Raw genomic sequence first — 72,089 nt, forward strand, 5'->3', positions numbered from 1 at the left:
CAAAAAAAAATAATGTCGAATGCCACATCCCGCTCTCCATCATCCATTTGTTTGCTTTAGGGTAGGATTTGTGTGCCAAGATACTCCGGTTAATAATTGGTTAACTCACGTAAATTCGGCAATAACAAAACCCCATTGTTTGATTATTTGTGCTTATTTGTTCCATTTTTGCACTTGTTTGTTATGCGGGTTGAGCCCGATCCTTTAGGACATGATTCACATGGGGTCCAACGCCCTAATCGTAGATTACGGGATCTAATCCCCTAAACACTGAGTGCGCATCTTAATTTCAGTTTCAGTCTTTTCAAACCACACGATGAGCACGAGTGGAATAATGACCGAACGCAAACCGATCGGGATTCAGTTGTTATAATTTTTATTTATTTGAGAGAACAATGTAAGGATTTATATTATACATTTATTCATGTAAGAATCCCGATCGGAGAGTGGACGGTTGGAGTGTTTCTTCAAATTTACGGTATCAAAACGCGTAAGATGAGCAGAACTTAATCAAGCGGTAATTAAATTAAAATGGCAAGCCTAGACAAGCTAGAGTACCGATAGGGCATGCGAGATATAGGCTCGCATGTAACAGAACCCCCAAATTCGGAACCTTAGTTTTCGCAGATCATATGCCTTAGCAATTAGGTGTACCCCGTACCCCTAGACCCGGGTAACTTATCGGCCCTCGACCTTTGGGTCGTAAAATGGCAAGTGGCGACTCATTTTCACTTGCGTCCGTCACGCGTCCTCGGGAAGGTGGACACTCCCAAGCCGCGTTGCATAGGCGCCCGCACGCGTGCCCCGACAAGATGAAATTCGGGTGCGCACAGCTTGGCGACTCTGCTGGGGATGCTTAGAGGGTTCGGGCTCGTTCTCGCTTGCTTTGTTTGCTTGTTTATTTTCCGCTTATCTACTTTACGCAATTTTATTTCCCCGCACGTGCATTGCATATCATATTAGCTTCTAGATACCTATGGGTCGCGTCCCACGACCGATATTAGGAGCATAGGTTAGATAGGGGTTCGAACTAATGGTACGACGCGCAGTTCGACTGCCGCTTAGGCCTTGAAAAGAATCACGCTCGATTTCAAGGAATTGACACCCTTAAATCGGGGACCCCCATCCCTAGATAGCACGGTCCTTATATTACCGAAACCATGCATCGTGCCGAAACTCCATGCTAGCCTTCAACTCGGCTTCAATGACAGTCCATTGAGTCGGCCTGCGCGCCATTTGAGTCTTTTCCAATTTCGAGAGACATGTACATACACCTTGTAATTCAATTAAGCCGTGGGCATTTACATTTCGGCATGCACACATCATATAACTTTCAAAATTAGGGTGTCACTCGCATTGATAAGTCCTAAGTCGATTTTCCTTTCATCTTGGTAAGGGATGTAGCGCCCGGCCTCCTTCCCGCGCCTCGACAGGGTCACACCACCATTGGACGAAATCAACCACATATGGATAAGTCTGCGCTGAATTGATCAGAACTACATCACTACCTTCGTTGGAGATGTGCCTCTATTGTCCGCTCGTCGGGTAGATTGGAATTTTCTCAGAGCAGCCGTGACGTTTTGGGATCCAACTCACGCCGTCTTCAACATCCAGGGCACCGAGCTCGCGCCCACTATTGAGGAATATAGGACCCTCATCGGCCGGACCACAGTCACTCACGGTATTATAGAGCCTAATTTCCGAACTACTCGACCAGTATTAGTTTCGCGCCTACTCGGGGTGCAAAGGTCTTCGCTGCAGGCCGAACTCGCATATTCCGGCGATACCGAGATAATAACTGCGAAACTACTTCGTTTTATCGATTCGCAAGCACGCGTGGTCCAAGGGGATCTTTTTCAAAAGAATTTGTGTCATGCAGTTTTACTTTTGATTTTTGGGACTCTTTTATTCCCTTGCGCAGCTGATCGTATAGACGCAGCTTTAGCTAGCGTCGTCCTCCAAGTGGTCGGAGGCCGCGAGTATGAGGTAGGCCTAGTAGCTGAGACTATTCGGTCCCTCGACCGCGTCACACGAACAGCTGATCGTAGGTTGAGAGGGTCCCCAATCCTCTTACAAATTTGGCTTCAAAGTCATGCAAATGTGGAAGAATGCAAGGTTTCCGAGTTGATTAAAATTTTTCGCGAAATACCACCTAGGGCTTTAAGTGGCGAGCCGCGTGGATGCCACCGAGACCCGCGGCCCTTAGGTGCCGTGGTTTTAACGGAGTACCACTCGTAAGTCATGCGGGGTCCACTACATATTTTCCGACGCGAGTGATGAGGCAATTTGGCAACTTGCAGACAATCCCCGAGGACACGGCACGGGCTAGATTCGAACACACTTGGCGGGAGGATCAGACATCCGTGAATCGCCAAAGAGACATTGAACGGGTCTTGGACGCGTGGCGAACCATGGTCATCGAGCGTCCATATTTCCCCGAGCATCCAATCCTCGAGGAACAGGATTTCCAGGCTACCGAGGAATATGTCCTCCGCTTCTATCGGTGGGGTCCGACAACACACGAGGATTCCGCCAACTCTCCACGAGTCGAAGATAGCGGACCAACGGGAGCGTCTCTCACCCCGAACGTGGCCATCCAAGCGGAGCTTGCTAACCTAAGGGCCGAGAGAGATCGTCTTCGTCGGGAAGTCGCAGAGAAGGACGAGCAACTTGTGGATCAGCGGCAATTACAGAGAGAGCTCGCCCAGGCCCGTGCCGAGCTACAGAGGCGCGAGCAGGAGTTGGCACGAGCGAATGTCGCCTTGGAGAGGTTCAAGAAGAGAGCCCGTGGAAGTCCACGCACCCCTTAGGTTAGACGCCTCCACCAGGTCCTCACCTGGATCGGTGCTCTCCACGGCCACAGTCACTTACACCCTAAGCGCGGTGGAAGAACGACTTAGGGCTTGTTTTTAAAAAAATTGCATTGTATCTTGGAACCCTTTTGAATCAATGCGAGTGACAGCATTAGTTTTCAAAATCCATGCATCTCATGCACGTCATCCCCTTATTTATTATTCCACACGTTTTTATTTTTAACGTAGCTCATTTGCGCCGCAATTTACACAATTGTTAATACAGGTAACCATAATTGGCGCCGCACCGTTATCTCACTTGTTTGCAACTGAGGATGGCGCAAAACAACCAGCCCGCTAGTTCCGAGGAAAACACTCCACCGACGCCGGTTTATTATCAACCGCCCATGACTCATGCACTGCCACCACCAACTCCTGCAGGCGCACTCCCGGCACACTCGGGAGAAATTCCGCCACTAGTCCCAACGCCGGAGGCCCAAGCGTCATCCCCCACTGAGGGTGCGGCTCGCATCGTCGCACTAGAATGCGACATTACTGCACTGAAGGGCACAGTCAATCAGATGGCCGCCGACATGGCCGAGCTCATGGCCCTGCTCAGAGCTTCAAACCGCACCTCCTCGAACTCTACTCCGCCTCCAGGGTACAGGCCAACAGTAGACCCGAACCCCTAGGTCCCACCGACCCATGCTCCGGAAGATATTGAAGCGCCCGCAATGCACGAGCCGATGAGCCAACCGGCCAATGTCCCTTCGCCATCAATGACTCTCTCGGCAGCCATTCTTCTTCCACCGTCAGACCCGGCCACGCTTGTACCACCGCCAATTTCCATACTGGTCCCGACTCTTATTTACGCGGCTCCTCCGCTGATGGTCTTCCCGGCACCGAGCCCCCACGTTCTTGCTCACACATCCGAGCCTCTCCCATTCCAAGCTCCACAACCCCACATCAGCTTTTCTTACCCAACTCTACCTCCCCTAAATATTCCCATCCCTGAACCGGGCACGCCAACCCAGGCTGTCCCTATAGCTCCATCAACAAACTTTCTCCCGGAAACGGGGACTGAACATGAACAAAGATTGAAGAAGTTGGAAGAGAATATCCGAGCCCTACAATCAGGCGGCTCCCGCCTCGATGCTGGCGACGGCAATTGGAGTCTTTTCCCAGGTATGCAGCTACCCCCAAAGATTAAGGTGCCTGAATTCCAGAGGTACTACGGCACGACTGACCCTCGTCACCATCTCCGTCACTACCGGGGAAAGATGCTACAGTATTGGAATTATGAAGAGTTCGTCATCCACACGTTCCAGGATAGCTTGGCAGGAGCGGCTCTTGACTGGTACATGTCACTAAAAGCTGCGGATATCCTCACGTGGGCGGACCTCTCAAGCAAATTCATCGACCAATACAGGTACTGTGCGGAGACGCCCCCGACTCTGCTGGAGCTCAGCACGATGGGTATGACCGACGACCAGGGCTTCGAGGCCTATGCAGTGAAGTGGTGGGCTAGAGCGGCGAAGCATGTCCCTCCGATCAATGAGGCACAGCAGATCCAATTATTCCACTCCACTCTTAAAGGGGCCTGCTATTTGCACTTGTTGGCCCACACGTATTCATTCTCCAACTTTATCGACGCCGGAAAGAAGCTCGACATCGGCGTTAAGCTCGGCAAGATAGAAGGACCGGCCGAGAAAAAAGAGGGAGAGTCTTCGAAGAAGGCTGCTACTGGTACACCCTCTGCGGGAAATAGGAGGGGAAGAGACGCGTCCGTCAATGCTGTTAACTCAGGGTGCCAGGCCCCCCCAACAGTATTCCATCAATTACACGCCCGCACCACCGGCCACTTAGGCGTATGCCCCACCTTCGATGCATTACCAACAACAACTCCCAGCGCAGCAAGTTTACTATTCCCCGTCGGCTTCCTTTCCGTCGCCGGTCCCGCAGCAATACGCTCATAATTATGCCCCTGCTCCTCCTCCGATTCAACAAAGTAGGCCCCCGGCTTCAAGAACTCCTCAGCCGGTGCAACGGGCTCCGGCCCCGCAGGACCAACAGGGCATCGCGACACAAACGCGGCGTAAACAATTCACACCCCTACCGGCTCCGCTCTCCCACATATACCGGCAACTCCTCGCCGGTAACAAGATTCGATCGATAGCACTTAACCCTGATTTCGACCCAACCATCAAGGATCAGAGTCGGCGCTGCGAGTACCATCAGGGCGCACCCGGTCACACCACCGACAATTGTTGGAAGCTACGGGAGAGGATCCAATAGATGATTGATAACAAGTAACTCACGTTCAACGCCGTCAAACCCCTGAACGTGCAATCAAATCCTCTTCCCGATCACGGGTCAAGCTCAGGACCCATCATTAACATGATCGGTGTTTGCGCTATAGGGGGAGTACGAGACCGGACAGGAGGCACCGGCCCCGTTCGTAATCGAATATGTTCCTGCGGAAACCGGTGTAGGGTATGCAGGGTTCGATGCCACGCCCGCCCCATTCGTGATAGAAGTTCCCGCACGAGAGCCATATCTAGATAGCAAGGTCCCGTGGACCTACGAAGGGAGTGTCGGGAACCTCGAGCGTCAATTTAACGTCATGGGCGTGACGCGCTCGGGTCGAATCTACGAAAATCTGGAGGCTGCAAACAAAGGGAAAGCCCCTGCTGCGGCGTTGGGAATCGCCCTGGAAGCTACGTCGATTCCCCAAAAGAAGGTTACCGAAGAGGAAACCGAGGCTTTCATGAAGATTATCAAGGCAAGCGAGTACAAGGTCGTTGAACAAATGGGCAAATCTCCAGCCCACATTTCACTACTCGCCCTCCTCTTGAGTTCAGAACCACATTGTGAAGCGCTCTTGAAGGTCCTGACAGTGGCACAGGTCCCTAAGGAGACGGCTCCAGATCTCATTGCAGAGACCGTTGGCTCAATCTTCTCCAACAACATTTCATTCTCGGATGACGAACTTCCCTCCGAAGGGTACGCTCATTTGCCGGCGTTGCACATCGTTTGTAAGTGCAATAACTTCGTGGTAGGCCGGGTCATGATCGACAACGGTTCGGCTCTCAATGTATGCCCTGTTTCCACCCTGAAACAGATGAATGTGGATTTGAATCGTATTCGTCCGAGCAAGACGGCGGTTCGAGCCTTCGATGGCTCAAGGAGGGAAGTGAACGGAGAGATCGACCTTCTGATCGAGGTAGGCCCATGTTCATTCAGCGTCACTTTCTAGGTCTTCGACATCCCGAATGCCTTCAGCTTGCTACTCGGGAGGCCATGGATCCATTCAGCGGGCGCAGATCCCTCCACCTTGCATCAGAAGCTTAAGTTCATCGTGGAAGAGCGACTCATTACGGTCAAAGGTGAGGAGGACTATGCGATTTATAAGGAGACGGCTGTCCCTTACATCAGTATTGGGGACGATCAGAACCTCCCCTTCTACTCGTTCGACACCATCTCCGTCATCCGAGACTACGGAAAGGTCGGTCCGTTCTTGCGCCGCCCGCATGGTGGGGAAGATCTTGCTGCGCCATAACTACATTCCGGGTTCCAGGCTCGGAGCACGTGGGCAAGGGATCAACCGCCCCATCGAGATCGAAGAATACAAGAACAGGAGGGGACTCGGTTTTTGCCCTTCCTGCCACGAGATTATTGAAGCCCGTAGAGGCAAACACCTCCACCGTCTCGCCGCGCATTACGGGAAGATCAACAGGGGCATCCCGATTCCCCCACTCTCTCACTTTTTCCCCGCACCCCCGCACATCGTTGGAGGCACTCTTGACGACCCCTTCTCTGGTTCAGACGCCGAGCCTGTCGATCTGTCAGCCATATGCGCCGTCACCGAGGAGATTCCTTTTGGGGTCTATGTCCGCCTCGCGCAGGAGAATGAGGAGCTCAACAACTGGACTTTAGTCCCGCGCTACTCGGCTGTAATTGCCGATGTGTAAGGCTATCTATGCGTTTGATGTTTCCCGCGTGTCGGCACAGCCACAAGCCGCACGACGGAAGAGGGATTTTGTTATGGCTTCACGCTTACATCGCTAATGAAATCTCTGCATGCATTTTGAATTTCCGCGTCTACCTTCTCCTTTCTCTCACTTATTTCGCAACGTTCTAAATTTCTAAGACAATTCATTTAAATTGTCGGACTCCACTCGAATCCAAATCTTCGACACGGCGATTCGAACCCATCCGAAGAACGTCTTGAAGAGCTCCGACCCATATACTTCGGGGAAGGGCTCGACGAGGACGGTCGAGTGCCCGAGATAGAGGAGAGTTTGCGCCGCCTAGAGGACCGCCAACTCACCTCAGTCGAACCAACAGAAGAAATCAACGTGGGCTCCGAAGAATAACCTCACACCTTGAAGATCGGAACGGGCCTTGACCCCGAACAGCGGGCCCGGATGATCGATTTCCTCAAGGAATACCAAGAAGTTTTTGCTTGGTCTTACGCCGACATGCCAGGTTTGGATCCCTCAATAGTCAAGCACTTCCTCCCACTCGATACAAAGAGATTCCCGCCCAAACGGCAACACCTACGGCGGCAGCGAGCCGGCCTCCTCCTCCGCATTAAAGAAGAGGTCGTCAAACAGATCAACGCGGGCTTTTTAGAAGTTTGCAACTACTCCGAGTGGGTGGCGAACATCGTGCCCGTAGAGAAGAAAGATGGAAGAGTTAGAGTATGCGTCGACTATCGGGACCTTAACAAGGCTAGCCCTAAAGACAACTTCCCTTTACCCCACATCGACGTCTTAGTTGACAACACCGCGCGCCACACGTTGTTCTCCTTCATGGATGGCTTTTCGGGGTATAACCAAATCCGAATGGCCAAAGAAGACAAGATCAAAACGACTTTCATCACAATGTAGGGCACATTTTGCTACAAGGTCATGCCCTTCAGTCTAAAAAATGCAGGGGCAACCTAACCAGCGGGCAATGGTCACGCTCTTCCACGACATGATGCATAAGGAGATCGAGGTCTACGTCGACGACATGATCGCTAAGTCCAAGGAGGGAGAGGATCACCTCGTCAATCTGAGGCATCTCTTCGAACGTCTCAAGAAGTACAAGCTTAGGCTCAACCTAGCCAAGTGCACATTCGGCGCAAAATCCGGAAAACTACTAGGATTTGTGGTCAGCGGACGAGGCATCGAGGTCGATCCCGACAAAGTGAAAGCAATCAGGGAGCTACCTTCGCCATCGATAGTGCGCGAGGTACGGAGCTTCTTAGGACGACTGAACTATATCGCGCGCTTCATCGCGAACCTATCAGACAAGTGTTAACCCCTCTTCCGCCTGCTTCGTAAAAATGTAGCAATTGAATGGGACGATGAATGTCAGAAGGCCTTTAACGACATCAAGACATACTTAGTTTAGCCGCCGGTGTTGGTCCCGCCTACACCGGGTCGACCTTTCATTCTCTACCTGACAGTGCACCGACAATCATTGGGATGCATGTTGGGGCAAGAGGATGAGTCCACGCGCGTAGAACATGCCATTTACTACCTGAGCAAGAAGTTTACTGAAGGGGAATCCAATTACCCGGAGATCGAGAAGATGTGCTGCGCGCTGGTGTGGGTCATGCAGAGACTATGACAGTACACTCTCTGTCACACTATCCGCTTGTTGTCAAAAGTGGATCCCCTAAAATATCTACTTGGTAGCCCTTCCTCCATGAGGAACATCGCAAAATGGCGTTGTCAGCTGACGGAGTACGACATCAAGTACGTGCCTCGCACATCAGTCAAGGGCCAAGCAATTGCAGACCATTTGGCGGAATTTCCAATCGAGGATGACACGCCGATCAACTCCGACTTTCCGGACGAAGGAATCCTCCAAGTGGATGAGGATGAAGATAAACTCGCATGGAAGATGTATTTTGACGGCACAGTGAATTCCACTGGTTCTGGTATCGGCGCAGTGCTGATATCCCCGGACAGACGGTATTATCCGATTGCAGCAAAAGTCGATTTTCCCTGCACCAACAACGTGGCCGAATACGAGGCATGCATCCTTGGCCTGCAGACGGCAATCGATTTCAAGGTGAAGGAGCTAGAAGTGTTCGGGGATTCAATGCTCACAATCTTCCAAACATTGGGACAATGGAAGACGAAAGATGCGAAGCTAGTACCATACCACGAGTATCTCGAGGAGTTAGCGGAGAACTTCGAGAAAATCTCGTTCATATACACACCGCGCATAAAAAACCAGTTTGCAGACGCGCTTGCGACACTGGCATCAATGGTGAGCATCACAAAAGAAAATCTCATCGAGCCACTCGAGATCGAGATTGCCAAAGGCCCGGCTCATTGCGGCGCAATCGAGACGACCGATGAACATCCATGGTACGAAGACATCAAACACTTTCTGCAAACTGGCCAATACCCGACGTTCGCTAATCGTCGGGACCGGAAAACACTTAGGCGACTCGCAGCGCATTACTTCTTAAGCGGAGAGACTCTCTACCGTCGTTCTTTCGACGCCACACTACTCCGGTGTGTCGACGGAAACGAGGCACAACGCCTCATGGGAGAGATACACGAAGGGAGCTGCGGGCCCTACATGAGCGGTCTCATGCTCACCAAGAAACTCATGCGCCTGGGTTACTTCTGGTCCACTATGGAAGCTGATTGCGCCAAACACATCAAACACTGCCACTTGTGCCAGGTCTACGTCGACCAAATCAAAGCACCTCCCAATGAGCTACGCCCGATGGCGGCCCCGTGGCCCTTTTCAATGTGGGGCATCGATGTGATCGGTCCTATCAATCCCAGAGTGTCCAACGGACATCTGTTCATTTTGGTGGCAATCGACTACCTCACCAAGTGGATCGATGCCATAACACTCACTTCGGTCACCGCAAATGCCGTGGCACGTTTCCTTAAGCGCGATATCATCGCCCGTTATGGAGTCCCCGAGACGATCATCACCGACAATGCCAAGAACCTGAACAACAGGATCATTGACAAGCTTTGTGAGCGATTCAAAATACACCATCGCAACTCCACGCCATACCGTCCCCAAATGAATGGTGCGGTGGAGGCCGCGAACAAAAATATCGAGAGAATCATCGAGAAAATGACGGTGACCTACAAGGATTGGCACGAGATACTCCCTTTCGCGCTCTTAGCATACCGAACATCTATCCGCACTTGAACCGGGACAACTCCGTATTCCTTAGTCTACGGCATGGAAGCAGTCCTCCCAATCGAAGTGGAGATTCCTTCCATGAGGATCCTCGCCGAGTCCGAGCTCAAAGAAACAGAATGGGCAAAACAACGTTATGAACAACTCAATCTCATCGATGAGAAACGGCTAACAGCGCTCTACCACGGCCAATGCTACCAACAAAGAATGGCCCGAGCGTTCAATGCAAGGGTTCGTCACCGCGAGTTCAACCCCGGTGACCTCGTCCTGCGAAAGGTTCTGCATATTACACCTGACTCCCGAGGCAAGTTCGCATACAAGTATGACGGGCCTTTCGTCGTCAAGGAAACTTTCTCCGGAGGGGCAATTATCTTAAGCGACATGGACGGGACTGGAAACGCGCTCCCAGTCAACACCGACGCCATCAAGAAGTACTATCCTTGATAGCCTTCTTCGTCACAAAGTACTATCCCTGTCCATTCAATCCTTCTCGTCTAAGAATACTTCAGAGAGAAAAATAATAATTTTCCCGCTAGGCCGAAAACCTCCTTGAGGCGGCTTAGGCAAAAGTCAGGGAACGAGGGGCACGACTTAAAATCTCGCAAATGGGAGTCATGGTAAAAGGAGAGCACAAATCAATTCCTCGCTAGGCTGAAAACCTGCAAAGGACGGTCTAGGCAAAAGTTAGAGGAACCGAGAGGTGTGATTGGACCCCAACATGGGCGATTGTAGTAAAAGGTGAGCAATCATGTGAGAAGAGTCAAAAAAAAAAACCCCCGCTAGGTCGTCTCTCATCTTGCGGCCTAGACAAAAATTAGAGGCAATTGTCGGCTTGACCACGAAAGAATAGCGGCACTTCGCGTGAAGCTACCGCTAGTAGTGGTTCAACAGTCCTCAACGCAAGCAAACGCTCTTCGACTCTCCAGGCTCGAGACATGCCTCGAAATAGGGTCGAATCGTCGTATCCTTGATTTGGAGGATCCTAAAGATCCCTCCCTTTACCTTTACTCAAAACTCTGCGGGCCATGCCCCATTCTACGAAAAGCCTTTCTTTTAGTCAAACATGAGTTCGGGGACACGGCCACCCCTCAAATGGCCACCAAGTTCAAATCCCCGAAGCATCGCCACATAGATTTCCTTTGCACATTGTAATTCCAGCGGTATCGTGTAACCGACAACAACCGTTAGACGCCGTTCCTTGCGCGCAGGTACAGGCATGCGGATCCTAAAAGGTGTTTCCTCCTGACGGACTTATGTCTGCCGCATGCGACAGGACGCAATACCAACCCGAGCGAATGACCCTCAAGGAGGCACACGGCGCCGAATCATGTGACGAGCGATGAACAACGATTACCATTGCGCCGCCACAAGCACAATTTGAACTCAAATCCGACGAATCAGAGTCTTCCCTTTCCGGCGCCCCGCGCCATTCCCTAACACTATCCATTACTTCTGCACTCCCTGCACTTTCGCACCATGTCAATCTTTACTGCTTTCCGGACTTCGTGTCCACATTTATTGCTTTCAGGACTTCGAGTCCATGGACTTCGTGTCCACATTTACTGCTTTTCGAACTTCGCGTCCAAATTTTTTTGCTTTCAGGACTTCGCGTCCATGGACTTCGTGTCCACATTTACTGCTTTTCGAATTTCGCGTCCACATTTATTGCTTTCAGGACTTCGTGTCCATGGACTTCGTGTCTACATTTACTGATTTTCGGACTTCGCGTCCACATTTATTACTTTCAGGACTTCGCGTCCATGGACTTCGTGTCCACATCTACTGCTTTCCAGACTTCGCGTCCCTGTTTACCGCTTCCAAGACTTTGTGTCCATCTTCACCGCTTTCCGGATTTCGTGTTCCCATTTATTGCTTTCAGGACTTCGCGTCCGCATTTACCGCTTTCAGGACTCCGCGTCCATATCTATTGCTTTATGGGTTTCATCATCACCTTAATTGTTTTGAGCTACAAATTCACATTGTATCATCTCCTTGCTATGACTCATTTGTCTTTTTCTTCCCACAAATAGGCCCGTTGCACCTACACAGCTTACTCCTACATACCAAAAACAAGAGGGCAAACGGCTATTGGGAGGATGATCGGACGGTCGCCGAGACCAAACAAGGTGCCTCTTATAGTCTTTGGATGCATCCTCTATCCGAGCACGCAACCAAAGAGGGGCAAGCTGTCAGCACCCAATTTCGGTCTACTGGCTCCAGAGGGGCAAAATCGTCATTTTTACTATCCATCGGAGGGAAGTATTTCTAGTTAATCGCTTGAGCACTCGCGACTTTTGGAGATAGAATATTTCCTCAATTTATCGCCAATTTACCATTCTTTTCGAAAAAATACTCCATGGGTAGTCTTTGAATTTTACGTGCGCCAACGTCAATTTTTAAAATTCAGGACTAAAATTAAGGCCAGAAAATATTTTATTGCATAACATTGATCCATGAATTTTTCTGAAGACAATGCCGGTCTCGGATTAATTTTTCGACATCCAATTGCAAAGACAAGAATTTTAATCTTTACGCGCGTTAAATTTGAATTCTTAAATCTTAAAAAAAAAAACAGAGGCAACGGTTAAGCGATCGTTGCCCCCCTCTCCTCCCCTCCCCCCGAATTTTTGTCTTCTTCCTCCCCTCTTCTTCTTCTCTTCTTCTTCTTCTTCCTTAAAAAAAAAACGAAAACCAGAAAAAAAACCCTAAAAACCCGAAAAAAATCCTAACCCGAACTCCCTCGCGACCGCCAGCTCAAGGATTTTTCTCTCTCTCCCTCTTTTTCTTCGGTTCCCCCCACGAACAGAAACCCTAGCCGCAACGTCGATCCAAAAAAAAAACCTAAGGGCTCTCTCTCGCTCTCTCACGGATTCTCTCGGAAAATCCAAAAAAATCGGCAGCTCATCTCTCACACGCCATTCTCGGTAGCTCACTGATCCTCTCGAGGAAACCCTCAGCTCGTTTCGCTCTTCCTTGGCCCCTCTCACCCTCCCACAGTCCGAACGCCCTTAACTCACTCTCTCGGACTTAACCCTCCCTCACTTCACTCTCCCTCAGCTCACTCACCTCACGGGGGCCTCCGAGCTCGAACGCTTCCCCCGAACGACCTCCATCAGCCCGGACGACTGCCTCCCAGTTCTCCCCTTCTTCTTCTTCCGTTTTTCCATTTTCACTCTCACGGTTTTGTTTGGTGTTCATTTCGGGTCGACGTGGATTCTCGGCGCCCCCGAGCCATTTACCGTCGTGTCTAGGAACCTTCGGAGAGCTCGAGCTTCCCTAGCCAACGTGGAGAAGCAGCTCGAGCAGCTCGGACCGGCCTTCCTGCCATCCAGGCGTTCTTCATCCAATCGGGTCTGCCAAACCCGGCCGGGTACCCGAACCAGCTCAGTCCACCAGTAGCTCGCCGGCCCAATCCAGCTCAGTTCTGCCCAGCGGCTCACCAGCCCAGCTCGGCCCAGTCCAAATCCCAGCAGGCCCGTTCGGCCCAATCCGGCTCAGACCGGCCCAGCCCAACTCATCCGGCAGTTTAATTTTTTTTATTTTTTCTTATTTACAGAATCACCCATCAACTTCCCGAACTAGGTAAATCCTTGACTTAGTGGCATGTTTAGGGCTCCATTTCTGAATGTTTATGTTTTCTTGGATGAATATGATGTGAAATGAGCGTTATTGGGTTGTGTGGGTGATCGGATTTGTCACGAATTCGATTTTACGAACTTTTCATGTTGTCTCATTTCAGTCCAGAGGACCAATTTTTATTTTTTTTAGATCTTCCCCAAATTTTAAAATTCTTTTCAGCCAAGTCCCAGCCATTTTTACCATTTCCCATTCAGTCATTGAATTTTCCAGAATTTTTCAAGAGTCCCAAGGAACTTTTCAAGTTGTTTCAGTTTAGTCCCGGGGTCATTTTCGCCTTTTTTTTCAGATCTGCCCCGAATTTAAAAATTATTCTTAGTTAAGTATCGGCCATTTTTAATATTTCCCAATCAGTCCTTGAATTTTCCAGAATTCTCTAAACTCTCCTAGGAACTTTTCATGTCGTTTCAGTTGAGTCCCGAGGCTATTTTCCACCCTTTTCCGATTTGCCCCGAATTTTAAATTCGTTTCAGTCGAGTCCCGACCATTTTCAGCACGTTCCAATCGGTCCCTGAATTTTTCAGGATCTTTAAATCAATTCAGAAACTTTTAAAGTTGTTTCAGTTCGGTCCAGGGAGCATTCTTCACTTTTCAGATCAGTCCAAATTTTTAAATTCGTTTCAAACTAGTCCTGGGATATTTTCTGTAATTCTTACACCGTCCCCTTTTTTTTTTCCAGAAGTTTCGAATCAATCTCCTGAAACTTTATCCGAATTTTCAAAGCAGTCCCTATTTTTTAAAAATTGTTCAGATCAGTCCCTGGGCATTTTTCCAAAGATATCCAATCCTTTCCTACTCGGATCCTCGACCGACAACGTATGTGCCCCTTGTTTAATTATTTTGTTTCTGTAATTAGATGTATACAACATGACGATGTGTGTTCTTGCATGATTTTCCACTTTCATGAGTCGGTGCCGTTTTATTGATTCCATTAATATTGTGTTTGTGTATGTTTGTATGTATTTATCGCGACCATGACGGCACCGATTGTGTAAAATACGTATGTTTATCGTGCTTGACGTGATGATCTGCTCTTGATCCGTGTTTTAAATGTTTTATTTCATTGTTTAATTCGAAACCTCACACGAATCAGTTTAATCATGTAAACTCGGCTTAAAATCAATTTTTTCAAGACGGTCGGAAATTATAGTTTATCGGGCGGCCCACTAATGGTCATTCCAACGGCTCGAAATCCATAAATTAAAGTATTCGGTAAATTTTTAATTAACTTAAAATTCCACACACAAGACGATCGGGATGCTAAACTTGGCTAAATAAACCACTTCACTTCTTTTAAATGAATTGCACGAATTAATTAATAATTTGTAATCGTGTCGACAATTCAAGAACTGTTGGTCATGCCTTTTTAAAATTCACAATTTCAAGAGCACCGAGATGCGTACCACGTAATCTTGATTTTCCATGCACACACATATTTCCCGATTCAAGGGTATGACTACCGGTTCTTGTCCTGCCGTCATCCTAGCGTAGGTTTGTGTTTAGAATGGGTCGAAACACAGGAAAACAGATTAATCACAAACTCGGCTTAATTAAACATGGGCAAATAGTTGAGTAAAAGGGTTAGGTTTTGGGTTTCAGGCAAAAAACACTATTGTCACAATTTGTAAAAGCCTCATTGTCACAATACAGGAAATTCTAAAAACAACACACACATCCGAGACTAGATTACAAACGTTGTGTTTGTCGGGTCCACAAAAAAAAATGCCGAATGCCACATCCCTCTCTCCATCACCCATTTGTTTGCTTTAGGGTAGGATTTGTGTGCCAAGATACTCCGGTTAATAATTGGTTAACTCACGTAAATTCGGCAATAACAAACCCCATTGTTTGATTATTTGTGCTTATTTGTTACATTTTTGCACTTGTTTGTTATGCGGGTCGAGCCCGATCCTTTAGGACATGATTCACATGGGGTCCAACGCCCTAATCGTAGATTACGGGATCTAATCCCCTAAACACTGAGTGCGCATCTTAATTTCAGTTTCAGTCTTTTCAAACCACACGATGAGTACGAGTGGAATAATGACCGAACGCAAACCGATCGAGATTCAGTTGTTATAATTTTTATTTATTTGAGAGAACAATGTAAAGATTTATATTGTACATTTATTCATGTAAGAATCCCGATCGGAGAGTGGACGGTTGGAGTGTTTCTTCGAATTTACGGTGTCAAAACGCGTAAGATGAGCAGAACTTAATCAAGCAGTAATTAAATTAAAATGGCAAGCCTAGACAAGCTAGAGTACCGATAGGGCATGCGAGATATAGGCTCGCATGTGACAGAACCCCCGAATTCGGAACCTCGGTTTTCGCAGATCATATGCCTTAGCAATTAGGTGTACCCCGTACCCCTAGACCCGGGTAACTTGTCGGCCATCGACTTTCGGGTCGTAAAATGGCAAGTGGCGACTCCTTCTCACGTGCGTCCGTCGCGCGTCCCCGGGAAGGTGGATACTCCTAAGCCGCATTGCATAGGCGCGCGCACGCGTGCCCCGATGAGATGAAATTCGGATGCGCACACCTGCTGGACAATCTTTACCCCTTGCTTTGGGGCCCTTGGGCAGTTCTTGGCGAAGTGACCTTGTTGATTGCACATATAGCACCTGGAGGATTTGTACTTCTTTCCAAACATTCGCTTCTTCCTCGGGTACTTCCATTTCTTTACAGAGTATCTCATGGACTTTGCTTTTGACATTTTCCACTTCTTGTAGTGCTTCTTCTTCTTGGTTGGGCAGCTACAGGTCTTGTCCTTAGAGGAGCATTTGATATACAACTCAGGTCGCTTGCAGGCCTTCTCTATTGACTTATCTCCTTTTAGAACTTCTCTGATGGCTTGCCTTTTCATACAGGCATCTTCGAGGGCCACGTGAATCTCTTGCTGGATTTGTCCAACAGTGCAGTCAATAACTCTTTTGCCTCGTGCCTGAATTAACCTTTTCACTGCTCTTGCTAGTGATGTAGGAATAGAGGAGAGGAAAATTTACTTTAGAGAAAAATATGCCTCGAGTTCATAGAATAGCCTGACCATGTGCTTGAAGTGCAAGTCTAAATGCTTTCTGTTGTAGGAACAACACTTCCTCTCAAAGAACTCTTTTCTTTTGAGCTCTCTGAGGTCTTCAGGATTTCCTATAAAATGCACATGTAGAATATGGATGACTTATGCAAGGCTTCTTATGAGGAATTGGAGCTGGTCCTGCTCAGTTAATCTTGTCCACTAGTTTCTTAGTGTCCCAGTAAATCGGGATACAAACTTAGATATGAGTTAATGGTTGTTCTGGATGGTGAGTGCTCAGGTATTTAGGTAGGCCAAAAACTCCTGGAGCCTATCTGGCCACTTAGAGTAAGGGATATCGTTTAAAGTAAGGGATATCGTTCACAAGGGGATAGGAGTCTTCTGTTTCCCACAAGCCTTCTGACTCTTCTGGGGTGGCTTCTGATTCTTCCTCTTCCTCTTCCTCTGATATTGAGTCAGATGCTTCATCCTTCACTAGCATCTGATTATCTTTGCACTGCTCCTTGAGGAAAGAGCTCAGAGGATTCTCCTTAGGGAAAACCATGAAGGTTTCCTGTGTTTCTTCTTCTTCTTCACTATCTCCGTTCTTCTTTTCTTTTTCTTTTGTTGGAGGCCTGGAGGTAGATGGAATTAATCCTGGAGGGGTTTCATACACCTCATTCTTTCTTTCTGCTCTTCTTTTTGTTGCCTCTGTAACCTGTCTCGCCTTTTCTCGTAATTCCACTATAGTAGCCTTTCTGGGCTGCTGTTCCTCCTGAGAAGGAGAGAATAGTGAAAGCCTTGCCGCCAAGGTTCTTTCTCCTAGTGGTCTCTCCAAAAAGTTGAAGAGGATTGTGGTCGGGGAAGTTGGTGGTGATGGTGCTTAAGTCCCAAAGAGAATCACAATCTGGTTTTTAAGCTTGCGAATCTCTTCCTCCTTTCGATCCGGATCAATCTGGAAATAGGAGACTGGAGGGGTATCCTAGATCTCCTTAAGACGCTTTTGGAGTGTTCGAAGGAGCGACTGGGTCTCCTGATGGTACCTGTCAACCTTGCTGTCAAGCTGGCTGACTTTTGAAGTTAGGGCGTCCATCGAAGTTCCAATGGAGGAGAGTACACGGTTTTGGGATATCGCGTTTTCAGACTGCCAATTAAGAATGGCTTCTCCTTTGGTGACGGAATTAGGGTTTCCCCTTTCATCTCGGTCAGTCGGATTTGGAACTTTAAAGGCATGGGTATGCCTTCCATCGCCATCTATAAGCTGTCCCAACTGAGGGAACTGCTCATCATAATTTGGCGAGGTTGGACGGAACATACATGCGGGAGCTACTTGTGGAATAACAGCTATTTTACCTTTCTACTCCATCTTGTGGACAAGCCTCTCAGAAATAGAGGCTGTCACCATGTTTTTGAGATAGTCCCGAATTTCTTTAAGATTCTTTCACTTCTGCTTTCTAACCCACTTGAGTATGGGTTTGTAGTAGGGTAACACCTTTTTCTTCTTTAGAACGGTCGATAAGCTTTCATCTGCACTCGGATCTGCTTTCTTCTGGGCCTCCTCTGAACAAGGAGGTTCCTTTCGCTTCTTTCTATAGCAAACATCACAGTTGCCGCGGTCGCAAACATCCCAGTAACAGTGTTTTCCTCCTACCTCACGGAAGAAATACACTGGCATCCCATTACTTAAGTGTCGAATTGTTTGAACTAATTTACGTTGCTATAATATACTCTACTTTTAATAGCCAAATTATACCCCAGGTTTAGTTGTTTCCTTTCCTTGCCAATGATCATAAGTTCATAACTCTTACCAGTAATTCTTCTCTCCGAGACTTCCGTTCTTAAAATTCAGGCAATTCCCATTGCTCCACCCTTCATTCTCACTTCTATAACGTCGCGGTTAACATTCTCTTTCCCGTGCCCCTTCCATTTGCTTGCACCTTCTTCGTCCCACGCGCTCTTTATACGTACCTTGCCGACTGCCCATGTGAGGCAATCGCTCCCGCCAATCACACGAACAGTTCAGTTCATGACTGACTAGTCCTGACAATGATTTCTGTTGATGCCCCACATTTCTCTGTTTGCACCTCAATCTAATTCGATGACTTGTCCTTCTCTTCTCCACTTTCCATTGCCCCTGTACTTTTTGAGCATTTCTAGCTAGCCCTTCTCTTTACGGCCATAAGGTGTTCGACATATTACCTCCTCCATTCCATACGTATTCGTTTCATTTTTACCCTTTTACTGCACATCGCAAAACTCATGTTGATTGCTTTTTTTTTAATCGGCCTTTGTTCGTTCATGTAAAATAGAATGATAGCTAGTCGAGTTCTTATAACTCGAACCAACAACATTACTAATGATTTTCACTAACAAGTTCCAGGAAACTTGATACTTTCTTTGTTTAAAAGTTCATCTAAATAGGTTGGCTTTCTGTGTTTCACCTAGGTTGGCTCATTATTAGGTTTCATGCCTCTCTTAGCGGATGCGCCTATGACAAATGGAAACTATGATTTATGATGAATATGGGAGACGCCTTTTCGTTTTATGAGTTTTTTTTTTTAAAAGCATATTTACTTCTTCATGAAATGAGTTAATTTCATTAGTTGTTTCTTAGCTATACCCGCTCTATGAGTAAAAATATAAACAAAAATATATTTTTTGTTTGACTTTTCATCAAGCACATTGTCTTCAATTCATCCTCAAATATTATTCTTGCACTAATTTAACGGGGGATTATTACTATAGATGGATGGATAGTGTCGCGGAGGTTGCTACAATTTCAAAGAAATACAGTCAATCTATTGATAGTGTCAATACGTCACATACATGTTTATTTTATGAATATATAATTTGTAGGGAGTTTTTTCTATTACACTCTTTCTTATCCTGCAATATTATCACGTTATCATCATTTTATTCGTTTATTTATTATTTACTTGGTTATCAACTAGGCACGGATATGTAATTACTAATTTTTGTTGGCTTGCAATTTACTGATTTTGATCTCTTAAATCTCTTGCTTTCCTAGACTTATTTACCACGACCACATATGGACAATCAATTGCATTGCTAACGTGAATCCTAGCAAATTTATATAGTGGAAATGAGTTTCATAGTGGCATTTGTGTAAATTGCTTTTTGTGTATTAAGACCACTATCTGGGATTTCGAGGCTACCTATCAGCTAGCTCTTTAGGGCGTTTTCATTCTCGTCCATCATGTAGTTGCATGGTCCTTACGACTGAATACGCTCTTGGTAGGACCTTGTTTCATTGTTTTTACTATTATTTTTCCTTAGAAATTACACTTACTGGTCTAGATTCTAATTTTTTTTCATTTTTCTTTAAGTTTTGCAAAGCTTTTGGATTAGCTTGAGTACCAGTATCTAATCATTTCATTTTTCTTCATGTGGTTGACGTCTTTGTCTAGCTAGTAGAAAACTATAAAAGATAACTCAAACAATATACGAACCATGAATAGACTTTGTGGTACCATTTTGACTTCTGGGTTGCTATTCCTCGAATGGAATTCTTGGTGAGTACCAAAAGTTATGTTTTGCCCTGCAGATTCTCTTATTTCTTACTATGGGTTATTGTACATTGTTGTGGTTGGGATCTAATTTTTATCCATTAGTCATGTTCTTTTGTTTGTCGATTGATTTTCACATATTTTAGTTTCCCATTGCCTTGTTTTTTTTTTTTGGGGGGGGGGGGGGGGGGGGGTAAAAATACAGCAAAACAGCTTATGCTACTTAGCCTACGTATACGTTGGCGAAATTATTTCCTGCAATATTTATTACGATTTCTGCTTATTGAAAATGATTCTATGAGTAAAAGAGTTACTCAGGCATTCTGAGTGGTATTATTCAAGAAGTTGTATTGTGTAGCTTTAAGAAATGCTACTTTTAATCTAATTTATGTGCATTCTTATCCTTAGAAGCGGAATCTTGTGATCATGTTTTCTTTGGTTGTGAATTTTAAGCAGATCTATAATTTTCTCCTTGTGAAGCAGCATTTCGCAGCAAATTGTGGAAACTGGGAGCAAGAGTTCAACAAAGTTCTCTGATGGAAAGGGAAGTCTCTAGGCATCAACATTTTTTTTTTTTCAGTTATAAGGGAGGCTCATGGGCTTAGCTCTAAGCATCGACATTCTCATGCTAAGTTGTACCAGTTACATAGACTGAATATGAAGGGAAGAAAGTATCTTCCGTGGAAATGCCCAAGATTCTGATAGAGTTGCTGCTTTGATCTGTTCCTGACTAAGTTCAGAGCTTTGGTTTCCAAATCTGCACCTTAAAAGATTCCTGCTGTCCATTTGGTTCAATTTTGTTAAGAGTATATACTGGGTTTGCTGTTGTTTGTTCATTGGAGTTTCTCCCTTGGATATAAGTACATTTGATATTTTTTTTCCGGTAGGAAGATTTGATTACATTTTTGGTCTTTAATGATATCATCACTTATAAATATATATACACATATAATATTTGCTTGGCGGACCAAAAAAATGCAACATCTTATGTCATTTTAAACTAAATGGCATATGGCTCCTTATTCTTTAATAGAATTAATAAGCATTTCTTTCTTTCATGTTGCTTCTCTAACTTCCCTGCTACAATGCAGCTTTTGGGTGAATTTGATATAAGCATTATATTCACACAGGAAATTACTCAGTTGTAATAGAATAATCAAATGTGATATATTTGCAATATAATATTCCTTTAGAATTAGACATCTTCCTTGGTCTTCAATTAGATTAATTGAAAAAAGGGAAGGCTACTAACTCTATCCATTAGTCAAAACGGCAAAGATCAACTGATAAATAATTAATGATGGAGAAAAGATCGAAGCAAAAGGAACGATAATTTTATGCTACTTAATCTTCTTGATCAAGGGTGATGAACTATAATTTTATCCATCAGAATATCTTGATCAAATGTGATTGACAAGAGCGTTTGACTGGAGGATAGCAATAGCGACATATAACAATAATATAATGCAATAAATTACATATATGTGTGCATATATATGGGTGGCTCTATGCACATGTAGATGAAGAGTAGAAGAAGAGACTGCAAGCGAAGGAATATTTGAAAGCTTCCATCCGAGAAATAGTTTGAGCCTAAGATGGAAGGACGATGCATCTCTTGGCTAACAATTTTAGCTTCCTTTCTCCTTCTTGGCCAATTTCTCCGGGTCCGAGCGGATGTTCACTACTATGATTTCACGGTAAGCTTTTGTTTCCCTAAATTAGGAGTGTTCATTATTCGGGTCGACCCGAAAATTGCTTTATGGGGGATTCTAATAAACATATCTTGTCTCAATAACATTTTTATCTTCATCTATAAGTATGCGCCTTGACTAGTAAATATATATTTATGCAAAGGTTTTTAATGATACTTTATGTACTAGAATGGGACTCCCCGATTACACTGCTCAAATCACTCTCCTAAATTCCAATTCAGCAGTGAGCTTTTTCAATCCACCGTCAACGGACATTGCATACATATGTGCTCAATTTCCTTTGTTGTTACTTTGCAGTTGAAAGAAATGAACGTGACAAAACTCTGCGTTACTGAGAGCATTTTAATAGTGAACGACCTCTTTCCTGGACCCGTAATTCGAGTGCACAAAGGAGACACTCTGTACGTAAACGTGACTAATAAAGGAGATTACGGCGTCACTATTCATTGGTGCGTATGATATTCTTAATGTTGCTTCTCTCTTATAGAATATCCCTATATATGATATATATACATACATATATATATATATATATATGCACATGCATGTACATTAAAATATATAGAGAATGACATTTTCCAAGTATGATTATCTCTTGGGCCCGATTATACGGGTTTTCTGTTTTCGGGGAAAAAAAATTTTAAGTTGGATTCCCTGTGGTCCTCACTGACCTCGCGAAGTTGGGTGGTGACTGACATCGACTCCCCACCAAATACCGAAAATTTCAGTTCTTCTCTTACTAATGAAGTACACCTAGTAGAGCCATTTCTTTTCTTAGTTATTCTTATTACTATTCCATTGTTTAGACATCATTGAGCCCCTCAATTAATATATAAATAATTGGAAGTTTTGGTACCTGCTGACTGACGAAGTACAAGTAGACACATTTGGTAGTCATAGTTATGCAGGTCAGTATTTCAAACGAGGTTGCTGAAGGCCTCTGGTGCTGCTAGTGGTTTCGTCGCGGTGGTTGCCTTTGTGGGATCTCATCCCGTATTATCTTGCGAATGAGTAATCGTGTCCTATTTGGTCACCTATCCCATTCCGGCCTGCCCTCGCCAATCGTGAAATTAAGATTTCACAAATCTTATCCTTCCTCTAATCCGGGGTATCAAACAAGCCCTTAAAGAATGTTCAAGAATCTATACTATTAGAAAAACGAGAAGCAAAATCTTCGTATAATTTTGACTTTTCTTATTTGCACTTCTTTTCCTCAATTGTAATCATGCGATTCACGCCTGCCACTAACAGCACGTATAAAAATTACTTTCACACCTATGACTGACAAGTTTCCTCCATAGCTTGACGTTTCTCTCTTTTCTTCTTTTAACGAAAAAGATCTCCACATTGTAATTTTTTAATTCAAACATACTTTGTCCAGTTCATTACTTTTAAAATCAAATTAGCAATTGAATTTTAAGTATACCTAACATTACAAACTATATAGTAAGTAATGGAGCTTTCTGCTTGTATCTTTACGTAAGAAACAAATTCTTATAGAAATCACCAAGTTTTTCAATTTTCGAATCAACTAAATTTTGATCAACTACCATTAACTCTATTGAGTACAACCGCCCCAAATGAGGTCACTAAATTTTGATCAACTACCATTAACTCTATTGACTATCACTGCCTCAAATGAGGTCACATGCAAAACCTCTGAGGCGGCCAAGAACTTCATGGAGGGTCGTGGTGGCCGGCGTCAAGCCCACTAGCCCTCTAGGTTGGCTCTGTGAATACAAATGTCACCTTCGGTGAATTTGAAGACAGAGACCAGTGTGTTCTCACCTTTATACACGAATTATTATCCTAATCCATCTCAACTCACCCCCTAAATAGGATTACTTTGTTAATGAGTAATCTTGTCCTATCCGGTCACTGCGGGATCGGGATTTCAAAAATTTTACCTCCCTCTAATCCATTCTGCCAAACATGCCCTTTAAGTTTGTTCAGGACTATCTTTATGTATGAAATGTATTTTAATAAAAATCACCAAGTTTATTACTTTTTGAATGAACTAATTTTCAATTAGCAATCACTTATCCCGTCCTGACCTCCACTAAATGTTGAATTAATATTCAAAAATCTTATCCTCTCTCTAATCTACGCTTCCAAAAATGCCCTTAAAGTTCATTCAAGAATATCTTTATGCATGAAATAAATTGTTACGAAGATCACCAAGTTGACCAGTTTCTTGAACTAACTAAATTTTGATCCGCTACCATTAAGTGTATTGAGTCCTTCGAAGCGTTTATTCAACTCCAAGAAATTCAAATTACGGTGGTTGAATAAATTTTGTTAGTGGATAATTATATGCTAACCGTTAATTATACATTTTTAATACACACACGCCACCCTTGTACAAAAAGAAACATTACGAATCTTTCTTCTTTTTTCTTTTTATAAATTTCATTGTATTATATCTGAGATCTTTTTTGGGTAGACATTTCTGAAAGTTTGGTCGATTTTTTGGAGTTATTATGGATTTGGATGTTTTTATGGCAAAATTTTTATATAATACTAAATATTTCCGAGATTTTCCGAGATTTTGGTACTACTAGCTAGTTGGAAAAATTTCTTTATCTGAAATTATACTTATTCTTTGTTTGGCATAAATAATATGTTACTCTCGATATTAAATTCAGAAAAAGAGAAAAGGAAAAGAAAAGAAAAGGTGATTCTATGGTGTTTGATTGAAAAAAAAATAATTATGGCAGTCAATGATATCCCTGTTGTTAGATTTCAGTTTAAAGATCTCATCCGTACATGTGACGGTATCTTCCTAAAATATCAATTCATAATTTAAATTTTTATATTTTCGCCCATAAATATTTCCAACTATGGGTGACCGCACCCAAAAAAGCCACTCTTTTTTTTTTTTTTAATTCCGGTTCAGTTTCTCCGGTTAACCCAATGGGGCCATCAACGAATTTCTTGCTCTCTTTCCCAACCTCCATAACTCAGAAAGCAATTAAATACCCTCCCCTCAGTCTGCTACACAGGAAACTTACAAAAGAAAAATAATAATGCTAACCATATTCCACTTTAGCTCTATCTGAGAAGTCCGACAGACGAGGAAGTGATTCTTCCGTTTCCCATTGCAAAAGTTCAAACCATCCCCGTTGCAATGGGAAACAGAAGAATCAGCGATGGTCAAGGGAAGCGCTCATTGATCAGCGGAACGTTGAGATTTTGAAGGACGAGAATATATTGTGTTTGCTGCATCATTCTCGGATAACAATTTTAAAAAGTTTCTCGTGATTCTATAGGCATGGGGTAAGGCAACCTGGCAATCCATGGTCAGATGGACCGGTGTTCATTACACAATGTCCAATCCTGCCAGGATCGTACTTCACATACGAAGTCATTTTCTCTCAAGAGGAAGGGACCCTTTGGTGGCATGCCCACAGTGACTGGACACGAGCGACTGTTAATGGCGCGATTGTCATCGCGCCCAAAGAGGGAACCACATTTCCATTCCCGAAGCCCGACGGGGAAGAGGTTATCGTGCTAGGTATGTGAAAGTTAATTAATGCTGATTTCAGCAACGTGAAAATCAACATTATACTCTTCAATATAATTAATTAATTAATTAATATCAGTGAAGGAATTTCTCGACTTCACGCAGCATTGTAGACTAATATTAACGTTCACACTTCACACTCAATTGAAATGTGTCCATCAAGGTCAACCCACAACCATAAAAAGTCTACACAGATTTTACATATAGAAACAAAATTCTAATGCTAATGGGACTTTCAAGTAGAAAACAAAATCCTAAAATAATATCTTACCAATCTATAACATAAATAAAAGGGTTAAGTGCCAAATAAAACGATAACTTGTGACTTCTCCCCCCTCCCCCCCTAGGCGATAAAGAGAAAAATTGTCAAATATCTTGGCCTTATTTGGTACTTATCACTACTATAAAAGTGTGAATCTCACTGGTGTACTTATCACTACTAATAAAGTCAATGCATATGTGATTCAATAACAATTCCTCTTTTTACGGACACTTGATATACGAGAACATCAGCTCTTAATCTAATCAGATAGTCTAGTTTACTTTAAAAACTATGGCCAGATTTGTTTAAAAGAAAATAGTAAAATATTACCTTAAAATTATAGGTTCAATAAACTAATAGAAATGAATAATTCTCTCTTAAGGGCTTTTGGCCCCTCAGTTCACAGAAAAAAAAAATCTCTTTTTTGATTCCCGTAAAGTAAATTTCATATCGTCCATCTTTCGAGTTTTTTAACTTTGGTTGGATAGAATAATTCCTTTCAGATTGGATCATGTATTAGAGTAGTTTAAAGAGATACCATTATTAATAGCACTCCTGCTCTATCTAAAATTACAACAGACGAAATTTTTATGTTTATATCATCTACAAATATATGCTTTCAAGGGAAGATGATAATAGAGTTCAACAAATAAAATAATTACATTTTCTAAGGATTGATTGATTTTCCCGTCATTTCTATTAATTCTTTCTAAAGTTAAATTAATGGGTAAATTATACCATGTAACCCAACGTTTGACGTATGTCAAAAATCTAGTTGGACCTTTAAAAATTATCTGAGAATTGGTAACATTTTGTTTTTGTTTGAATTCTACCATATAACACAACCGTTAACGATTGTCTTCAATCTAGCATCCTGTAAAATAATAATTTAAGAATGCCAAACATTCCATTTTGATCCAATTTTAGCCCATTCCCCGCAGAACTTGGCCGAGATTGTGGTTAGAATAGGAACGATGACGAAACGTCATTGTTAGATTATTACTTTTAAAGAATGTGCTAGATTTGAGACAAATATTAAACATTATGCTATATGTTATAATTTTCCTTATATAACGTATTAGGCCCCATAAACAGGCCATGTCAGATTTTCCATAAGCGGACGAGGCATTAATGTTAAGTATTTTTTAAAGCATGGATTACTTTTGAGAGAAACGCTAAACGTCTTCATATGGTGTAATTTTCTCTATTTTAATTGTAATAAGTTTACTTACATTTCGTCCCAAAAGTCTCTAGGATCAATTCAAACTATTTATATGGCCTACACTTCTCTGCGTGTCCATTTTTTTATTTTATTTCTCTCTAAGGTATAAAACATTAATACCTAAATTCTGAATAATATTTTAAAATTTTAATTTTTATAATGTTGTGTAGGACATTGCAATTCATCTCTCGTATATTATGAAAGACTGTGCTAAACTACTAACGTAAATGTCTAGTGTCATTATGTAGCATGATATTGATGTATAATATTTTATTCACAGATGAGCAAAATTTAATTATCTATTTCGTGGTGGTATAAAACTTGTTTTGAATAGGAGTATTAATGTACTTCCGTTACATTTTAAACCAATCAATAATAACACGATCAATACCCATTATTCTACCGGTGGACATAGTTTTATTTTAATTTTGTTAAATTTCTTTTAATTAAATATACACTATATATTAGTTAATGACCTGAAAGTTCAAATTTGAATGAATGATTGCCACTCTACTTTAATATGTATTAGTAATAATTAGTTTTATATTTGTATTTATCTTTAAATAGATTAATCAACTCTTCTCATGAACACTGAGGACATCTTAAAAGGGAAAAAGGTAATAATAACAAGTAAAAGACCAGGTGGGCTCCCTCTTCATCCTGTTCGTGTCCGAGAAGAAGAAGAAGAGGGAGGAAGAAGGAAAAAGAGAGAGATTTTGGGCCAATTTAAAAGTATGAAATTTTTTTGGGTGTTTTCAAATAACGAGTGGCCCCGTAGTACGTACTTGTGTCGTCATTTTGTTGGTTATTTCACAAAGGACATGACACCATTACCCCCCCTAACCGGCCACATTAGTTTTTCTGTCGATTTTTTGCAAAAATAATAATGGTGAGATAGATTTGAATTAAGGTGTAAAATGGCATGATAGATTTGGAACACAATACAAATGTTGGACTTTTTTTACGTAATTTTTTGACCATGAGATAGATATGAGAAAAAATTAAAATCATATGATTTATGTTGTTAAAACTCCTATAGTAATATTAGTTTGATTTATGCTGTTGTGAAAAATAGGTCATCAAACTGTATTGTGCAGTGTAAATTAAAAAAAAAAAGAAGGAAAAATGGAACGGTAGAGTTCACTAGAAAAATGTATTATTTGTTTGTACATTTGGAGATGGCCGGAGTTTGCCGCGAAAACATAGGAAGATGAGCAATAAGGAGAGACTAGGCATCATCCCGTGCTCCTGCGGGTCAAATTATTTATTGATAGATTATATGTAATTGTTTGTACGAATTCATGAAATAAAATGGATCTCAATGAAGACCAAATAATTTAAAAGAGACGAATATGAAGTTTATCTAATAATATTTAGCAAATTATACCGGTTTCAAATAAAAATCTTTTTTAATTAGGTACACATATCTAAGGCCATTCTACATCGAATCTCACTGTAGACCTACGGAAACAAAGTTGCCAAAAAAAAAACAAGATTTATTCATCCAAAATATTGATAATAATTTGTTCATATAATCAAATTAGACTAAAAGAAAAAAAAATTAAAATGCAACACGAGCGAGAGTAAGGATAAGCATCCATTCGCTTCCTGCTTCTTCAAAGGAACATAATTTAATGGTATAATAAAATTACATTATCATCCAGTGACTTTAGTTATTATATTTTTTGAGTGAGAAAATATTCTATTGTTTAAAATTTTAGATAATGGGATGAAAATTATGGTAATTCGTTGTGATAATGGTTGTGAGGAAATAATTGGCATGTGTTCTTGTTGTGAATATAATTAATATTTAATAACATGTAAATTGATTTAAGTAGTTCAACATTTCTTTCTCTTAAAGCAGCATCTCTTATTTGAGTATTGAGAATGAAAACAATTAATGGGGAAGCTTTACCTCTTTGTAAGTAGACCCAGTTTGAACGTAGATTTGATAAATTAGTTGGTACCTATTAGACTTTGATTCCAAGTGGAACAAAATAAAATTGTACAAAAAAGAGGGAAAATGTTGAAAAAGAAAAAAAAAGAGGTAACAAATCATAATTATTAAATGAAAGAAAGATAAGGATTTAAATATGATAAAGATAAATAAATAAATGAAAAATTCTACAATGAAACCTCAAATTAGGTTCCATGGTGGAATTGCTAGTTTTTTCTAGCCCTTTTAATATTAAAGATAACGTTTTGGCTCATAGAACTTTCAATGGCGTCACAAATTCATCAGGCCACATGTAAAGTACAATAAAATTGGAGGGTCGCTCTCCTTTCGATGATTGAATTGTATATAAATTAAAACTCGCTTACTTGTCGATGACGTCTAACTAATGTGTTCGGCTGATATTAGATCAGTTTTCTTTAAAAATTGATTTTCATGGTCCAGTTCGGTGATGTGGCGATAATGGGTGATGTGGTGGAATGTGATTTGTACATGTGGCGGGAATATTCGAGAAACAGTGGTATAATATTATATGCGAAAATTGTGAAATGAAAATATAAAGAATTATAAATACTAGGGTAAAGTATGTAAATAATAGATGAATAAGACCAAAAGTTGGTAGGATCTCATGGCTGAAATTAATATTTTATCATAGAATACAAGTTGGGTTTCATTGTAGAATTCACAATAAATAAATAAATAAGGATTTAAATATGATCATTTTAACTTATAGCCGAAATTGTCTTTTTTTCTTTTGATAATTTGTAGGAGAAAAAGTAAGAAAAGAAAAAAGAGAGAAAGCGGAAAGGCGTTTGAGAGAGAGATGATGCTGCGACGAAACCATCATGTGATTTTTGTCATAATGGGTCACTTAAATTCTATTTGTTCAAAACTTAAGGACCGAGAAAAAACAAAAGCGAAAACCACAAAAAAAAAAAGAGCAAAAGCACGCGCCTGTGTAAGGAAAAGCTTCACGCTCGCCACAAGCATCAGATGGACAGGTTTTTATGTTTGACCATAATAATATAATAAAAGGGAAAATAGCCTCATATATCATAATTTTTACCTTATTTTCACTTCCTAACACGTTTTAAAAATTTTCACGATCTAGCATGAATTACTATTTTATTCCTGGATCTAGCACACCGTTAAACTCCGTCTAAAAACCGTTAAACACCGTTAGACGGAGTTTAACAGTGTGCTAGATTCGGGAATAAAATGGTAATTCGTGCTAAAATGTGATAACTTTTAAAAACGTGTTAGGAAGTGAAAATAAGGTAAAAACTGTACTACATTGGGCTATTTTCCATTAAAAAATATTTACCACTCTTTTCGGTGTTCTGATTTTGATAATTTTAGTGAACCGTATGATCTCAAAACGAGGTGAAACTTTTACCCCATATTCCTGATGTTATTATAAAGCTGCACACAAATTTTCAAAATTTTCTAGATGGTGAATTTTTAGATAAAAAATAGGAAAAATAACCTCATATAGCACAATTTTTACTTTATTTTCACTTCTTAACACGTTTTTAAAAGTTGTCACGATCTAACATGAATTACTATTTTATTTCCGGATCTAGCACACCATTAAACTCCGTCTAAAAACCGTTAAACACCGTTAGACGGAGTTTAACGGTGTGCTAGATCCGGGAATAAAATGGTGATTCGTGCTAGAACGTGACAACTTTTAAAAACATGCTAGGAAGTGAAAATAATGTAAAAACTGTGCTACATGGGGCTATTTTCCCTTAAAAAAATATTTATCACTCTTTTCGGTATTCTGATTTTGATAATTTTAGTGAAAAGTATGATCTGAAAACAAGATGAAACTTTTACCCCATATTCCTGATGTTATTATAAAGCTGCACATAAATTTTTAGATTTTTCTAGATGGTGCAATTTTAGATTAAAAATATTTACCTCTTTTTTTGGTGTTGTGATTTAGGTAGCTTTTGTGAATCATCCGATCTCAAAACGAGATGAAAATTTTTCCCCATGTTCCTAACATTATTATAAAGCTCCTCACAGATTTTTAAATTTTTTTGGCTGGTGAATCTTCAAATAAAATATATTTACCCATCTTTTCGATGTTTCGATTTTAATAGTTTTTGTGAATCGCCCGACCTCAAAACAAGATGAAAATTTTACCCCATGTTCCTGATGTTATTATAAAGCTCCACACAAATTTTCAATTTTTTATGGATGGTACATCTTCAGATAAAAAATATTTACCTCTTTTTTTGATGTTGTGATTTAGATAGCTTTTGTGAATCGTCCGATTTCAAAACGAGGTGAAACTTTTACCCTACGTTCCTGATATTATTATAAAGCCCTGTACAAAATTTCAAATTTTTTTGGGAGGTGAATCTTCAGATAAAAAATAATTACCATTCTTTTCGGTACTCTGATTTTGATATTTTTGTGAACCGTCCGATCTCAAAACGAGATGAAACTTTTTCCCCATGTTCCTAACATTATTATAAAGCTCCTCACTAATTTTCATATTTTTCTGGGCAGTGAATTTTCAGATAAAATATATTTACCTATCTTTCGATGTTCCGACTTTGATAGTTTTTGTGAATTGCCCAATCCCAAAATGAGATGAACCTTTTACTCCATGTTCCTGATAGTATTATAAAGCTCCACACAGATTTCAGATTTTTCTGGGTGTTGAATCTTCAGATAAAAAATATTTATCTATTTATTCGGTATTCTGATTTTGATAGTTTTTGTGAATTGTCTGATCTCAAAAATAGCTTAAACTTTTAACCCGTGTTCCTGATATTATTATAAAGCTTCACACTAATTTTCAGATTTTTCTAAGAGGTGAATCTTCAAATAAAAAAAAAGAAGAAAAATTGCCTCATATAGCATAGTTTTTACCTTATTTTCACTTCCTAACACGTTTTTAAAAGTTGTCACAATCTAGCACGAATCACCATTTTATTCCCGGATCTAGCACACCGTTAAACTCCGTCTAACGGTATTTAACGGTTTTTAGACGGAGTTTAACGGCATGCTAGACCCTAGAATAAAATAGCGATTCGTGCTAGATCGTGACAACTTTTAAAAACGTGCTAGGAAATGAAAATAAGGTAAAAATTGTGCTATATGGGGCTATTTTCCCTAAAAAATATTTACCTCTTTTTTTGGTGTTGTGATTTAGGTAGCTTTTGTGAATCATCCGATTTCAAAACGCGGTGAAACTTTTACCCCACGTTTCTAATATTATTATAAAGATCCACACAAATTTTCAAATTTTTCTGGAAGGTGAATTTTCAAATAAAAAATAATTATCCTTCTTTTTGGTGCTCTGATTTTGATAGTTTTTGTGAATCGTTGGATCTAAAAGCATAATAAAATAATATTATACATTTAAAAACTTAATAATAATATTTTGGGTAAGTAAATCTAATAATAACATTGACCTTTTTAGATGAACTTTATTTTATTTTTTCTGGCATTATTACGTATCTACTTTTTATGTTAATCAATTAATATGCTCCATGTTTCATTCCATTTCATAATATATTTTTATATCAGAAGTTAGTATGACATGCGATTTTTTGATAATTAATTGACATAATCAAACTTCTAAAAATTCTAAATTACATAAAATTCTTATGTTCTACTTATGGATCTAGATATCTCAAATCATAATCCTTTTCATTCAACGAGAATTCTCTGAATTTGAGAATGGATAACTTATTTGGGCTTTAGCATTTGGAATTCTAAACTGTCCAATATTCCTCCCATTTTCTATTTCACTTCATAAAAACAAAAATTGTAGGTTCCTGGTACAGGGGGAATTTGAACAAAGAGGTGAACAATGCCATGGCGAATGGGAGTGACGTACCACACTCGGGAGGATGGTTAATCAATGGCGAACTTGGAGATTTTGCCAATTGCTCTAGTGGTACACAAAAGCCCTCTTCATCCCTTATATATATATATATAACGGGCACCCTTAAAATCTTATAATTTGACATATAAAAATACGATAACGATTAATGCACACATTACGTTTTTAACATTGCAGAAACAACATATCGATGGTCAGTTGATTATGGAAAGACATATCTTCTTCGGATAGTCAATGCGGTGAATGATGATCAGAACTTCTTCGCAATAGCCGATCACAACCTCACAATTGTTGGGTTGGATGCAGCATATATAAAGCCTATAGTGACGAGCTATATCATGATAAGCCCAGGACAAACAATGGATGTGCTGCTCACCGCAAATAGGTCTCTTGGACACTACTACATGGCTAGTAGACAATTTTTGACCGAGTCCGCCTACGTAAACATGGATATCGGTTCGGCAATCATTGAATATACAGGAGACTACAACTTCTCATCCTCTCCAATTTTTCCCGAAAACCTCCCTGTGGCTAAGGATATGGAACGTGCCATGAGATTTACTGGCTTGATTAGAAGCCTGGCCAATGAAGATTATCCCGTAAGTGTCCCATTAAATGTCACCACGAAGATGTTCATAGTGATATCCATGAACTATCTTTGCGAAAATCGTACAAATTGCCAGGACACCACAGATCATGTCATCCTAGCGTCAAGCATGAATAACATTAGTTGGGCCAACCCAACCGTGGACGTCCTGCAGGCTTATTACAGGTAATTGTCTTTCCCCCTAAAGGGATTCTATTTGTTCTCTTTTTCCTTTGTTTTTTTTCCCCGTTATGGAATTCTATCAAATTTGAATGGGCTAGATCAAATTAATTCTATGTCCTTATGCTCAAACCGTATATATGTTGTCAAACATACTAATTAGGTTGCGTTGGCCCCATGAGTTGGGCTTTTTAGAGTGAGCATGTATGAGTCTTTGCACTTGAGAGAACATATATGGGTGCAAATGTTTAAAATCTCGAATGATTGTTCTGTAAGCCAGCATGTAACAAACAGTGTGTCCTGATTTTTATAAGCTGATAAATTTGCATTATGGTCTAATATCAACTAAGATTTCTCACTTCTATTGCTAATGTTTTCTTTTCCATTATGCAGGAATATAAGTGGATATTACACAACCAACTTTCCTGATTGGCCTTCGGTCATGTACAATTTTACAGCGCAAGACATTAGTTTTGATTTTGCTGTTACAGATCAAGCGACAAAGGTTAAGGTTTTGAACTACAATGAATCAGTGGAGATAGTGTTTCAAGGAACCGATCTCATAGCTGGGTCTGGCGTTCACCCAATGCATATGCATGGTTACAGCTTCTATGTGGTTGGAATGGGCCAAGGAAATTTCGACAATGAGACGGATCCTCTGATATATAATTTGGTTGATCCCCCAAAAGCTAACACTTTTATAGTCCCAAAGAATGGATGGCTAGCCATCAGATTCGTCGCAGATAATCCAGGCATGACAACGATCTCTTTCTCTAATATATAGAGTCGCTTTTTGGTTTCATAATAACCAGAGTCCCTTTATATCCCACTGCACCAAGGAAGAAGAAGTTATAAATGGGAATTTGGAAAGCACAAATTTTCTATCTTGTTGGGTGCAGGATAGTTTAAAAATAACACGGATATATCATTTCTATTGCATGTCTAATTGGAGGATTTGAGCATGCAGGTGTTTGGTTTTGGCATTGTCACTTTGACCGACATCTCAGCTGGGGTATGGACACTGTTTTCATAGTGAAGAATGGAAACACTGAGGAAACAAGCATTCGTCCGCCCCCTTCCAACATGCCTGCTTGCATCTTCAATAAGCACAACATCTCCATCAGTAAATGGAGCGATAATAATGCTGGTGATGATCAAGATTACCTTGAAGAATAGATGCTTGTGCTTTTGCAGTTAGATATATTGTTTCAATCATATAGAAAATAGAATACCTAAAAGAAGATTGTACTAAGAAAGTGGATGTAATGTAGTGGCACACGAACCTTGCCTCGGATCCGAGAGATTTTAGGTTCAGTTAAGTCCTATTTCATCTATTCGTGAGAAGGACAATCTGCACAAAAGTTGTATGAACCTAGAAAATACCAGTACCTGGGGTTATATATTTCCAAATAAAGGGGCATCGAATGTCCCACTCGGTGAGGCTGGAACCTGGAACATTTTCATTCTTAGTTAACGCTTTATATCACTGCACTATGCCTATTCCTCTAAATGGGTATACAGCTTTAAGATTCTGCTTGACCAAGCCTTCTGATAGGATATTTCGAGTTATGCCCAGGAAAAGGGTAAATCAATACTTCTCAATGTATGTGCACAAATTCCTCTTGGTTCACTCCCCATAACAACTTGTTAACTATGTGGAAGATTTCCCAATTGTTAGATATCGAGCTATAAGATTATTCTCGTGATGAGTTACTGTATCTTGGAGATTTTGAGGTGGGTTGAATATCTTGAGAAAGTTGTAAATCTTGTACATGTTGAGCCGATTTTCTCCTTATCTTTCAGATAAAAGTTAGTGAAAGCGTGTTTGCATCAATAAAATGTTTTCGGTGTGACTCTTCATGTGAGCACAAAACACGCTTTCGTATTTAGTCATGGATCTTGAGACCAGGGTCCCACTCCCGGTCTCTTTCTTTCTCATTCCGTTAAGTCCAAAAGAGAAATGAAGCTTCATGGTTTCAGAGACTTCAAACTGGGAAAATCTTCTATGATGACAGGATTATCAAGTTGCATCGGCTAATTAGCTATTGATTTCTAAGTTGAAAATGTAGGAAAATCTTGACACCCCTGAGTGAGTTACATGATTAATTAGTTAATTACGATCTTGTACTGTCTTATAGCCTGCATTGCAATTTCTTTCAGCTCTAATGTCTCGCTAATTGTTATGCCTTTGGGTTTTAGTGAGAAAATGCAACTCCAAGATCGACTACTGCCTCAAGCTCTCCACGTCAACTCCAAACGTAGGTCGTTTGATAATAGAATTAAGACTGGTTCATCATGTGCAATGCAACACAACATTGTGATTCTATATGCAGATTTAGCACTAGGAATCTGTGATAATTAAGGCTTATACCCTTTACTGACTATTAAGAGAGAAGGCCAGAGGGAGTTCGTATAGGTTACTTTAACTCTGAGAACATCAGACTGTTGCATTCAGGCACTGTGGAGATTAAAACTCTTTCGCTTAGGGCAGATTAAGGAAATCTAACTCAAACAAGTTCCTTAATAGAAGGACATATACCAGAAGTAAGTATCTAATCATAAGAATCTACAAGCATCTCCTGATACTAAATTCATATGTAGCATTATGTTTCTCCTAGCAAATCAAAGATTGTCGCATACCCTTTGCAATTCTACAGCAGCTTCCCCAATTCCCATCACTCTCATTTTGTTGTGCAGCTGAGAAGGAAGGCCGACTCCAAGGATCGACAACAAATTTTCATGAAGATTTTTGTATATTTCCTCTGAATAAAGTAATATTGGATCTATCACCTGACTCAGTCCTTGAGGAAGGGATCTCGTTACAACCCACGGAGGCCAAAGCTGCCACTGAACATGGGCTCAATGGGCCTCCTCCTAGTGGACAGTTCGAGCAAGAGAATCCCGAAGCTATAGACGTCACATTGTATCGATACCTCTCCACCAAGACCATATTCAATATCATCAATTTTTAGATATTCGGTAAGAATGACTTTGATGTTCATAAATAGGACATGGTATTTTAGTTTTACCAGGTCCAACATAGCCAATAGTTCTTCTAATCCCGTTTGAACTACTTTGCGTTCCGGACGCTTTGGCCAGGAGAAAATTTACTAGACCGAAATCACTTTAATTTCCCAAAATATCACTATCGAGAAGATTATTGCTTGGCTTCAAGCCACAGTGAACTATGGGAATGCATGGGGATAATTCAATGTGGTGGCTGCATCGACGGCTATGTTTAACCTTCTGCAATATAGTTAAAGCGGTGCTATCATCTGAGATTGGATGCGGCCATTTCTCAAGGCTTCCATTCCGCATGAACCAAAAAAAAAAGAGCATTGAAATTTTCTCCCTGGAAATCAATTGTCTAGCAAGAAGTTATAGTCTTGACGCGCTTTAGTGCTTCGCACTCAGCCATGACGCTCTTGCTTGATCCCTGTTCTTCAAGTTTGAGTACCTTCACAGCAACGACCTGGTCATTGCTTGGGAAACCCCTCAGTTGACCACATCGAAGCTTCCTTCTCCAATCATGTTTGTAGGATAGAAAACGTCTGTTACTTGCGAAAGTTCCACATAAGTAAGCTATGGGTGTTGATGCCCTGTCAAAGAGGCCACATATGTTTCCCCTTTTGGCTTTTTTGATCGGCATAGAATCGTAGCTATGATCACACCTGTTAGGAGTATGAAAGTGGATATTGAGAGGCTAATTGCCAAGCATCTCCTCTGAGACAGCAACCTTTTCTGCCTTTCTCTTGAATTCCTCCTTTACATGTCAGCAATTGCAAGACAGGAGGTCCTCCCCAAAGTTTTCTATTTCCGGCAACTGAAATTGCTCTCTGGTTAAGAAAGATTTTTCGGTTTGGCACTTCTGCCTCATACTTATTGAAGGAAAGGTTGAGATTCTTCATGAAAGGGAGGCTTGGAAGAAACTCAAGGATCTGGCCTGATAGATTGAATCGAGAAACATCAAGATACCGTATGCCTCTAAGGTTTTTCAGTGGAGATGGAATTGTCCCACCAGTCGAAGTGAGTTGAGCTTGAGTGTGGTCACTCTGTAGTGCATTTCCCCGCACATGACACAGGTCCAAGAACAGAAGTGGACTGAGAAAAATCTATCCATGATGGTAAAAGAAAGAACTGCGTCAGAAAGCCTTCCCCGTGTATAGAGATTCAGCCCTCAATCCTCAAAACAGAGAATTTTGCCACCTTTTGCAGCATCTGGAACTTTACAGTAAATGTAAATGGTGCTCAACTGATGCAAGGAATCACGTATGTACCAGGAAAATTGTAGAGACTATCTCTGTGTAGTGGCCTGGATCGTACTGTGACATGGAGCAGAGCAGCTGTTACCCGACACACTAGCTAGAAACCTTGGTTGCTGATTTCGGGTCTTTGGCCTAATTACAGCAGCGGTTCTACTTCTTCCAATTAGTGTGTACGTGTACTTATAAAATAATAAATATTTGAAGTAATATACTAATAATTTGAAAATTTCAATACTTCAAGTACTCATAAAATATTGAATTACATCTATTTCATTACGTTCAGTTAGGTTACAAAAGAGATCCATATGCCTGATACATTGAAATAAAAATTCAAAATAACTAATAAAATGACACGCGTAGTCCCACAATAAAAATCGAACCTACAACCTTTTGACTGATAGGCCAGGGCATAAGCGATGACACTATACCCTCTTTCTTAGGATTTAATTATTTTTCAAAGGACTAAACATTTGGATAACATACTAAAAATTTGGAAATTTCAGTACTTCAAGTACTATTGTAGTACTTAAATTAAAGGGATTTTTACCTAAAATGGCCCATGGTTTACCCGTTTTGTCAAATCTATCACATGCTCTTTTTTTCGTCAAATATATCCCATAGTTTACTTTTTACATCAAATCTATCACGGCGTTATCTTTTCCGTCGACATCTAACGGCCGTGCTGACGTGGCACGTGGAGAGCTAGTGGATCACACTTGCTACGTCTGCACGGCCGTTAGATGTCGACGGAAAAGATAACGCCGTGATAGATTTGATACAAAAAGTAAACCATGGAATATATTTGACAAAAAAATGAGCATATGATAGATTTGACAAAACGGGTAAATCATGGACCATTTTAGGTAAATTCCCCTAAATTAAATTGATTTTAGTACTTCTAGTTTTTAAGGTAAGTATTTACACTTTCAAAATACTAAAAGTTTGCATGAAAATACTAAATAGTTAGATACTTAAGTACTTCAAATACTAATGCAATATTGAAATTGTACTGGTATTAATACTTTTAGTTGTTAATGTAATTAGTATTTGTGTCTACTTACAAAATATTAAATATTTGAACTAAAATATTAAATATATAATAAAAAATTTGTACTTAAAGTACTGGTGAAGTACTAAAGGTACACCTATTTTAGAAAGTTTATTTCATTTAGTTTGGTAAAGTAAGTGCTTAATTAGACTTTCAAAATACACGAAAGAACTAAAATACTACATATTCGAAAATTTTAATTCTGCAACTACTAAGTAGTACCGACACTAGACCAATTTTAGTCACTAAGATTAGTATTAACATATGGCAAATTCTATAATGGAACGCCAAATTATGTTCCATGGTGGCACGCTAGTTTTTTCTAGTTCTTTTAATATTAAAGACAATATTTTGACCAATAGATCTTTAATGGCATCACAAATCCCTCGGGCCACATGTAAAGAATAATAAAATTAGAGGGTCATTTACGTGTCGATGGCGTCTCAATGATGTGTTCATAAATTAAAATCTGCATACATGTTGACGACGTGTCACTAACACGTCATGCTTACATTAGACCAATTTTCTTTAAAAATCGATTTTTATGGTCCGGTTCGGTGACGAGATGATGATGGATGACGTGGCAAAATGTGATTGGAACATGTGGTGGGAAGATTCAGGAACAAAGGTATGGTATTATAGGCGAAAATTGTGAAATGAAAATATGAAAGACTAAAAATATTATGGGCAAAATATGTAAATAATGGACGTATGTGATTAAAAGTTGGTGAAATTTAATGGCTGAAATTAATGTTCCGAACACAAGTTGCATTCCTTAGTAGAATCTACCATTAACGTATACTTTCCACATGCTTTTGAATTCAAATGCTAAATGTTTAGAAAATTTCAGTACCTCAAGTACTATTAGTACTGAATTTAGACTAATTTCGAGCTTTTAGTTTTTATTGTTAGTCTGTATATACACTCTCAAAAGAAGTTAGAACTAAAGTACTAAATATTTAGAAATTCCAGTACCTGGAGTACTCAAATAGTACTAAAATTGAACCGATTTTAGTACTTTTAGTTTTTGTATTTACATATTCTCTCATAGTACTAAACATTTGAACAGAAATTGGCTTACTTTGAGGAGGTGGTCAATTTCGGAGTCTACAGGCTCGATCAGGGGTAGGGGAAGTGGGATGAGGTGAGGACCTCAGAGACATATTGTTCTTCCTAGGGACCAGCTGTTTATTCTCAGTGTCTGTTCAGGATTTCGATGGGTGTCCAAGGAAATGTATTTACTTCTTGCAGGACTATGGCTTGAGGGAGAAGGTCTACGTGTTTAACTTGCGGAATTGGACAAGTGGCCGACTTTTTGGTTCATTGTCTACAGATTATGTGGCCGCCCCCCGTGTTGGTTCACCGTAGATCCCATTTATCCCGGATCCTAATGTTCCGATCCAGAAGTTCTGGTGGTGGAGCATAGTATCGTACTGCAAAAATGATTCAGATCCTTTCTACAGTCGAAATAGTGCTAAGTCTATATAGTGGGCAGTCATGTCAACAGATATGGGAGATGGCATGACAAATCGAAACTATGATTTGTGATGAATATCGGAGATGCCTTTTTGTTTCGTAAACCTTTTTTACATGAAAAAAACAACAACGAATATGCATATATACTTCTTCATGAAATGAGTTAATTTCATTAGTTGTTTCTCAGTGATACTCTCTCTCTATGGTTAATAAGCTGAAATAAGTGAATTTTGTTAGTTGTTTCTTAGGGATACTCTCTCTATAACTAGTTACAAGAATAATTTTTTGTCTGGCCTTTCATCAAGCACATTATCTTCAATTCATCCTCAAATTATTAGCCCTACTTTAATTTAACAGGGGATTATTACTATAGATGGATAGTAGTGTTACTACAATTTCATATAAATACAGTCAGTCCATTGACATCGTCTATAGACTCTATACATCACATATTCAAGATGATATCATGAATATATAGTTCGTTTTGGGAGTTATTTTCTATTATACTGTTTCTTATCTTGAAATATTATCACATTATCATCGTTTTACTCGTTTATTTATTATTTATTTGGTCTTAAGGGATTGGTTATTGTATTGGTTTTACAAAATTACAATTACAAAAGAAACTCAAAATGGAATCCTATTGCCTTGGAATATAGACATAACATGGATTACGTGCATGTCGTAAATCCATTTTCTTGTTCATTAGTTTTCTTCTATTGCTTTTGATATTGTCAAGACCTTCAATGGACATGTTTTTTTACTTGATTTGACTCTATAATTACAACATGGATGTGCAAGAAGATTTTTTTTTTTGGATGAGTATCTGCAAGAAGATTATACTTAGATATACATATATATGTGCGCGTGTGTGTATTCTTTACTGTGTGTCTGAAGTATGTTGGAAAACTGATGCGGCAGAAGACCTGGCAAGTCGATACCTAGAGAAAAATAGGTTATGACGACCCTATTTTGAAGGAAACGGCCTCCGGAACAAAACTCACATCTTCACCGTGATTTTTCGATATTTAAGGCAAATTCCATCGTTTAGGCCTTCAAACAGGCAATTTTATGTTAATTAGGGTGTTTTTGCAATTTTAGAAAATTTTAGTTCTTTTTATGCAATTTAGGTTTTCTTAAACCCTATTTAAGTTTCGTGTAAGCCCTAGGGTTAAACCAGTTGTCTTTCTCATCAATGAATAAAATTCAGAGCTTCGTGCTTTGTCCAATCTCGAAGTCGATTCGAGTTGATGCTTATTCCTGGTATTCGTAGAATCAACGGGTGATAGAAGGTCGTAGTTCCAGTATTCGTGCACGAATCAACCGGTCTGTGATAGGTTACTCGAGTGTACGTTGCATCTGTTGGTATCAGAGCCTACGGTTGATCTTGGATCAACGATGTCGCCCAGGAGGAGGGATCGTGTGGAAGATGTTCATGACTGTGACAATCTGCGACATCTAGAGCAGAAGCTGGAGCAGAGGATGGATCGTATGATGGAGCAGCTAACACAGCAGATGGCTGCGCTTATGGAAAACCAAAATCGGGGAAACCCTAATCCGAATTTTGACCTTGATCGAGAGGAAACTGAAGAGGGGTCGGAAGGAGAGAATTACTTTGCTGTTATTCCCGAGGAAGATAGGCAGCAATGGGAGACGGGCATTCAGACCGATATTCCTGAATTTCAAGGGGGCTTACAGCTAGAAGAGTTTCTAGATTGGCTAGTGACGGTAGAAGAGATTTTGGAGTTCAAGGGGGTACCTGAGACTAAGCGGGTATAGCTTGTGGCGACTAGATTGCGTGGTAGGGCGACGGCTTAGTGGTAGCAGGTGAAGCTTACCTGTAGCAGGATGGGCAAACCTAAGATCACGTCGTGGGAAAAGATGAGGGCTACCTTTCTGCCCTATGACTTTCAGAGGATCATGTACCAACGCCTGCAGAACTTGAGGCAAGGCACTAGGTCGGTGGATGAATACACCAACAAGTTCTACAAGTTGGTTGCTCGTAACGAGCTTCAGGAAACCGAGGATCAGCTGGTGGCGAGATATATTAGTGGGCTGAGAGTGCAGCTATAGGACACGGTTAATTTGTTCGACCTTATTAACATGTGTTCCACCTATCAGATGGCCCTGATTGTCGAAAGACAACAGAAGCGAGCGGGCAGCAGGATGTTCAGTGGAGGTGTTGCCGTTGCAAGAACCAGTGGGGCTACCCGAGCTGGCGGTAGTAGTGCTGTTCCTGGACGTCCGACGAGACCTGCCAACATTGGGCCGAGCAGTAGCGGGGCGAAATGCTTCAAGTGTGGAGAGCCCGGGCATCGGCAATCTGAATGTAGAAAAGGGGAAAAAAGGGCGATGTTTATTGAAGAGGAATTGTCTGATGACGCAGTTTATGTAGCTGGAGGCGATGGAGAGGTCGACTTTGACAAGGAGGAAGAGATTGTGACAGTGAGATGGAGTGCCCAATCTGGTGGTGAGGAGGTCTTGTATGACCCCGAGAGCTGCGAACAAAGAATAGCTGCGTAACAACATCTTCCAGTCTACCTGCACCATCGGGAATAAAATTTGTCGTTTTATGATAGACTCGGGCAGCTGCGAGAACATTGTATCTGCTGAGGCCGTGCAGAAGTTGAGCCTGCGAAGTGAGGCACATCCCAAACCGTATAAGCTGGCATGGCTGAAGAAAGGAGGTGAAGTGAGTGTGTCGAAGCGCGCGCTGGTTACCTTCTCTATTGGCTCCCGGTATAGGGACTCTGTGTGGTGTGACGTTGTCATGATGGAAGCGTGTCACTTGTTGTTGGGGATGCCCTGGCAGTTTGATAGGAGCGTGAGCCATGATGGACGGACCAATAAGTACAGCTTCACGCATAAGGGATTAAAGATTGTATTGGTACCAAAAAGAGATAGAGACGCTATCGACCCCGAACCTACGAATCCGGTTACCGCAACCAACTTGTTGTCCCTTGCCCGATTTCAGGAGGACTTGTATGATGCAGAGTTTATGTTTGCTCTCGTGGGCAGGGAGGTTGTGGAGGAGGGTCTTACGTCTTGTGAGTCCTTACCGATCTTGAAAGAATTTCAGAATGTCTTTCCTAAGGAGCTGCCAAATGGTCTGCCACCCTTGCGGGATATCCAACACCATATCGACCTGCAGCCTGGTGCGGCCCTTCCGAACAGACCACATTACAGGATGAGCCCGGCTGAACATGAAGAGTTAAGGAGACAAGTGGAGAAGCTGATCTCGAAAGGGTTTATTCGGGAGAGTATGAGCTCGTGTGCTTTCCTGGCACTTCTAGTGCCTAAGAAGGATGGATCATGGCGTATGTGTGTAGACAGTCGAGCCATCAATAAGATAATGGTCAGGTATCGTTTTCCCATTCCTCGCTTGGATGATATGCTTGACTAGCTGAGTGGTGCCAGGATTTTTACGAAGCTGGACTTGAAGAGCGGCTATCACCAGATTTAGATTCATGTTGGAGATGAATGGAAGACCGCATTCAAGACTAGGGAGGGGTTATATGAATGGCTGGTAATGTCGTTTGGGCTGTCGAATGCACTGAGGACGTTCATGAGAGTGATGAACCAGATTCTGCAGCCTTTCATTGGTTGGTGTGTGGTTGTGTATTTTGATGACATCTTGATCTACAGCGCCAACCCTGAGCAACACGTGGCCCATTTGCGCGAAGTCCTCTCTGTCCTTCGACGCGAGAAACTATATGCGGCGTTGAAGAAGTGTGTTTTTAAGAGGTCAGAAGTTCTTTTCCTTGGTTATGTTGTTGTTGATGATGGTTTGAGGGTGGACTCGTCCAAGGTCGAGGCAGTCAGACAGTCACCTAGACCAACGAGCATTACTGAAGTCATAAGCTTCCATGGGTTAGCCTCATTCTACAAGCGGTTTATACCTCATTTCAATAGTATTATGGCTCCCTTAACTGACTGCATGAAGGGAGGAAAATTCGAGTGGATTGAGGGGGCAGAAACAGCATTCCAGAAGATTAAGAAGCGTTTGACGACCGCCCCGATTCTTGTCCTGCCGGATTTTCAGCAGCCCTTTGAGCTGCATTATGATGCATCGAAGGTGGAGATTGGAGCAGTCTTGAGACAGAACAGCAGGCCAATTGCTTTCTTCAGCGAGAAGCTGACGGGGCCGAAGGTGAGATACAGTACCTACGACGTGGAATTCTATGCTGTAGTGCAGGCGGTGAAGCATTGGTGACATTACCTTTTCCACAGGGAGTTCATTTTGTATACCGACCATGAGGCCCTGAAGCACTTTCATAGGCAATATAAGGTGTCAGCTCGTCATGCATCATGGGTGGCTTACCTGGAGCGTTTTACTTTCGTGGTAAAGCACAACAGTGGAGTCGCTAATCGCATTGCAGATACTCTTAGTCGGAGGCGTAGCATTCTGAGCAGGATGACAGTTGAGGTACCTGGTTTTAGTTCTTTTGCTGAGTTGCTTGAAGTCGACCCCTATTTTTCTGTGACGCTAGCTAAAGTTCGGGCTGGAGAAAGAACGGAGTACGTGTTGCAGGATGATTTTCTTTTCAGGGGAAATCAACTCTGTAATCCTTATTGTAGTTTGCGAGCCCACATTATTCAGCAGCTATACAGCGAGGGTCACGTGGGGAGAGACAGGACCTTGCAGCTGGTCCAGTCATCGTATTTCTGGCCTTCAATTCATAAAGAAGTGGAGAAGTACGTGCAACACTGTAAGGTTTGTCAAGTGTCCAAGGGTATAGCAACTAACGCGGGGTTGTACATGCCCCTGCCGATTCCCTCGCAGCCATGGGTGGATATCAGTATGGATTTCATCCTCGGCTTGCCTCGTACCCAAAGAGGTAATGATTCTATATATGTGGTCGTCGACAAGTTCTCCAAGATGGTACACTTTATTCCGTGCAAGAAGACCACTGATGCTGTGCGAATTGCTCAGTTGTATTTTTGGGAGGTATACTGTCTGCATGGTCTTCTAGTCTCTATTGTGTCTGATAGGGACACCTATTTCCTAAGTTATTTCTGGCGGAGCCTTTGGAAGATGGTGAACACCCAGCTGAACTTCAGTACGACGTATCACCCGCAGACAGACAGACAAACAGAAGTGGTTAACAGGTCCTTGGGCAATCTGTTGAGAGGTTTAGTAGGGGAGCACGTGAAAAGCTGGGATCAGAAGTTAAGTCAAGCGGAGTTTGTGAACAATCACGCTGTTAATCGCAGCACTGGTTTCAGTCCCTTCCAGATGGTCTATTCTGTTACTCCTCGGGGACCCCTTGATATGTTACCCGTGCCGGATAAGACCAGGGTTCATGGTAAGGCGGCTGACTTCGTTCACGGGCTACAAGAGATTCATGAGGTTGTGCAGAATAATTTGCAGAATGCTACCATGAAATACAAGGCTATTGCTGATCGAAGGAGAAGGCACGTGGAGTTTGAAGTCGGCGATTTTGTTTGGGCTGTACCTACGAAGGATCGATTTTCTGTTGGTGACTACCACAAGCTCGCTGCTAGAAAGATTGGTCCTGTGGAGGTCATTGAGAAGATCAATTCGAACGCCTATTGGCTTAAACTTCCCAGCCACATTCGTACTGCCGATGTGTTTAATGTGAAGCACTTGGTTCCTTACACAGGTGATAGCTCGGACGATGACGATTTGAGGGCGAATTCTCTCCACCCAAGGGAGAATGATGCGGCAGAAAACCTGGCAAGCCGGTACTTGGAGAAAAATAGGTTCTAACGACCCTATTTTGAATGAAACAGCCTCCGGAGCAAAACTTACATCTTCGCCGTGATTTTTCGATATTTAAGGCAAATTCCATGTCTAGGGTTTTAAACAGGCAATTTTATATTAATTAGGGTGTTTTTACAATTTTAGAAAAGTTTAGTTCTTTTTATGCAATTTAGGTTTTCTTAAATCCTATTTAAGTTTCGTGTAAGTCCTAGGGTTGAACCAGTTGTCTTTTTCATCAGTGAGTAAAATTCAGAGCTTCGTACTTTGTCCAATCTCGGAGTCGATTCGAGAATCAACAGGTGATTGAAGGTCGTAGTTTCGGTATTCGTGCGCGAATTAACGGGTCTGTGATAGGTTACTCGCGTGTACATTGCGTCAAAAACTTGACTCGAGTTTTGAGATTGATTGTTGAACAAGTGGTCTTCATTTTATTTTCTTGTTTCATCAACTAGGCACGGATGTGCAATTTATTATTATTTGTTGGCTTGCATTTTACTGATTTTGATCTCTTAAATCTCTCTTGCTCTCCTAGACTTGTATACCTCGACCACGTATGGACCATCAATTGCATTTCTAAGCAGAATCCTAGCAAATTTATATAGTGAAAATGAGCTTCTTAGGGGTATCAGTACAAATTATTTTCTGTGTATCAAGAACACTACCTGGGGATTGCGAGGCTACATATCAGCTATATAGGGGTGTTTTCATTCTCGTCCATCACGTAGTTGCATGGTCTTTACGACTGAATATGCTCTTGTTAGGACCTTAGTTTCATTGTTTTTACTATTATTTTTCCTATGAAATTACACTCAGTGGTCTTGATTATCTTTTTCATTTTTCTTTAAATTTCACAAAGCTTTTGGATTAGCTTGCGTACAAGTATCCGATTATTTCATTTTTCTTCATGTGGTTCACATCTTTGTCTTGCTAATGGATATCTATAAAAGATAACTCAAACAATATACGAACCATGAGTAGACTTTGTGGTACCATTTTGACATCTGCGTTGTTCTTCCTCAACTGGAATTCTCTGGGGCTACAAAAAAATGTGTTGTACTGCAGATTCTCTTATTTGTTACTATGGGTGATTGTACATTTTAATGGTTGGGATCTAATATTTACTCATTATCCATGTTCTTTTGTTTGTCGATTGATTTTCACATATTTTAGATTCCCATTGCCTTGCATTTTCGGGGCGAAGTGTCAACATTAGTCCCTAGAGCTCTAACTTTTAAAAATACAACAGAACAGCTTATGCTACTCATCCTACGTATACACCGGCGACATTATTTCATGCAATACTTATTAGGATTTCTGCTCATCCTACGCATTATTCAAGAAGTTGTATTATGTAACTTTGAGAATTGCTAATCTTAATCTAACTTATGCGCCTTATGATCCTCTGAAGTGGAGTCTCATGGTCATGTTTTCGTCGCCTGTGAATCTTAAGAAAGTCTAGAATTTTCTCTTTTTTGAAGCTGCATTTCCTAGCAAATTGTGGAAACTGGGAGCAAGAGTTCAACAAAGTTCTCTCATGGAAAGGGAAGTCTCTTTGCATTGACATTCTCAAGCTAACTTGTACCGGTAACATTTGCCGAATATGAAAGGAAGAAAAGCATTTTCCAAGGAAATGTCCAAGATTCTGATAGAGTCGCTACTTTAAATTGTTCTTGACAAAGGTGCAGAGCTGTGGTTATTCCAAATCTGCGCCTTAAAAGATACACCATTGTCCATTTTGTTCAATTTTGCGAAGAGTGTGTATAGTTGGGTTTGCTGCCGTTTGTTCATTTGAGTTTCTCCTTTGGATAAGTACATTTGATTACATTTTTGGTCTTCAATGAAATCATCACTTATATATATATATATATATATATATATATTTGCTTGGTGGACCAAAAAAATGCAACATCTTATGTGCTAGAATGGACAAGCGATGTCTAATCGATGGATGCTTTAAATTCATTGAAGATGTCGATATACGGGACGCCGATGGGGGTAAAAGAGGGCCGGATCGCAAGGGAGGAGAAAAAAACTGTAGAAGCTGTGTATTTTTCAAAGTAATAGGTGAAATTTATGAAGATATAGTGCATATATGCTTACTTATTATAGACGGAATAGGGACGGAAATGTCCGTCTATATGGTATGGACGGAATAGGGACAGAAATGTCCGTCTATGATATTTTTCTTGTGAAATTACACTTAGTGACCTTGATTATCTTTTTCATTTTTCTTTAACTTTTTGCAAAGCTTTTGGATTAGCTTGAGAATCAGTATCTGATTATTTCATTTTTCTTCGAGTGGTTCACGTCTTTGTCTCACAAATGGAAATCTGTAAAAGATAACTCAAACAATGTACGAACCATGAGTAGACTTTGTGGTACCATTTTGACTTCTGCGTTGTTATTTCTCAAATGGAATTCTCCGGGGGTACAAAAAAATATGTGTTGTACTGCAGATTCTCTTATTCGTTACTATGGGTGATTGTACACTTTAATGGTTGGGATCTAATATTTAGTCATTATCCATGCTCTTTTGCTTGTCGATTGATTTTCGCATATTTTGGGTTCCCATTGCCTTGTTTTTTTCCGGGGCAAAGTGTCAACATTAATCCCTAGAGCTTTAACTTTTAAAAATACAACAAAACAGCTTTTGCTGCTCAGCCTACGTATGCACTGGCGAAATTATTTCCTGCAATACTTATTAGGATTTTTGCTTATTGAAAATGATTCTATGAGGAAAAGAGCCGGTCAGGCATTCCGAGTGGTATTAGAAGTTGTATTATGTAGGTTTGAGAAATGCTAATCTTAATCTAATTTATGGGCCTTCTAATCCTCTGAAGCGAAGTGTCGTGATTATGTTTTCTTCGCTTGTGAATCTTAAGAAAGACTAGAATTTTCTCCTTTTGAAGCTGCATTTCCCAGTATTTATTCTTTAATTGAATAAATAAGCATTTATCTCTCTTTCATGCTGCTTCTCCAACTGTTTCCCTAGTACAATGCTGCTTTTCGAGGTATCTGACCTAAGCATTATAATTCACCCAAGAAATTACTCAGTCGTAATAGTACATTGAAATGTGAGAAATTTGCAATATAATATACCTTAGACATCTTCCGTGGTCTTCAACTTTTTTGTTTGAAAAAAGGAAGGGCTAATAATTCTTCCCAATAGTAAAAAAGGCAATGATTAACTGATAAATAATTAATGATGGAGAAAAGATCAAAGCAAAAGGAACGATAATTTTATGCTACTTAATCTTCTTGATCAAGTGTGATGAACAATAATCTTATTCATCAGAATATCTTGATCAAGTGTGATTGACATGAGGGTTTGACTGGTGGATAGAAATAGCAGCATATACAATTATTTTTCCTTACGGGTAACAATAATATAGTGCAATAAAGTACATATATATATATATATGGTTGGTTCTATGCACATGTAGATGTAGTGAGAGAGAGAGAGTGGATGAATGAGACGCGTCTGAGCTGAGAAGGGCAGAGAGGAAGAGCAGAAGAAGAGATTGCACGCAAGGGAATAACTGAGAGCTTCCATCCAGAAAATAGTTGAGCTTAAGATGGAAGGACGATACATCTCTTGGCAAACAATTTTAGCTTGTTTTTTCCTACTGGGCCAATTTCTCTGGGTCCGAGCGGACGTTCACTACTATGATTTCACGGTAAGCTTTTGTTTCGCTAAATTAGCAATGTTCATTATTCTGGTCGACCAGAATATTGCTTTATGGGGGATTCTAATAAACCGATTTTTTCTCGGAATCATTTGTATCTTTATCTATATATATGCACCTCGACAAGGGTATATAGTAAATATATATTTATGCAAAGGTTTCTTATGATACTTTATGTGCTAGAATGGGACTCCCGATTACACTGCTCAAATCACTCTCCTAAATTCCAACTCAACAATGAGCTTTCTCAATCCACTATCAACGTACATTGTGCATACGTATATATGCTTAATTTCCTTTGTTGTTATTTTGCAGTTGAAAGAAATGAACGTCACAAAACTTTGCGTTACTGAGAGCATATTAACAGTGAACGATCTTTTTCCTGGACCCGTAATTCGAGTACACAAAGGAGACATTCTGTACGTAAACGTGACTAATAAAGGAGATTACGGCATCACCATTCATTGGTGTGTAAGATATTCTTAATGTTGCTCATCTCTAGTATAATATCCCTGTGTACACACACGTATCTATATATATGTATATAAAGTTGTATCTCATATAATGAATAGGGTTAAAAAATTAAATATTTATTGAAATAGGGCTATAAAGGTCAATCTAAATAATATTTACTTCTATACCTAATTTAGATTTAAAAATAATGAATTAGAAAAGAAACTTTAGTTGAATTAATTCATCTAATTATTTTTGCCCTCAATCTAGAAAAATTTACTTGTATTTAAAAATAGAAAAGTTAGAAAAGAAACTTTATGTGAGTTAGTTTATGTATGTATTTTTGCCGTCAATCTGGAAAATTTTATTTGTAAAAAATTAATTTTCAAGTGATAAGTTAATTGTACAATCTACAAATGAACTAAAACTTATAAGTACAAATTTCAATATATTATTAGACTATTGTAATACAAACCTCCAAAGATTTTATTTATAATGAAAGTTTTATTATAGCAAATAAAATTGATATATTATATATAACAAATTAATTATTTATGTGCATAAAATAATGATGTAATTACCTGTGCTTTGGGTCTTACGTAATTTATGAAATTTACTTTATTCAAAATGAAATTATAATTAATTTTGAAAAATATAAAAATTCTCGATAGCAAAAAAGAAAAAAAAGAATTATAATATTACATTTAAAGGCAAAAAGTTTAATAAATCTTGGTAGAAAAATTATACGTGCAACATACGGGTAAAAAAAAAAGACTAGTATATATATTTAAACGGCCATTTAGGATATTTAATCGTCGGTTAGTCCTATATGATTGACCCCTCCAAGCAAGCCCTCCCCCAACAAGCAAGCGACCAACCAACAACACTCCACCCAACCTTCAACACACCAAAACTGATTAAATATTGAGGATATCAGTATTGCTCATCCATTATAAATGAGTAATAATTTATCAAAATATTTATAAGTGAAAATTTATGAATTTGTTGTGGGATTAATTTCTTTTCGGTAAGAGTCCTGGCATCCGAAAGCTGAATTAGGCGTTCGAATACTAGGGTCCACACCGAAAAAAAAATGATCCCATAACTTATAAATATTTTTATCAATTGTTACTATTTACTCCCAAAAGCCGCCAACAATCACACCCCAACAAACACTCCCTCCCCCCGCCCGCACGCACACACACACACAAACAACAACAAAACAAAAACACTCAAAAAGAATAAGAAAAATTTCAATTTCCGATCAAATGGATGAAATAGTCCCCTTGAAAAAAAAATTTCGGCTTAGGAAAGGGAAAAGAAAAGCGGCACTAGGGATATCTGGAATTGGGGGTTCATCGCGGGCCACGACCCACCCCCACGAGGTCGTCGCCAACTACAGAGGCTGCCGCAGACCTCAGGAGACCTTTGCATATATATATATATGGCTATTTCGAGGTGTATATATAGATAAAGAGTTTTTCTTCTTGGATGAATTTAAATACGAACGGCAGCTTGGTACGGAAAAATATCGCCTTTATTGTATCATTCTCGGATAAAAATTTTAGAAAGTTTTCAAATTTCTCGTGATTCTATAGGCACGGAGTGAAGCAACCTCGCAATCCATGGTCCGATGGACCAGTATTCATTACACAATGTCCAATCCTACCAGGATCGTACTTCACCTACGAAGTCATTTTCTCTGAAGAGGAAGGAACCCTTTGGTGGCATGCCCATAGCGACTGGACACGAGCAACTGTTCACGGCGCGATTGTCATCTTACCCAAAGAAGGGACCACGTTTCCATTCCCGAAGCCAGATGCAGAAGAGGTTATCGTGCTGGGTATGTGAAAGTTATAATTATGTTTCAGGTGATTACATTGACGTCAACTATACATTTCAATGTATAGAATTAATATAAGTGGTCTAATCTCCACTTCATGCAGTATTATAGACTAACGTTCACACTCATGTAAAAAGCGTCCATCAAGATCAACCCGCAAACATAAGTCTAATGCTCACAGGAATCTCAAATGGAAAACAATATCCTAAATAATATTCTATAAATTTATTGCATATTAAAAAGAGATATAAGTATCAAAAAAAACCAAAACTTTTGGCAATTTTCTTTTTTAGGCCATAATTAAAAAATTTGCCAAATATTTTGGCCATTTTTAGTATTTATCACTCCTATAAAAGTGTGAAACTTTCTACTGTGTTTCTTCACATTTCATAATTTTCATTTTGCCCTTCAATGTATGTGAGCATTGAGCACTTCTCATAAATATTAATTATATTATTCAATCTATATGGAAAATATTTCAATTAATATCTCTTAATGAAATGTGACTCTTCAAATGAATTCAACTAAATGGCGTTCTTTCGTCAGACATGACCATTCAATTGATTGGTGATGAAATGACACTTTTTTTAAAAAAACTCTGATTCACTTTATTTTGATTCTTTTAGGGGAAGTAAACTATATCTTTAGAAAAATACGTATTCCTAATTTATACTTCATCAATGATAATTATTGGACTAAAATTTAATTGTAAATGTGTATCTTCTAAGAAAATTTGTAAACAATTTCTTTTGCTTAAATATATGCAACACATCACAATATTATATCATTTTAATCTTTTATATTATATATCTCTGACCAGCTTGAAATATTAGTTTGATCGAACTTACAATAAAAATTTAATATAATTAATTACAATCTTTAGAATTTAATTATACAATATTACTACGAAGCTGTAAAGAAACATGTCCATGATTTCAACCAATCTTTATTGGATCAGCGATGCTTATGAAACTATAATATATTAATCCATATCAATAATAAATACATAAATTTTAACTAGCTTAATTCTGTGAAAATAGATTAAAATTGACTAAGTCAACGCGTATATAATTTAACCTAAATTCTACAGTGCATATTTTGGATTTTTCCACATTATACAAAACTAATATGGGCCCTTAGATCCCTTTCAATCTAATCTGGCATGTCCATTTTTATAAGTTTTAAAATTTCAAAAACATCCCTGAAAAATCACGATCTGGTCCCTTTACTATATAAAATATGATTTTCGCTCACAATTCTTTTCGTCAGCTTTCAATCCCATTGATTTTAATATTTAATCATAGTTTTTGAAATTAAAAAAAAAAGAAAAAAAAAGAAAGGAAGAACGTAACAGGGAAGAGGTAGAGGGAGGGCCGGCGGTGGTATCACCGCCGGTTCACTGGCAGTCACCACCCCCCAGTCTGGGTCGCTGGCCACTTCGAAGGCGGCTGCCGACGAGCGCTCCATCTCCCCAAATTAGAAGTATTGGATGTGAAATAAGGCCAGAAAAAGCAAACATCAACAATTCTTCCTTACGAGACCCATACACGCACGACATGCCCTCTAACATAATTCTTATAATTTTACAATCACTACAAATGTATAATTTTATTGATTTAAAAAATAGATAAGGATTACAAAATAATTTTATTGATTTAAAAAATAGATAAATTTGAGAGAGGGGGAGAAAAGAGAGGTGAAGGGTGAGTGGAGAGAGAATAATGTGGAAGAAATGATAATGGGTGGTTACTGAAAATACTGAAATTTACTAATATTAGACGTAAATTCACATTATGTGTGGAATTATTTAATTAATAATATTTTTATTAATTTATCGAATTAATACATAAATTTAATATATTTAACTATCATCCAATTTTTAGATTTAAAATACATTACAATCAATATCAATGTATAATGCCTCTAATAAATGGCTTCCTTTAATCAGAATCAAAGAAAATAGAAAACAATAATAGAACTGATTGGGAAAATAAATTTGGAAGAAAAACGTCAACTAAAAGAGTAACGTGAGGGTTAGAGGGAAAAGAAATAGAGATTGTGAGATGGGTGTAAAGGTGAATTAGTGAGTAATTATTTTTTTATCATTTTACTATTGTGTTGTCGTTGTAATGACTGTTGTTAATTCAAATATATAAAGATCAATGGTAATTTCAAAAATTACAATTAAATGTTAAATATAATTTTTTAAATTTTTATAGTCGATGACTTGGCACTACCTCATTGGTCCACGCGTGAGGGCTAATTTATAACACTAGTGAAGGTTTGTGGGAGGGAAATAGGAAAGTAAAGAATGAAAATACTAAAAAAAAATATACAATGGACGGTCTATATTAAATGAAGGGTGATTTAAGGGTTTATATTGGTTTTGTACGTTATGGAAAATAAAAAAATCTCCACTGAAGAAGCACCATATAATTTAATTACAATTTCTCTTTTTACGGAGACTTACATGCGAAAACAACAACACAGTCCAATCAAATGTTTCAGTTTACCAAAAAATTAACTTAAAAGGTTATATCTTTAATTAACTAACTAATAAAAGCGAATTGTTTTATTTTTTTCATTCACTCAATGAAGTTTTCGTATTCTATGTCTTTCAAGTTTTTTAACTTTGGTCGGATAAAACATTTACTGTCAGATTAGATCATCTATTAAATTAATTGTCCGATCTAAAATGAGAACTAACGCAATGTTTATGTTTGTTTCATGTAAAAATACAAGTTTTCAAGAGAAAATGGTAATAGAGTTCAGCGAATGAAATAATTACATTTTCTAATGTTTGATGTACCTCTCAAATCTAGTTCATTCTTTAAAAATTATTTGAAAGTTTCGTTTTCATTTCAATTCTATCTCCCCATTATTTTTCCATCCAAAATTGACGGAAAATATGACAAGGCATGTTTGTGGGGTCCAAATTATTATATTATTTCCAAATATTACATCATATAGCATAACATTTTACGTTTATCTAACATCTAGTTCATCCTTTAAAAATAACAATTTAAGAATGTTTAACATTTTGTTTTGATTCCAACAATCAGCCCATCCTCCCAGAACTTCGTTGAGATTGTGGGTTAGAATTGGAACGAAATTAAAACGTTTGGGCATTCTCATATTATTATTGTTAAATGATACGCTAAATTTGAGACAAACATTAAATGTTATGCTAGATGGTGTAATTTTTCCTATATAATGGATTAATTTGGACCCCACAGACTGCCAAGTTAGGTTTTCCATCAATTTTGACGAAACAATGAAGGTGGACTAGAATAAAAGAAAAGGAACATTAGTATTTTCAGGTCATTTTTAAAGAATGGGCTAGATTTGAGACAAACGTCAAATGTTTGGTTACATGGTGTAATTTTCTCTGATTTAATTTTAATAAAACTACTTACATTTCGTCATAATGCCAAAAGTCTCTAGAATCTATCCAAGTATTACAGATTTGCAAAGTTAATAAAAATATTGACATTATAAATGGATTTTATTAGGTAAATTACACTGGTGGTATAAATTTTATTATAAATGAAACACTTTGGTATAAAAATTTTAAATTCTAACAACCAAGTACAAATTGTTTTCATTCCATAACAATGTTGCACATTACACCAAATTTGGATTAACAACGTCAATTTTTCTCTGAGGAGGCTGTTGATGTGTAATGTTCTGAGGACATGGCGTTTATGTGGCAGACTGTGAGACATTGATTAAAATAAATAAATAAACATAAATAAAAAATAAAAATAATTATAAAATTTTAAATAAAATAAGAAATTCAATTTTAAATTTAAATAAAATAATAATAATAAATTTTAAAAATAAATTATTGTAATTTTCAAATAAAAATAAAAAATATATAAATACATAATTCAAAATTAAAATGAAAATATATAATTTAAATTCAAAATTACAAATAAAATCTATAGAGAAATTTGAAAAAAAATCAAAATATGAACATAAATAAAAAAATCAAAATATTATAAATCAAAATATACAAATATAAGTAAATAATTTTGAAAAATTAATTAAAATGAAATTAATAAATTTTAAAACTAAAAATTTTGAAATAAATCAGAGATAGGGAGAACAAAGTTGTCGAGGAAGGGGGTTGGGATGCCCCCTCCGGCTAGTACTGCCTCGACGAAGGTCACTCAAGAGGTCAGACCACGTTAATGACCTCCACTTGGCCCTTCCACGAGAGATCTCAGTCGATAGCTGGAGATCTCGAGTGAGAGAGGGGTGGGGGCACCCCCTCCGGTCGCCACCCCATGACGCTGACTTTTATGCCAAAGTGTTACATTTGTAATAAAGTTTGTACTACCAGTATAATTTATTCGAACGTTATTATATATTTAGGGCATTATTATCTATATCCACTTTTAAGTTAATCAATTGATATGCTTCATGTTTCTTTGTATTTCATAATATTTTTATATCCAACTATAGTAAGATATGCAAAATTTTCTAATAATTGAGTAACATAATTCCTTTCTTTCTTTTCCGCAAGAGATTAAGCATAGTAAGTATTTTAGAACTTACTTTCAGTATTTCTTTAATTAAGTTTCAAAATTCCATAGATGTAGATAAATTAAAATCTCTTTAAAAGTTCCAAAGATATTTTATCTTTGCACAAATTTATAATTAAGTTCTTATATTATATAATTTTTTTTCAATATTTCCAACTATTCGCATATCTATTTAGCATTTCTCTATATTGTTTAAACTTTTTATATTCACAATAAAACAAATGTCTCTATATTGTTTAAAAATTTTCTGTTCACAATAAAAAGATGATTTATACTAGGAAAATCAAGCGTCTCCTAATAAAACTAACGTATGAAAAAAATATACTCTAAATTTCTATCTAAGTTGAAAAAAAAAAGAGAATTCTAATATAATCAAAATTAATATCCTGAATTAAGTTAAATGTTTATGTTCTACTTATGGATCTCGATATCTAAATCCCATAAACCTCTCTTTCATTTCAGGAGAATTAGTTTGAATTTGAGTAGATAACTTATTTGGGCTTTAGCATTGCGAGGTATAAACTGTGTCCAACATTCATTCCATACCATATTTTCACTTCATAAAAATAATAATTGTACATTTAGGTTCGTGGTACAAAGGGAATTTGAACGCAGAGGTGAATGATGCCATGGCAAATGGGAGTGACATACCCCATTCGAGAGGATGGTTAATCAATGGCGAACTTGGTGATTTTGCTAATTGCTCTAGTGGTACACAAAAGCCCTCTTTATCTCTATTGATCACTCTTGAAGTTATTTCACGTATAAAAATTAATACAATAAAGATTAATTTGCATTTAACATTGCAGAAACAACGTATCGTTGGTCAGTTAATTACGGAAAGACATACCTTCTACGGATAGTCAATGCAGTGAATGATGATCAGCTCTTCTTTGCTATAGCCAATCACAACCTCACAATTGTGGGGTTGGATGCAGCATACATAAAGCCTATAGCGACGAGCTATGTCATGATAAGCCCGGGACAAACAATGGATGTGCTGCTCACCGCAAACAGGCCTCTTGGACAATACTACATGGTTAGTACACAATTTTTGACTGAGTCCGCCTACATGAACATGGATATCGGTTCGGCCATCATTGAATATACAGGAGACTACAACTTCTCATCCTCCCCAATTTTTCCCGACCGCCTCCCAGAGGCTAAGGATGTGGAAGCTGCGATGAGATTTACGGGCTTGATTCGAAGCCTGGCAGATGAAGATTATCCCATAAGCGTCCCATTAAATGTAACCATGAAGATGTTCATAGTAGTATCCATGAACTACCTTTGCAGAAATCGTACATATTGCGATGACCCCACAGCTCATAAAATCATTGCCTCAAGCATGAATAACATTAGTTGGGCCAACCCAACTGTCGACGTACTGGAGGCTTATTATGGGTAACTCTCTTTCCTCCTATTCCCCCGGTTAAGGATTCTATAGACATATATGAACGGGTTATATAAGTCTAAATTGATATGCTGGGCAATCACGTTGACTCAAACTGTTCGGCGCTTGTTCCGTTTAAGCAAGGCCTCATGTTTGAGTCCTTGTAAATGTAAAATATCAACGCTGTGAGAGTTTTATTCCTTAATGGGCCGACCTGACTCTACTGGATTAGTTCAATTGGACTTTCGAATATCATGATTCGTACCGGAAAAAAAATCATACGGTCAGCGAATATGAAAAGAGCCCGTGTATATATGTTGTCAAAAGTACCAATTAGGTTGCTTTGGGCCCACGAGTTGGCTTTTTATAATGAACATGGAGGGTCTTTGCACTTTTGACAACATATATAGTTGTAGCTGACTAAACTCTCGAGTGATTGTTCCGTGAGACAGCATGTAACAAACAGGACTGTCTCTTGAAAATCATAAGCCAATATGATTATGGTCTAATATCAACTGACGTTTCTCACTGGCTAATATTTTATTTTCCATATATGCAGGAATATAAGCGGTTATTACACAACCGACTTTCCAGATAGGCCTTTGGTCATGTACAATTTTACTGCGAAAGACAAAGATGATGATGTTGCTATTACAGATGAAGCGACAAAGGTTAAGGTTTTGAACTACAATGAATCGGTGGAGATAGTGTTTCAAGGAACTGATGTCATAGGTGGGTCTGGCGTTCATCCAATGCATATGCATGGTTATAGCTTCTATGTGGTTGGGATGGGTCAAGGGAATTTCAATAACGAGACGGATCCTCTTACATATAATCTGATCGATCCCCCAAAGGCTAACACTTTTATAGTCCCAAAGAGTGGATGGCTAGCCATCAGATTCGTCGCAGATAATCCAGGCATGACATCGATTTCTTTCTCTAATATGTAGTTTTTTACACTTTTGTTTCATCATAATCACAGTCCCTTTATATCCCTCTGCACCAAGGAAGAGGAAGTGATAAATGGGAATTCGGAAAGCAAATATTTTCTATCTTGTTGGCTGCAGGATAATTTGAAAATAACTCTTCATTAAATACGATGTATCATTAGTAATGCAAGTCTAATTGGAGGATTTGAGCATGCAGGTGTTTGGTTTTGGCATTGTCACTTCGACCGACACCTCAGCTGGGGTATGGACACGGTTTTCATAGTGAAGAATGGAGAGACTGAGGAAACGAGCATCCGTCCGCCGCCTTCCGACATGCCTGCTTGCATCTTCAGTAAGCACGACATCTCTATCAGGAAATGGGATGATAATAATGCTGGTGATGATCAAGATTACCTTTAAGAGTAGGTGCTTTTGCTTTTGCTGTTAGAGATTATACTGTTTCAATCATATAGAAAATATAATATTTAAAGTGAGATTCTATACTATTTTATTATACTAGGTCTACGGGACTTCCCCTGTAACCGAAAAAAATTCTATTGAGAAAGGGGACATAGTGTGGTGCCACACGCCCCTATGAAAACCAATTGAACTCAAAAGATTTCGAGTTCAATTGGTTCTATGTCAATTCGATAGAAGAATAGTCTGCACAAAAGTTGTAGGAACCAAGTATATACCCATACCTGGAATTATATTTTTCCAAATAAAGAGACCCAGATGTTCCACTGATAAAGATAGAATCCGAAACATCTTTAGTCTGAGCTAACATTTTATATCACTGCACTAAGCCCATTCCTTTAATTGGGTGTGAGACCCTACATTTAATTTTCAAACATGCATACATAAAAACATATACTTTCGTATACTTATATATATATATATATATATATATTATATACATGTTGCTGGAGCATAAAAAAAAGAAAAAAAAGAAAGACATGGTGGCATGGGCTCCACGTGTCTCAGACCACCCTTTCCACCGCCCAACATTTCACTTTCATTCGTTCCTTTCTTTTCTTCATTTTTTTTTTTTTTGCTATGTTTCTGGGCTGGAGGAGACGACGACGAACAGAGAGAGAGACAGAGAGAACGGCTAAGAGTCGAGGGAGTCACGGTAAAGGAAGAGTGGATCATTTTGCTGAAGTTTGATTTAATTACGGTTGATTGTTTCCTCCTTTTTCCTTTCCCACCCAAAAAATTCCAGGAGCCTCTAATGGAAGTTATGTTCCCTAGGAGTAAGGAACTTTAGTATTTTCTCCTAAACAGGGGTAGTGATGCATATGTTTCGTGAGTTCCGTGCCCTGAAAAAGCACAACTTGACACCATGAATTCTTGCAGATGATTTTCACATTTTGCCGCATCTCCGTGAAGCCTTTCACCGGAATAGGTGAAAACAGAATCGATTTGGAGATCTTAAGGAATTCTACCGTATCTTGAATTTTGTGTTTGCTCCGCATCTTTAATTTTTAGATATGGAAAAGCAGGGCAAACTCTTAAATTCTATTGGACTTATATGGATTTGGACTGAACTTTTAACTTAAAAATTCGAGCTGATAAGTTGTGAGATCCAATTTCATATAAACCATTATATTTTCTTTTTATATTTTCGATGTGGAATTAATTTTTTCCAATTGATTTTTATATTCTCAACACCCGCCCTCACATGGCACCGTGTGATCTTTCTTATGATTTGCCTACACGGGCCATGTGAACCTTAACCGCCCGCCCTCAACAACTTACCTCGAGCCGGTCTCTCATCTCTTCCGGATTTGGGCCTTAACTACCTCGAGGTGGGCTTCTTCTTCCACACTCAGGCGAGGGGGGTCAACGACTACGAGCCGGGCTTCTACTTCCGGACTCGGACTTCACTGGCGTGGTGTGGGCTCTTGTGCATACGCACCCCAAGATCTTTACCGTAAGCTCTGATACCATCTTAAATTTCCATTGGGTTTTACGGACTTGGGCCCATTTCCACTTAAAAGGTCAAGTTGATAAGTGGTTGTGCGCACCCGAATTTCGTCTCGTCGGGGCACGCAATGCGCGCGCCTAAATGCAACGCGGCTTGGGAGTGTCCACCTTCCCGGGGACGCGCGACGGACGCACGTGAGAAGGAGTCGCCACTTGCCATTTTACGACCCAAGAGTCGAGGGCCGGCAAGTTTCCCGGGTCTAGGGGTACGGGGTACACCTAATTTGCTAAGGCAATGGTCTTGTACGGAACCGGAAATTCCGAATTCGGGGGTTCTATTACGTGTGGGCCTATATCCCACACGCCCTTTCGGTACTCTAGCTTGCTAGGCTTGCCCTTTTATTTATTTACCACATGATTAAGTTCCGCTCATCTTACGCGTTTTGACACCGTAAATTCGAAGGAACACTCCGACCGTCCACTTTCCGACCGGGATTATTACATGACTAAATATGCATCGTAAAACCCTTACATTGTTCTCTCAAATATAAATTACAATGACTGAATCCCGGTTGGTTCGTGTTCGGCCGTTATTTCACTCATGCTCACCGTATGCTTTGGAAAAGACCGAAATCGAAAATAATGCAACGCGGGCTCATGGAGCCGGTGGTCGGGTCCGACCGGACCGACGGATAACAGAAGAATCGTTTGATTCTTGAGACAGCCGTGGGACAGGTCGAGCTCCCGGGTCATGTCCTGACCACGACTCATTCATCCTATCCGAGTTGTCTTTCCACTTAGACATCACTAAGATTGGGACGTTGAGTCGAGGCAAGACCCGAAGCCGCACTCGGGTTGCGCGCTCTCAATGTGCATTGGCGTTGGACCCCGTGATATCGTTTCCTATGAGTTCAGGCTTGAACCGCGATGAATACAACAAATAACAGAAAAGTACATGTTGCAAAGAGCACGTATTATCATGTTGCATACACATAATTACATAAACAAAATTATTTAAACGAGGCATGTGTGTTATCGGTGGGGAATCCAAGTAGGAAAAGCGATTGGATATCTTTGGAAAATGTCCAGAGGACTGAATTGAACGATTTTAAAAAATGGAAGACCGATTTGGAAATTCCGAAAGTTTGGGGACTGATTTGCAAATTCTAAGAGCTTGGGGACTGATTTGAAAATTCTAAAAGATGGGGGACTGATTTGTAAATCATAAAATATGGGGACTGATTTGTAAATTTCGAAAGATGGGGGACTGATTTATAAATTCCGAAAGATGGGGGACTGATTTGTAAATCATAAAATATGGGGACTGATTTGTAAATTTCGAAAGATGGGGACTGATTTATAAATTCCGAAAGATGGGGGACTGATTTGCAAATCGTAAAAGATGGGGACTGATTTGTAAAAAAAACTACTGAAAATGCCCTAGGACTTATTTGAAATGAAATTGAAAATCAGGACTGATATGAAAGATAAAAAAAGGCCCGAGGACTAAACTGAAATAACTCGGAAAGTTTCTTGGAATGCTAGAACAATTCTGGAAAATTCAAGGACCGATTGAAAAATGATAAAGTGACCGGGGCTTGATTGAAAATGATTTTGAAATTCGGGGCAGATCTTAAAAAATAAAATACGTCCTATGGACTGAATTGTGACGAAACAGAAAGTTCGTAAAATCGAGTTCGGGAAAAATCCGATCACCCACGCGACTCAAGAACATACACTGCACATCATATCCATCAAGCAAACAATAATATTCAGGAAATGAGCCCTAATCATGCCACTAAGTTGAGAATTTACCTAGTTCGGAAAGTTGAGGGGTGATTCTGTAAATAAAAAAAAAAAGTCAAAGATATGCTGGGTGAGTTTGACCGGGCCGGTCTGAACAGTATCGGGCCGGTCTGAGCTGGATTGGGCCGAACTCCGATGGAATGGACTGGGCCGAATGGAAGATTGGGCTTCGGAAGGATGGATGGGCCGAAGTTGGCGGACTGGGCCGGACCTGCAACAGAAAAATAATGGGCTAGTCCCGAGATGCGGGATAGGGCCTTCAAGAGTCGGGCTGGACCGTTGCCGAGTCGGGTTTGGGCTGTTTTGGCTTGCACAGACCCGAATGGTAGCAACAGACCCGACTGGAAGGGTGGACAGGCCCGACTGGCACAAGTCGGGTCGGACGTCGCCACGGAGGCTCCCGATGGAATTTTGAGGCAAAGTCGGCGGCATTGGACTCCTAACTGACTAAGGAGCACAGTGATAGGTGGCTCGTAGCGAGATTCAACCCGAGCTGACCTGTGCGTCCCTTCAAAGTTCGGATCAGAAAAGACGACCAGAGGAACAGGCCCGACTGGCACAAGTCGGGTCGGACGTCGTCACGGAGGCTCCCGATGGAATTTTGAGACAAGGTCGGCGGCATTGGAATCCTAACTGACTGAGGAGCACAGTGATAGGTGGCTCGTAGCGAGATTCAACCCGAACTGACCCGTGCGTCCCTTCAAAGTTCGGATCAGAAAAGACGACCAGAGGAACAGGCCCGACTGGCACAAGTCGGGTCGGACGTCGCCACGGAGGCTCCCGATGGAATTTTGAGGCAAGGTCGGCGGCATTGGAATCCTAACTGACTGAGGATCGTGCCTGCAGTGGTTTCATGAAGATTAGACATGTCTATTTGCCTGAGAGATGCAAAGAAAACCGGTAAAAACTGGAAAAATCTGTAAAAGGAGAAAAGAGAGAAATGGCGGTGGTGCGCGGTTGAGCGGCTCTCGGCACGTGACCACCTCGTCACGGGGAGAGTGAGGGTCATGAGGAACCCTTAGGAAATGATGGCACGACTTGCCATAGTCGTGAGGTGGTGGAAATGTCGAGGAAGCCCGGGAAAACCGTGAATATGTCCTCTGGACAGGGCGATTTTGGCAAGCTGGAAGCTTCAAATCACAAAACTAACATCGGAAATGGACTCAGGAGGTCGAATGCATGTGGGATATGAAGTTTGGTCAAGTTTGGATCGGGTTGGGTGGCGGTCGCCGGAAAACGGTGGAGTTCTCCGTTCTGGACAGTATTGATTAGGCCATTTAGAAGCCTCAAATCGCAAAACTAACACCGGAAATGGACTCAGGAGGTCGAATGCATGTGGGAAATGAAGTTTGGTCAAGTTTGGATCGGGTTGGGTGGCGGTCGCCGGAAAATGGTGGAGTTTTTTCGGCGGTTGCGTTTTCTTTTTTTCTTTTCTTTTCCCCCAAGATCCCGAAAATGAGCTGCCCAAAACAAGGAGGATTCTCCTCCCTTTAATTGCCAATTTTGCCGGGATTCCCGCAGATTTCGGGGAGGAAATCGTGGAGATCCCGAATTTCCGGATCCGGTCGGCGGCTGCCCGGCCGGCCGGAACAGTAATTTTTTTTTTTTTTTTTTAGAAAAGGTAATAAATTGGGAAATGATAATTTTGCCCCCCCCCCTTGAGCCGGTGGACCGAAATTAGGTGCTGACAGTGGTGATACTTAAACCATATATTAACCCATGAATTTTCCTTTTCTTTTCCGATATGGGATTTATCCCATTTTACTCCTCAACACCCGCCCTCACGTGTAACGTGTGGTCTATTTCTGTCTACACGTTGTAACGTGCCCTTAAACACCCGCCCTCAACAATTGACCTCAAGTTGGGCTCATCTTCCGTGCTCGGACGAGGGGGGACACTAACACGAGGTGCACTCTTGGCTGCACTCGGACATATTGGGCGTGGCGCGGTGTGGGTGCGCACACGCACGTGGGCGCTCTACGCGTAATCTGGGCTTTGATACCATATTGAATTTTCATTGTGTTTATACAGACTTGGGCCCATATCCACTTAAAAGCTCAAGCTGATAAGTGGTGGTACCTAAGCCATATATTAACTCATGAATTTTTTTTGGATTTTTAACACATTGGAATCGGAGCTCCAATCCAGTGTAGCCTGTGCAATAGTGGCACAGGGATTATGGGAAGACCTGCGGGAAAGATATTTGCAGGGAAATGAAACAAGGATTTACCAATTGAAAGCAGAAATCGGCAATTTGAAGCAGGAGGGGATGTCTGTGACGAAGTATTACTCACGGCTCAAAACACTTTGGGATGAATTGGATAATTACCTGGAGATACCGACATGCACTTGCTCAGCCACCAGGTTGTACGCAGCGTAAAGAGAAAGGGAGACGACCCACCAATTTCTAATGGGTCTAGGGTCGGAATTCGCGACTATGAGGTCCAATATCCTCAGCCATAAGCCGTCGCATATTGCAGGAATGATTATGGGAATGATTATAGGATCCTCATGCTCCAAGATTAGCGGAACCATTTTGTACATTATCGTAGCTAGCCTATTTAGATTCATGTATAATAGGCAATTAGAAATCTTAGCAGTCTTTCCTATTTTTCTTTCCTGACATTCTACTATATGTATCGGTTACTAGTGATCAATCAAAGTAAGCTTACAAGCTTCTTATTCAATCTTTTATCATTTTTCTATCATGGTATCAGAGCATAATTGGGACCGTGAAACCTAATATGCTTTAGGGTTGTGAGGGACAGCAACAATCCCGAAAGGAGGAGAGATGTCAGGAAAAGGTGTCGAACAAGATTTATTTTCAGTGTATACTGTCAATCCATCAGACTACACGGGTACGAGCTTGATCAATTACAAGCTAAATGGGTCAAATTATCTTACCTGGTCAAGGGCTATGCTCATTGCGTTGACAGTGAAGAACAAAGTTGGGATGATTGATGGCACAGTGCCAAGGCCACCGGAGAATGATCCAAACAGGGCGAAATGGGATGTCTGCAATGCCCTAGTAATTTCTTGAATTTTTAACACACTGGAATCGGAGCTTTAATCCAGTGTAGCCTGTGCAACAGTGGCATAGGGATTGTGGGAAGACCTGGGAGAAAGATATTCCCAGGGAAATGAAACAAGGATTTACCAATTAAAAGCAGAAATCGACAATTTGAAGTAGGAGGGGATGTCTGTGATGAAGTATTACTCACGGCTCAAAACACTATGGGACGAATTGGATAATTACCTGGAGATACCGACATGCACTTGCTCAGCCACCAGGTTGTACGCAACGCAAAGAGAAAGGGAGAAGACCCACCAATTTCTGATGGGTCTAGGGTCGGAATTCATGACTATGTGGTCAAATATCCTCAGCCATGAGCCATCGCGCTCCCTGAACAAAGTTTATGCCCTAATTCTACATGAAGAAAGACAGAACATCGTGACTCAATCTCACGAAAATGCTGCACCAGATGGAGCAGTATTCTTAAGCAAGATAACCGGGAAACAGGGGAGCGGCGGCAGACAGACCTACAGTGGACAGGGAGGGGGAAAAGTCTCGGGAGCGACGAACAAAACCTGCTTCCACTGTGGCCGCGTGGGTTACATCAAGAGTAGGTGCTGGCTACTGCACGGCTTTTCGGCGAATCTGGAATCAAAGCAGGTGTTTGAGAGAGGAGGAGGAACCGGGAAGGGTTTGGCACTGGGAAAAAGAGGAGGAGGAACGGGAATGGCAGGAGGACACTGCAGGCCCGGCCAAAATTCGGGCCAACATAATGGGCTAGGTCAGTATAATGGATTCGGCCTAACTGGGACAGCATCAGGCCCAACTGGGACAGCCCAGTAACGGACAACATAGATATGCAGGCTTACAGGCCCACCAGACCTAGATTGGGCTGTCCAATAGTGGACTAAATAGGCTGTCACGCCTTTCGGAGTCAGCATTTCAGAAATTACTCGATTTCCTCGGTCCCGATGATGACAACGTGCCTCGTAATAGCGGTAAAAATTTTATTTCATTGAATTATGCGCATGATTGGATAATTGATAGTGGAGCTTCTAGACACATGACCGGGCGTACGGATTTTCTTGTTGAGGCACAAGTACTTATCAAGAAGCTAAAGATACATATTCCTGATGGAGGAATTCTTAATGCCTGCAGAAGTGGACGAGTTCATATAGGCTTTCTTACTCTCTCGGATGTTTTATTGGTCCTAGAGTTTAAATGCAATCTCATTCCGCGTCCCAGTTATCTAAGGATTTGGATTGTTGTGTGATATTTTACACGGATTTTTGCTTGATACAGGACTGCACCACGAGGAAGACAATTGGAGTGGGTGAGCTCCAAGGGGGTGTGTACCATCTACGGCATGTGACTATTCAGGAGCAGGCTAATAGAGTCATCAGTGACGAGACAGATGATTTGTGGCACATGCGGCTCGGACATCCATCACGACGGATTAAGCTCAATGGTATTAGTTTGGAATCACATGCAGCTATAAATAAAGAGTGTGATATCTTCCTTCGAGCTCAACAAACTCGATCAAGTTTTGATCTAAGTATGAATAAAGCTGCTTTTCCTTTTCAATTAATTCACTGTGATTTGCTTATAAGGTGACGTCTATTTCTGGGGCTCGTTATTTTTTGACGATTATTGATGATTATAGTCGAGCCATATGGTTATATTTGATGCGGAAAAAATCGGAGACGCGGCGCCATCTCACCAATTTTTGCAAGTTGGTGAGGAATCAATTTAATCGCATAGTAAAAATAGTGCAAAGTGATAACAGAAAGGAGTTTGTTTCTCGGGATTTGCAGAATTACTTTTCTATTGAAGGAATCATTCACCAAACCTCTTGCATAGACATGCCTCAACAAAACGGGCGTGTCGAGAAGAAGCACAGGCACATATTAAACCTAGCGCGAGCTTTAATGTTTCAGGCGGGACTTCAACTGAATTCTGTGGAGAATGTGCTACTACAGCAGCGCATCTGATTAACATAACTCCCACACCAATTTTGGGAGGTAAGAGTCCATATGAGGTATTATTTGACAAGCCGCCGAATTATTCGAATTTGAGAGTGTTTGGGTGCTTGTGCTATGCTTATGATAGGCCGAGAGACAAAGATAAATATAAGCCTCGATCATGCCGATGTATATTCATTGGTTATCCCTACGGTAAGAAGGCTTGGAGAGTTTACGATCTCGAGAAAAATGAAATATTTGTGTCTCGAGATGTACGATTTTGCGAGAGGGAATTTCAATTTTCTGAGCATATGGATAATTCAGGCAGAAAGGATACCAGTTGCATTCGATTTTTTTGATACTGAAAGACCTACTCATCGGGCAAGGAGTCAGGGGGAGTTGAGATTGGACAATTCGATGGGAAATCAAGAGGGAATGGGGAGAGGATTAGATCAGACATAATCCAATAATGATCTAAGAGAGGATTCTCCTAACGAGCGAGACGCAGTAGACTCAAGAATCCGATCACCCACGCGACTCAAGAACATACACTGCACATCATATCCATCAAGCAAACAATAATATTCAGGAAATGAGCCCTAATCATGCCACTAAGTTGAGAATTTACCTAGTTCGGAAAGTTGAGGGGTGATTCTGTAAATAAAAAAAAAAAAGTCAAAGATATGCTGGGTGAGTTTGACCGGGCCGGTCTGAACAGTATCGGGCCGGTCTGAGCTGGATTGGGCCGAACTCCGATGGAATGGATTGGGCCGAATGGAAGATTGGGCTTCGGAAGGATGGATGGGCCGAAGTTGGCGGACTGGGCCGGACCTGCAACAGAGAAATAATGGGCTAGTCCCGAGATGCGGGATAGGGCCTTCAAGAGTCGGGCTGGACCGTTGCCGAGTCGGGTTTGGGCTGTTTTGGCTTGCACAGACCCGAATGGTAGCAACAGACCCGACTGGAAGGGTGGACAGGCCCGACTGGCACAAGTCGGGTCGGACGTCGCCACGGAGGCTCCCGATGGAATTTTGAGGCAAAGTCGGCGGCATTGGACTCCTAACTGACTAAGGAGCACAGTGATAGGTGGCTCGTAGCGAGATTCAACCCGAGCTGACCTGTGCGTCCCTTCAAAGTTCGGATCAGAAAAGACGACCAGAGGAACAGGCCCGACTGGCACAAGTCGGGTCGGACGTCGTCACGGAGGCTCCCGATGGAATTTTGAGACAAGGTCGGCGGCATTGGAATCCTAACTGACTGAGGAGCACAGTGATAGGTGGCTCGTAGCGAGATTCAACCCGAACTGACCCGTGCGTCCCTTCAAAGTTCGGATCAGAAAAGACGACCAGAGGAACAGGCCCGACTGGCACAAGTCGGGTCGGACGTCGCCACGGAGGCTCCCGATGGAATTTTGAGGCAAGGTCGGCGGCATTGGAATCCTAACTGACTGAGGATCGTGCCTGCAGTGGTTTCATGAAGATTAGACATGTCTATTTGCCTGAGAGATGCAAAGAAAACCGGTAAAAACTGGAAAAATCTGTAAAAGGAGAAAAGAGAGAAATGGCGGTGGTGCGCGGTTGAGCGGCTCTCGGCACGTGACCACCTCGTCACGGGGGAGAGTGAGGGTCATGAGGAACCCTTAGGAAATGATGGCACGACTTGCCATAGTCGTGAGGTGGTGGAAATGTCGAGGAAGCCCGGGAAAACCGTGAATATGTCCTCTGGACAGGGCGATTTTGGCAAGCTGGAAGCTTCAAATCACAAAACTAACATCGGAAATGGACTCAGGAGGTCGAATGCATGTGGGATATGAAGTTTGGTCAAGTTTGGATCGGGTTGGGTGGCGGTCGCCGGAAAACGGTGGAGTTCTCCGTTCTGGACAGTATTGATTAGGCCATTTAGAAGCCTCAAATCGCAAAACTAACACCGGAAATGGACTCAGGAGGTCGAATGCATGTGGGAAATGAAGTTTGGTCAAGTTTGGATCGGGTTGGGTGGCGGTCGCCGGAAAACGGTGGAGTTTTTTCGGCGGTTGCGTTTTCTTTTTTTCTTTTCTTTTCCCCCAAGATCCCGAAAATGAGCTGCCCAAAACAAGGAGGATTCTCCTCCCTTTAATTGCCAATTTTGCCGGGATTCCCGCAGATTTCGGGGAGGAAATCGTGGAGATCCCGAATTTCCGGATCCGGTCGGCGGCTGCCCGGCCGGCCGGAACAGTAATTTTTTTTTTTTTTTTTTAGAAAAGGTAATAAATTGGGAAATGATAATTTTGCCCCCCCCCTTGGAGCCGGTGGACCGAAATTAGGTGCTGACAGCTTGCCCCTCTTTGGTTGTATGCTCGGATGGAGGATGCAGCCAAAGACTATGAGAAGCACCAAATTTGGTCCTGGCGATCGTCTGGCCATTCTCCTTGTTTGTATTAATATGTAGGCCTGTAGCAAAATGGTAAAAACCATAAATTAGTAAATGTAGACGCATACTTGAAAGACACGAAGTCCAAAGGTAGTAAATGCGGACACGAAGTCTGGAATGTAATGAATGTGGACACGAAGTCAAAAATGCAATAGATGCGGACGCGAAGTCCAAAATGCAGTGAATGCAGACACGAAGTTCGGAATGTAGTAGACTCGGGCACGAAGTTCGTAATGCAATGAATGTGGACACGAAGTCCGGAAAGCAATAAATGAGGACCCGAAGTCCGGACTGTAGTAGACACGATACGAAGTCCGGAATGCAATGAATGTGGACACGAAGTCCAAAATGCAGTAGATGTGGACGCGAAGTACAAAATGCAGTAGATGTGGACGCGAAGTCCAAAATGCAGTAAAGATGGACACAGGGTCTTGAACACAAAGTCCGAAAAGCGGTAAAGATGGACACGAATTCCGAAAAGCAGTAAAGATGGACACGAAGTTCGAAAAGCCGTAAAGATGGACACGAAGTCCGAAAAGCAGTAAAGATGGACACGAAGTCCGAAAAGCAGTAAAGATGGACACGAAGTCCTGGACGCGGAGTCCGAAAAGCGGTAAAGAAGGACACGAAATTCGAAAAGCAGTAAATGTGGACACGAAGTCCTAGACGCGAAGTCTGAAAAGCGATAAAGATGGACACGAAGTCCTGGACGCGAAGTCCGAAAAGAGATAAAGATGGACGCGAAGTCCTGGACGCGAAGTCCGAAAAGCAGTAAAGATGGACCCGAAGTCCTGGACGCGAAGTCCGAAAAGCAGTAAATGTGGACGCGAAGTCCGAAGAGTGGTCAAGATGGACACGAAGTCCTGGACGCGAAGTCCGAAAAAAGATAAAGATGGACACGAAGTCCTGGACGCGAAGTCCGAAAAGCGATAAAGGTGGACACGAAGTCCTGGACGCGAAGTCCGAAAAGCGGTAAAGGTGGACACGAAGTCCTGGACCCGAAGTCCGAAAAGCAGTAAATGTGGACTCGAAGTCCTGGACGCGAAGTCCGAAAAGCAGTAAATGTGGACACGAAGTCCTGGACGCGAAGTCCGAAAAGCGATAAAGGTGGACACGAAGTCCTGGACGCGAAGTCCGAAAAGCAGTAAATGTGGACACGAAGTCCTGGACGCGAAGTCCGAAAAGCGAGAAAGATGGACACGAAGTCCTGGACGCGAAGTCCGAAAAGCGACAAAGATGGACACGAAGTCCTGGACGCGAAGTCCGAAAAGCAGTAAAGATGGACACGAAGTCCTGGACGCGAAGTCCGAAAAGCGATAAAGATGGACACGAAGTCCTGGACGCGAAGTCCGAAAAGCGGTAAAGATGGACACGAAGTCCTGGACGCGAAGTCCGAAAAGCGATAAAGGTGGACACGAAGTCCTGGACGCGAAGTCCGAAAAGCAGTAAAGATGGACACGAAGTCCTGGACGCGAAGTCCGAAAAGCGGTAAAGATGGACACGAAGTCCTGGACGCGAAGTCCGAAAAGCGATAAAGGTGGACACGAAGTCCTGAACGCGAAGTCCGAAAAGCGATAAAGCTGGACACGAAGTCCTGGACGCGAAGTCCGAAAAGCAGTAAATGTGGACACGAAGTCCTGGACGCGAAGTCCGAAAAGCGATAAAGATGGACACGAAGTCCTGGACGCGAAGTCCGAAAAGCAGTAAATGTGGACACGAAGTCCTGGACGCGAAGTCCGAAAAGCGATAAAGATGGACACGAAGTCCTGGACGCGAAGTCCGAAAAAGAATAAATGTGGACACGAAGTCCTGGACGCGAAGTCCGAAAAGCAGTAAAGATGGACACGAAGTCCTGGACGCGAAGTCCGAAAAGCGATAAAGATGGACACGAAGTCCTGGACGCGAAGTCCGAAAAATGGTAAAGATGGACACGAAGTCCTGGACGCGAAGTCCGAAAAGCGATAAAGGTGGACACGGAGTCCTGGACGCGAAGTTCGAAAAGCAGTAAAGATGGACACGAAGTCCTGGACGCGAAGTCCGAAAAGCGGTAAAGATGGACACGAAGTCCTGGACGCGAAGTCCGAAAAGCGATAAAGGTGGACACGAAGTCCTGGACGCGAAGTCCGAAAAGCAGTAAGGATGGACACGAAGTCCTGGACGCGAAGTC

The 72,089-nt window shown here is 40.9% G+C and overlaps 3 protein-coding genes across 9 annotated transcripts; all 3 read left to right on the forward strand.

Annotated features, from left to right (window-relative positions):
- Positions 1-21,645: 21,645 nt before the first annotated feature.
- On the forward strand, positions 21,646-34,911 carry LOC116209509 (putative laccase-9). The gene is made up of 7 exons (XM_031543164.1): positions 21,646-21,835; positions 22,148-22,299; positions 25,120-25,364; positions 32,605-32,730; positions 32,854-33,448; positions 33,836-34,194; positions 34,410-34,911. The coding sequence occupies exons 1-7, from the start codon at positions 21,734-21,736 to the stop codon at positions 34,616-34,618; spliced, it is 1,788 nt and encodes a 595-aa protein (XP_031399024.1). The 5' UTR covers positions 21,646-21,733; the 3' UTR covers positions 34,619-34,911.
- A 7,892-nt stretch (positions 34,912-42,803) lies between these two features.
- On the forward strand, positions 42,804-43,634 carry LOC116209004. The gene has a single exon (XM_031542579.1). The coding sequence runs from the start codon at positions 42,804-42,806 to the stop codon at positions 43,632-43,634; it is 831 nt and encodes a 276-aa protein (XP_031398439.1).
- Positions 43,635-49,377: 5,743 nt separating this feature from the next.
- LOC116209332 (putative laccase-9) lies at positions 49,378-60,379 on the forward strand. Of its 7 annotated transcripts, none has more exons than XR_004157196.1 (8): positions 49,389-49,633; positions 49,958-50,109; positions 51,694-51,938; positions 57,071-57,196; positions 57,295-57,889; positions 58,438-58,796; positions 59,025-59,939; positions 60,164-60,379. XR_004157196.1 is itself a non-coding variant. In XM_031542934.1 (8 exons), exons 1-7 carry the CDS (start codon positions 49,532-49,534, stop codon positions 59,225-59,227), a joined length of 1,782 nt encoding a protein of 593 aa, XP_031398794.1. In that variant the 5' UTR covers positions 49,389-49,531; the 3' UTR covers positions 59,228-59,229; positions 60,164-60,379. The 7 variants fall into 7 exon arrangements, 6 of the variants coding, with proteins under 6 accessions (XP_031398800.1, XP_031398797.1, XP_031398794.1 ...); XM_031542934.1 differs by having other exon boundaries at positions 59,025-59,229; XM_031542935.1 differs by having other exon boundaries at positions 59,025-59,159.
- The last annotated feature ends 11,710 nt before the right edge of the window (positions 60,380-72,089 follow it).

This window comes from Punica granatum, chromosome 5, assembly GCF_007655135.1.
Source record: "Punica granatum isolate Tunisia-2019 chromosome 5, ASM765513v2, whole genome shotgun sequence".
Taxonomy (NCBI): domain Eukaryota; kingdom Viridiplantae; phylum Streptophyta; class Magnoliopsida; order Myrtales; family Lythraceae; genus Punica; species Punica granatum.

What these genes read in the sequence shown, in the direction of transcription:
- LOC116209509 (XM_031543164.1), top strand. Translation starts at nt 21,734, where the DNA reads ATGGAAGGACGATGCATCTCTTGGCTAACAATTTTAGCTTCCTTTCTC. An exon ending in TACGGCGTCACTATTCATTG is followed by an intron (nt 22,300 to 25,119) that starts GTGCGTATGATA and finishes GTGATTCTATAG; the next exon opens with GCATGGGGTAAGGCAACCTG. An exon ending in GGAAGAGGTTATCGTGCTAG is followed by an intron (nt 25,365 to 32,604) that starts GTATGTGAAAGT and finishes CAAAAATTGTAG; the next exon opens with GTTCCTGGTACAGGGGGAAT.
- LOC116209004 (XM_031542579.1), top strand. Translation starts at nt 42,804, where the DNA reads ATGATAGACTCGGGCAGCTGCGAGAACATTGTATCTGCTGAGGCCGTG.
- LOC116209332 (XM_031542934.1), top strand. Translation starts at nt 49,532, where the DNA reads ATGGAAGGACGATACATCTCTTGGCAAACAATTTTAGCTTGTTTTTTC. An exon ending in TACGGCATCACCATTCATTG is followed by an intron (nt 50,110 to 51,693) that starts GTGTGTAAGATA and finishes GTGATTCTATAG; the next exon opens with GCACGGAGTGAAGCAACCTC. An exon ending in GTACTGGAGGCTTATTATGG is followed by an intron (nt 57,890 to 58,437) that starts GTAACTCTCTTT and finishes CCATATATGCAG; the next exon opens with GAATATAAGCGGTTATTACA.